We start from the raw sequence: 72,089 nt of genomic DNA, 5'->3' as shown, positions 1-72,089 counted from the left end.
AAAGCAACAAAATGTTTTCAGAAAATCAAAAATCCATCCTTAAAAATAGCTAAAAATGAAAATTTCATTAAAATCCTTAATAGTCTGCCATAACCACGGATCGTTCAAAAGTCTGCTCTACTTCAAAAAGCCTGCCCATTGCTGAAAGGCAACCTCTGTTCTCTCATTTCTTGATAACCTCTGTTGTTCAAAAGCAGTGTCTTATCCACTGATATGCTATCCACTGATAGTGAAAATCATCCACTGCCCCCTTTCCACTGCTTTCATCAGTTGCTTTCATCAAAAGTACTGTCCTTCATTTTCACCAGCGGTTGTCACGTGGGCAGTACATAGCAGTCAGACCTTTTGTAACGGCTGCCACGTCAGCATTCATTCTCTTTCCTATAAAATTCCCCACTCACCACCAAAACAGGGTTTTACTGTCGAATTGAATTCTTAAAAATTCTCTTCTCAAAGCAGTTTTTCTTCTCATCTCTCACAAATTCCTTCGATCATTCGTTTCAAAAATGACAAAATCGAAGTCATCTGCAAAACCCACATCAAAATCCTCGAAAACAGCCTCTCAAAAGGCAACTTCCACTGAAATTCCATACAAATCATCTCACAATCTCCTGGGTCTTCTAACAAAACCAGGAACCACCGATGTTTTCGATTCCATCATCAACATCATGGCAAAATCAAAGTACAAAACTTTGTTCACCGCCGATGCACCAATCTATTTGGCGACCCAAAGGGAGTTTTGGAAGAATGCAACCCTTGACAAACAAGGAGACATTGCAACCACCATACACTCTTCTATAAAGGGTAAAAAGGTCCAAATCACGCCACAATCCATCTCCGAAGTCTTTCAACTCGATGATCAGGCAGGTAAAACTTCCTTCACTAAAAACGAGTTGCACATTGACTTCATTGAACGAGGGTATGAAGCCACAATGATGAAGAAACTAACCTTAGAAAAAGGTTATTTTCCTCCTGCACCCAGATTCCTATTTCATACCCTCCTACTATGTGTTTCAAACAAAACCACTTCTTTTAATGAGATCCCTATAAAGATTCAAAATCTGGGATATGCAATTCTTCAAGAAGAAAATTTTAACTATTCTCGGGAAATCTTTAAAGATTTGGTTAATAATGTTGAAACCAAATCATTCTTACTATTTCCAAGGTTTTTAAGTTACTATTTTGAAAAGAAATTCAGTAAGGATGATTTAGCTTTAATAAACCAAGGTGAGATAACTGTAATTAACTGCCTAACATCTGAAACTTTTTCACGTATGTTAGCACCTTGCAAAACACAAGCAGGGGTGCCTGAGCAGAATTTAGCAGCTACCACTGCTCCTCAGGTATCTGCTGCTGAGCCTACTGCTCTAGGTGATCAAAGTAGCAGACCAACTGTTTTGAAACCCACACCTACAAAACCCAAAAGGCTTTACAAAAAGAAAAATCAAAAACCCCCCAAACCAATCAAAACGGCAACTCTGGAGGATGAGATACCAGAGTTAATGCATGTGACAACACAAATGTCACAAGAAACCACTGCTGCTTCTTCCTCACAGCAGTTGGTACAAATATCTCAACCCATAACCATAACTCCTCCTACTTCTTCACAAAAAGAACAGGTTGTACACAAAGGGCCACCACATTATGATGCTCTGGATACACTCGTTTCCATCATCCACAGCTCAATGCCCGGAGCAAGTCTGCTTTCTACACCAACCATCACATCCACAATTCCACCAAAAACACAACTACTGTTGGATGCAATTGATTTGAACCAGGCATTACCCAGTCCTTCTCACTCACCTGTCAATGAGAATATGCCTCAACAAATGACTGAGCCTGCTGTATCATTCATTGCTAACCCACCAACACAACTTGAGGAGGTTACACCCATTGAGTTACAAGTAACTCTTTGTGGTAATCCAAGTGAAGCAGCCACTACAACTGTTGAACCCACTGGTTTACAGTTGGACAGTGGTTACATCAATAAGACTTCCTTGGAGGCAATTCCTTTTATAGCACCTCTGCCAACCACCAGTGGATTTATTTATCCTACTGGCAACATCAAAAGGTTGTCAAGTGTTGAAGGAAGAAGACCCCAGTACCAAGAAAAAGGGGCATCAGTGGTTAATGTTTGGAGTAAACTCCCTACTTCAACCACTGATAAAACCACTGTTAGTGGGAAATCAGATGATCCCATTAAATTGGGTGATGATTTAAAGTACCAGAAATTGACGGCTCGTGTTGAAAAACTTGATAACTCTGTTGCAGAGCTCAAAGATATGCTCCAACAGTTGTTACAGGTACAAAAGGTATAATCCACTGTTGTTCCACCTCAAGCACCTGTTCTCCAACAGGCACCTGCTACAAATGAGCTCTGGAATCTCTTTCAACCTTTTCTCCATCATCAAGCACAAGTAGCAGATCAGTAACATGAAAAACATGTTCAAGAGCTGAGAAATGCTATGGAGTCTAGGTTCAAAGACACTCAGGCTGATCTAAAGGCTCTCAAAACTCAGATCCTGCACAACTCTGGCACTGCTCCTCCACCTGTGTTCTTCATTGATCACCTCCCTGAAGATAATGCCAAAAAGGGGGAGAAAATTCAAGAGTGGAGAAGGAAAGGAATAACAGATGGTCTCTACCTTGCACCAGAAAATTCAAATATGACCAAACAGATTCCTTTGCCAGATGGGAGTAAGAAAATTGATGTGACCACAAATGCACTTGCAGAAGCACTTGCATGTGTGAAAAGGGATAGAGAGGCCAAAAAGAAAGCCAGGGTGGATTATCCGGATCAGGGTACTTCAGGATCAAGAGATGATGAAAATCTTATTGATGAAAAGAAGAAGCCTACAAGAAGAGTAAGGCTACCCAAATCCATTCCAGTCAGACGTTCAAAGTCTGCTCAAAAACCATCACCTAAAACAGCTGTTGTAACTCCTGTTGTATCCGCTGTTGTTGGTACTTCAGTAGTTTCAACATCTGCTCCCACTTCAACACACACCACCTCAACACACACTACATCCACTACCTTACCTCCATCACCACCAAAAGCAAAATCATCTCCTGTCAAAAGGCAGAAGACAGCAGTTGTTATAACTTCTGCTGTAAAGACAACAGTGGTTGGAACACCAGTTGTTTCAACAGCTGTTAGTCTATCACAAACCACTGCCACTACAACCACCTTTCCATCCAAAACATCATCAGTCTCTCCTCAAATAAAGAGGAGAAGGCTAATTCCTAAAGATGATGTCACTTCACCATCCCAAACATCTTCAAAATCTTTAGCTCTTGTCAACATACCAAAACCAGTTCCACATTCTTCAGTTCCAATACACAAGCCCTTACCTCCTGCAGGTGTTCAATTTCCTCTTGAACTAGAAGCTGTTAGAGAAGAAATAAAATCTTTTTATATTGAGGATGACCCTACCAAAAGGAGTTTACCTTCAATCAAAGGATATCCCTGGCCCAAAAATATTGATGAATATTTGAAGATAAAGGCCAAGCAAGCAGAGGATATCTCGAAAAGAAACACTCAAGGGAAATCTGACAAAGAAGTTTCAAGATACTACCAATATCTGCTCACACAAGTCAGTTCCCTAGAACGTTTTGCAAAGAATGTCAGTCAACAAATTTCAGAAAGAGCAGCTGAAACTTTGAAGAAAGACTACATTGAAAGCATTATGTTTTACAAAAGATACAAAGGAGAGAGACACATGTACAAAGAGTGGACTGTTCCTGAGCTTGTAGTTGAAGCAACAAGAATTCAAGACATGATAAAAAGGAAAGTCACTCACACTCCTCCTGATTGGGCAAAGTTCAGAAAGAATGTACCTGACAAACAGATGGAACTGAAGAGAATGAAAGAAGAACTTGTTGCTGCTGATTATGGTACCAAAAGACAAATTGCTAGATGGAAAGAAGATGTGGTCAGGACAACCTACAAAAGGTTGGAGGAATTAAGAAAGAAAGATCCAAAAGTTCCTCAAAAACCTGACTATCCTAAAGCAGCGGTTTCAAAAAGACCATCAAAGCTGCAAATCAGGAGAGCCACTGCTCCAACTGGTAATGCCATCTATAAAAGAAGGATACACAAAAGTTGAGAGATGAAACCATCCAAGAGATGATAGAAGGAGATGACCTTGTAAAAGAAGGCATAAAGAAAATGATCATAGAATCTCTTGGCTTGGGTCAAACTGCAAACACTGCTCAGCCAGTGATGAATAGGCCAGCCTCACCAAATACTTCTGCTAATAAACATCTCCCAAGAAACCCACCAGGCTCAAAAATACAAAAGTGGGAAACTGACAAACAGACCTGCGTATTGACTTTGCTCAGGTCTGGTGGAGAAGTGGAGAAAATATCAAGGGAACAAGCTCTTGGCCTGAGTCTTGAAGATTTGCAGGATCTCCTTGATCTTCCACTTAGCAGGGATGATGAAGATACAGATGCCCTTGACTTTGAATTACAATTTAAAGGTCAGATAAGGGAGCTGTTAATGACGCAATAAAATATCCACAAATAATGAAGAGTTTTGGCATTATCTGTTCCAGGGGGAGATTGTTGGGATTGAACCCTATCAGAGGAACAGATAATTAAAGCCAAAACTGGATCAGAGCAGTGGGTCCTGAATAAGCAGATGTTGACATACAAATCTCTCCCCTTGAAAGTGATTACAACTACTGATGACATCCTATCTGCTGATCTTGCTAAACTGCTGACCCATAACTGCTGCTCAACTAAAGATCTGATGGAAGACTAAAGTCCTGCTGATTCAATCTACTGCCTTGAGTCAAGCACTGCTGATCCGGACAAGTGCTGCTGGGTTCACAGCAGTAGAAGGTTGCAGCAGCTGTTCTAAAGTCTGTTTTGTAATAGAATGTATTAGCAGTAGTTAACACAAGCAGTGTCTGTATAGATCAGAGGTTAGAGTTTGTTAGGAGGTTAGATGTCACTTTCATGGTGACGTCAGCTAAGATGCTCAGTAGTTTGCAAGTGCCTATAAATAGTTCAGTACTTTGTACTGTTCTATTAGCTCTTTGCATTATTCGTCTTCTTTGCACGAACAAACTACTGAGCTCTGGCTGAGGGGGAGTTTGCAATCATTCATCAATCATTGTAATCGTGTTTGAAATAAATTCAATCTTTCGGTTCATTGTGTAAAGATGTTTGATAAAAGTATTACTCTCGTTTGATTGTATGCAAAGTTTGTGTTCATTATAATATCCGCTGCACACTCATCCATCTTCATCTTATTTACAAACATAAAATACAATAAAAAACAAACTCAGATCCAACAGGGTTACATAGGAGTTAGTTGATTGTAATATGATTTCTCATTTTCTTATTTTATTTTATTTATGTGTTTTGATTTTTGGGTATTTTTATGGTGGTTTAAGTTGATACCTTTTCACAGCATGAGTGCACATGTGGTTTTGGATGATAGGTTTAGAGAGAGAAAATGGTGGAGGTGGTGGCTGTTAACGGTGGTGTGAGAGAAAGATGGGTTTATGTTTTTTATATATACTAGCTTTTTTTAAGTCGCGCGTTGCGGTGAAACCGAGCAAATAATAACGTAAAACAAACGTGATTTGAAAATAAAGGATGTTGTTTAGAAAGTCAAACCATTAGAATGGTTTAGTTTATCATTGTACCGTTTTATGATACAAAAAACATTTTATTTTGAATATAACTTCGTTTTTAACAAAATTTATAACGGAATATCAAGGGAAAAATTAAGCACGACAACGTACTTAAGTTTTTAGAAAAAAAAAGTTATAAACGTAAATTATTAAAAAATTATCCAATCTAATAAATTAATATATGTTCTAAAAAAAGAATTATTAAAAAATGGTAAAGGAAATATATGGTTTTAAAAAAGAAAAAATAAAATAAAATATATTATTAAAAGTAAATATAATAATAAATAATTATAATATATTAAATAAAAAATAATAAAAAACTGTAGATTATTTTAAAAATAAAGTTACTATTCATCGTCTCTCGTCGTCGTGAAAAAAATCAAACACGACTACGTACTTAAGTTTTTAGAAAAAAATTATAAACGTAAATTAGTAAAAAAGTATCTAATTATTTGATAAATTAATATATGTTCTAAAAAAAGAAAAAAAGAATTATTAAAAATTGGTAAAGGAAACATACGGTTTTAAAAAAGAAAAAATAAAATAAAATATGTTATTAAAAGTTAATATAATAATAAAACAATTATAATATATTAAATAAAAAAATAATAAAAAGCTATATATTATTTTAAAAATAAAATTACTATTCATCGTCTCTCGTTAACAATATATATATATATATATATAATTGTATAATATATTTTTTTAAAATCTGATTTGTTTTATCGTTTAAATTTATTTTAGATAAATAAATGAGTGAAATTAGCAATCCACATTCATGTGTGAGGCATATGCCATAGTTAACTGAAAGTTTTAACCAGGTTAAAGACAAATGACGTAGAGTGTAATGGATTTTACAAATAAGGGATTGTGACTGTAATTATTGAAGTTAAAGAGTATTCATTGCAATTCGATACAAACATAAAGGACGAAAAGTGTAATATACCCTTAGTTTAATTATGTAGTTTTTTTAAGTTTAATTATCTAGTTTGTATAGGTTTAATTTTCTAGTTTGTATAATGTTTTTAGTTTTAATAAATTTGTTTTATCTAGTTTATATTATTTTTATTTATACATTTGTTTTTTAGTTTATATTATTTTATTTTATATATTTGTTTTTTTATAATGTATGTATTTTTATTTTATATATTTGTTTTTTATAATTTATGTTATTTTTAATTTATATATATTTAACTTTATAATTTTAACTAATTTTATGCCCCGCCTGCGTTGCGGGGCGGTAAGCAGAATATTTCTTAGTTTGATAACATGTACATATCTTTTTCGGTTGCTTGTAAATACTACTAATACATGATCTCAATAAAAATTACATCAAGACATAGATAAAAATACACCCCTCAACGAATTTTCTTTAATAAAGTTTAGAAATTATAGAGTAACTTTATTGAAGTCTAGGAGTAGTAGCGGTTGTCTACCAGTTGGAAACTGTCACTATTCCCTCTGGGTTGGTTCATCACGGTAGCAAGGGTAAAACATGAAATACTAAAAAGAATAAAGGTAGAAGGACTACACATGACAGTACCAGTTAACCAATAAAAAGAAAGTTTTTTTCAAACAGAGGGGCTAAATACGTATATTAGCGAAGTTGAAGATTTTAAAAGTAAAATACAAAATGACACGATCAATTACTAAAAGAAATAAACGTAAAGAAATTAAAAATGTACACTACCAATGTAACGCCCTGCTCTTTGTATTTTCCATTTATAGCAAGTCTTGTTCGTATTTCTATTTTTAGAAGTCTTGTGTCCTTTTGTATTTCGTATTTCGTTTCCAACCATTGTAAATCTGAGACTTCGATCGTAATGAAATTCGATTTTTTATACATGCTTACACGTGTTGCAATACTCGGGTTATACGTTACCAATCTCAAGTGCATACACGCAACTAATACTTGACATACTGGTACTCATAACTTATACATGCTTGTTAACTATTAGATACGTGGTTAATCTTAATAATAATAATAATAGTCCTACTAATATTATAATAATAGTAATAATAATATGTTAATAATAACAATAATAATAATAATAATAATAATAATAATAATAATAATAATAATAATAATAATATATACTACATATGAAACGTAAAGTTTCATCTCAAACAAAAAAAAATATATAATAATCAAAGCCAAACACAGCCTTGCGGCCGTAACTGCCAAAACAGTTTTGTAGTTGTGTTTTTATTATTACAATCCTCCATTCACCACTTAATATTGCATGGGATTTAATGAGTTAGTCAATTTTTATAATAAGTCACGCTCATACTAGGATCTATTGTCACAAACACACAACAAAAGAAAGATATTATGGCAGCTAACAGCCATACGACCGTCAGCCCTATGTGGGTGTTGATTTTTGTTTTATTTTTTTTATTTAAATAACCACCTAACCATATTAAATGCCAACCCAACTTAACCCTAATCCTTCCCCCTATAAATACAACTTAATCTCAGCCTCCTTACCACTTTACAAACTCAAATCTTACTCCCAAATCACTGAAAATCGCAGCTGCAAACTCAAGTTCGGACAGATTGTTCAGCCTTCACTAAAGTGAGCATAACTCACTCAATACTTGTCCGATTTAGTCCATTCTTTTTCCTATGTGCTTGGATCGACCTTACCTTCGATTCCATGGGTTTTTCACAGTAAATAAGTCCCTGGAACTCCGGCAAAAAGGCTCGAAAGTTCACTGTTCATTTCTGATTTCATCTATTCTTTACTAAACTTGTTCAACTTGAGTCTAACTCATCTCAAACCTATGTCCTTATGCTTATAACCACTTCTATGGTTAGTTAGGCTTAAAAACAAGGTTGAGACATACAAAATCAGAGGTTAATCCTCAAATACTTAATGTTTTGTTTAGGGTTTTTAACCCACAAATCATGTTCAAGTTTCAAACTTGATATAGGAGTGATTATGGAACAACTTGGGTTTTTCCAACATAAAATCCCCACATGATTTGATGATTTCTCATAGCATAGATTGTTTACATTATTGTATTAATCTTAGTTCATGACCCTCCTTGTTTGTTGTTACAACAAGTGTAGTGGTGAACATATACGAGGTGCCTAAATGGAAGCTTGTTCTTCCTACCTCCTACATGAATTCTATGACACAATAGAGGTACCTAAATGAAGATTTATCTTCTACCTCATGCTTGAATATTAGACTAAATGATCCATATAATACTTATACATATATTTACTATTCGAACTCTTGATGATGGACTTGTGTTCATTCGTCAAGGTATTAGAATACATCATCTAAAACACAAGACTTGTTACGATTCTAATGAGTATACTACTCATGAAAACATTAACCCTTGAGGTTTCATAGTGTCAAGAACAAGTACTTAATGTTGAAGGATGATTACTTTCGAATATATACATTCTTGTGTTTTAACTTCCTAAAATCTCTAAATCCTCCGAATGCCCAAACTCACGCACCTATGTTTCCTTGTGTAGAAGGACTTGGTGTTCCAACTTCCTAATCAACCAACTCACTCGCGGAATCAAGTAGAAGACTTGCAAAACCGTGAGTATACTCGCAACCCCCTTTTTATGTTTACCACTTTTTGGGGTGTAACATGTTACATTATTAAAAACACACTTAAACTTACTCTTTATGCAATGCACAAAAACAATCCTTATACATGAATACTATGTTGTGATACTTGATGCTTACGTGGACCATACTTATGTGATATGTTTTAGTCATTAGCTTTCACGAGCCTCCATTTGACATGTATAGCGCTATAGGAGTAACGCACCGCCCCCTTTAAACTTGGGTCATGTTGAATTACCTAAACTTTCTTGCGTAAACAGAGGATTGGCTAGAAATATTGCATGCCATGTTAGGTTGATCTCGTATAAACTAAGTTGCCATGTGGATTCGTTTTTAAACCTTTACACTTATACTTATACTTATGCTTAAACTTGTATACTCGCCTTTGCTTTTGCATTGAATTGTATTTTAAACATGTTACAGGTTGATGATGACGATGCTATGAAAAGAAGTAGCGTTGATGCCTAGATACACATATAGACGTTTAGGTTTAATATGTTGTATCAATTTTGATTATGTTGTTACGTATTTCTTTTGAACATGTTGTTATTTGAATTTCCTTGTATGTTTGACAATCTATCTATGAAATGAAATCGGTTTATTAAATATTGTCACAAATAGCGTTATGATGTCTCTAGCAATCTTCACACTTCGTCTCATCCCGATGTTTCCGCCATTGGTTGGGGTGTGACAGATTGGTATCAGAGCCATAACTATAGGGAATTAGGAAAATTACCATGCTTTTGCCCTAGTCTATAGTTTTAGGAACTTTGTCTCTTATTTGTTGTTTAAAACTTTTGTACTCTACCATGCATGCTTCCTAGCTACACTTCTTGTTATTAAAATTTATGCGCCTTTCCTAAGGCTAACACGAATACACTTATGCTATTTTATACTCTTGTAACATCAACGAGACAACTTTACCAAAATAGGCGTGAAACCCACAATTTGGTAAACGACTCTCACTCTACCTTTAATCTATTTTTGCACGAAATTTCACCATTAAGCTAGGAGTGACATCCACAACTTAATGGTAATTTCCATTTCAACTCTAGTGGACCCTTGTCAAAGTGTCAAAATTTTATTTTGGCCGACAAGTACCAACCACATTTAGGGTACGAAATCGTCAAGTTAGGGGTGAAACCCGCATCTTGTCGATTAAGTCCCATTCCTTGATTTTTATTCTCGCCAAAGTCCCGAATGTTCCAATCATTTAGAGATGTGTAGTAACCGGAAGGGTAAGATACCGTTAATCGCTTCTCGACGAGAGTATCTTACTTATAGGCCAAAGCACAATATCTCTAAATCGAAAGGACTTTCGACCCACTTTGGAATTGTCGACGTTTCTCTACCCGAAACAATCCTATGTTTTATTGAGCCTCTCTTTTATGTAACTCAATTTATATGTGATTTTATACTTGAACGTTCATTCGTTTCGAAATGTCGTTTTAATCATTTCGCACGTTACCGCAATCACAAACAATAATAATTCTCGTGAACAAACTAAATTTATACCTCTTTACACAACTTATGTGTTATACTTGTTGAATGTATGTTGGAAACTTATGCTCTATGTGAACTTTACTTGATACATGAACACTTACTTGCTTTTACATACACAAACCTTATTTTCAATTAATGATCAAGTCTCATCCTTTCCTTCTCTTTCAATCTTTTAGATGTCGTCTAGTTCCTCCAAGAGACGCAAGTCAAAGAAGGGTTCGACTTCCACCGCCATGTCTCAAAAAGATTGCATGAAATTTATGGCTAAGCAATTTGCTAAAGTCCTACCCGACATCGTTAGCAAGATTCAAACCGATTCACCGCATGGCTCTGTTGACTCAAAGGCAGACAAACCCAAACCGACCTTCCAGTTTAAGCAATTCATGGCTTGTAAACCCTTAGAATTTACTGGCAAGAATGGCGCTACCGCCATGATGAACTGGTTTGATGCCATCGAGCTTACCTTCTTGCAAAGTGGTTGCCCTGACGAACTAAGAACCTTGAATGCAACTGGGGTGTTTCGTGAAAAGGCACTCGAGTGGTGGACGACTGAACGTAACAAAAGAGGAAACGAGGTCGCACATGCTATACCTTGGGACGATCTCAAACAGCGTATGAGAGACCACTTCTGTCCTCCTCATGAACTCCAAAAATTGGAGAATGAATTTTGGAACCTTACTCAGAAGGGGAGTGACATGGATGGCCTGATTACGCGCTTCAAACAACTCAGTGTTCTTTGTCCTGGACAAGTCGAGACCGTTCCCAAAACCATAGCTAAATTCGTCCGTTGTGTTGCACCTTCCCTGACAAACCACCTTGCCTCTGCTAATCCCCAAACCATTGAAGATGCTTTTCGTATAGCCACGGAACTTAACAACAACTGCGTTATCCATGGAACCTATGATAAAGTTTCAACGAAGAATGCACGCCAAGCTACAACTGAAACTACCACTGTTGAGCCCTCACCCTCCCAATCGTCCAAGAAAAACCAAGGCAAGAAGCGGAAGGCTTCGAGCCAAAATTGTGCGGTCGTCACTCCGCCAAACCCTCAACCCTTACAAGCCTTAGCCGCCGCTGCACCCGCAAACACCGAACCACCAAAACAAGGTTATGTTGGAACTCATCCCAAATGCACCACCTGTCTGTACCATCATCCTGCCAATGTACCCTGTCGCAAATGCGCCAACTGTCAGAGGTATGGTCATTTTGCTAACCGATGCCGAAACTTCCCGCAAGCTTCAAATGCCCCTGTGCGGGCATGCTACAAGTGCGGCGACCTCAGTCATCTCGCCAATGTTTGTCCCCAACGCTATCAACCTCAACAACAGCAGCAACTACAGCAACCGCAACAACCACCACCTCAGCAACAACAAGCTCAGCAACCTGCTAGAGGCCGAGCTTTTGTCATCACCGCTGCTCAGGCTCAAAACGCAAACGACGTCATTACCGGTACGTTTCTTGTGAACCATATTTACGCTTCTTGTCTATTTGATACTGGCGCCGATAAGAGTTTTGTGTCGCTAGAATTCGAGCAATTGCTTAAGTGTAAACGCTCTAAGTTGCCAAAATCTTTCGTTGTCGAAGTCGCTAATGGTAAATCCGTCACTGTTGATTCCGTTCTTTCCAATTGTTCCTTGATTCTCAACGATCATACGTTTTCGATCAACCTTATACCTATGCAAATGGGTAGCTTTGACATCATAGTAGGCATGGACTGGCTTAGGCGAGTTCGTGCTGAAGTTGTTTGTTCTGAAAAGTTTATCCGCCTTCCTCTTCCAAACGGTGATTCCCTACACGTCTATGGTGAAAAGCCTTCTCAAGGCCTTAAGCTTATGTCGTGTATCAAAGCAAACAAGTGCTTGCGCAAGGGTACCTTCGCCTTTCTCGCCCACATTGTGGAAAAGAAGGACAAAGGCCCAAGCATAAGCGATGTTCCTGTTGTACGCGACTTTCCGGATGTATTCCCCGACGATCTTCCTGGTCCGCCTCCTGCTCGTTCTGTCGATTTTCGCATCGACTTAATGCCTGGCGCTACGCCCGTCGCTAAATCCCCCTATCGTCTAGCACCCTCTGAGATGCAAGAGCTCTCGAGTCAACTTCAAGAGCTTCTTGACAAAGGCTTTATACGCCCTAGTACTTCTCCTTGGGGCGCTCCCGTTTTGTTTGTCAAAAAGAAAGATGGGTCATTTCATATGTGTATTGACTATCGTGAGCTCAACAAGCTTACCATCAAAAACCGATACCCTCTTCCTCGCATTGATGACCTCTTCGATCAATTGCAAGGCGCGACCTGCTTTTCAAAGATCGATCTTCGTTCTGGGTATCATCAACTTCGAGTACTCGAAGAAGATGTACCTAAAACTGCTTTCCGTACACGTTATGGTCATTACGAGTTCGTGGTCATGCCCTTTGGTTTGACCAACGCACCTGCTGTCTTCATGGATTTAATGAACCGAGTGTGCAAAGCATACTTGGACCGTTTTGTGATCGTCTTCATCGACGATATTCTCATCTATTCCAAGACGCAAGAAGAGCATAAGCGACACCTGCACCTTATCCTTGAACTTCTTCGTTCTGAACGTCTATACGCCAAATTCTCCAAGTGTGAATTTTGGCTAAAAGAGGTTCAATTCCTTGGTCATACTGTCAACGAACTTGGAATTCACGTTGACCCCGCAAAAATCGAGGCTGTGAAAAACTGGATCGCACCTAAATCTCCGTCTGAAATTCGCTCGTTTCTTGGTCTTGCTGGTTACTATCGTCGTTTCATCTCCAACTTTTCTAAAATCGCTGTTCCTTTGACCTCCTTGACTCAGAAAGAGAGACCTTTTGTTTGGGGTCCCGAACAAGAGGAATCTTTTCAAACGCTCAAGGACATGCTTTGCAATGCTCCTATCCTAACGCTTCCTGATGGTAACGATGACTTTGTCGTGTATTGCGACGCTTCCAACCTTGGCCTTGGTTGCGTCCTTATGCAACGTGACAAGGTTATCGCTTACGCATCGAGACAACTCAAAACTCATGAGAAAAACTATACTACCCACGACCTTGAACTTGGTGCAGTCGTTTTTGCATTGAAGATTTGGCGACACTACCTCTATGGTACTAAATGTGTGGTCTTCACCGACCATAAGAGCCTTCAACACATCTTCAACCAAAAAGAACTGAATATGCGTCAACGTCGTTGGGTGGAATTGTTAAATGACTACGATTGCGAAATCAAATACCACCCAGGTAAAGCGAATGTAGTAGCCGACGCTCTTAGTCGTAAAACTCACGTCAAGAGTATCCGTTGTTACCAACTCGTCCACGACCTTCAAAATCGCATACGTAACGCTCAGTACACATCCGTTAATGAGGGTAACCTCTACAACGAGATGCAATGTGGTGCTGAAAATAGTCTCGTGTCCAAATCTGATGGCATCTTATACTATCTCAATCGTATCTGGATTCCCGACCGTGATGATCTTCGCAAATTCCCGATGAAGGAGGCCCATAACACAAAGTATTCTATTCACCCTGGTGCCGACAAGATGTACCATGATATGCGTACATCCTACTGGTGGCCTGGAATGAAGAAGGATATAGCCACTTTCGTCTCAAAATGTCTCACATGTTCCAAGGTGAAAGCTGAACATCAACGTCCCTCTGGCTTACTCAAACAACCAAGAATTCCTATCTGGAAATGGGAGAGCATTGCCATGGATTTTATCACTAAGCTTCCTCGCACTACGGCTGGTCATGACAGCATTTGGGTAATCGTTGATCGATTGACCAAGTCAGCTCACTTCCTCCCTATTCGTGAAGATTTCAAAGTCGAGAAATTGGCTAAGGTCTACATGAAGGAGATAATCTGTCGTCACGGTATTCCCATCGACATCATTTCTGATCGTGATGCTCGCTTTACGTCTCGTCTCTGGCAAACTTTTCAATCTGCTATGGGTACTAAACTCAACCTTAGCACTGCCTTCCATCCTCAGACTGACGGTCAAACCGAGCATACTATCCAAACCCTAGAGGATATGCTTCGTTCATGCGTAATAGATTTTGGTGGCAACTGGGATTCACACTTGCCCTTGGTCGAATTCTCGTACAATAACAGTTATCACGCGAGTATTCAAATGGCACCTTTCGAAGCATTGTATGGTCGCAAGTGCCGTTCGCCTATTTGTTGGCACGAGATTGGTCAAGCCCAAATCACCGGTCCCGAGCTTATACAAGAGACGACGGACAAGATTTTACAGGTTCGAGACAACTTATTGAAAGCCAGGAGCCGACAAAAGAGTTACGCTGACAAAGGACGCAAACCTATGGAATTCGAGACAGGTGACTTCGTGCTTCTCAAGGTATCCCCTTGGAAGGGCGTGGTTCGATTTGGCAAGAAAGGGAAACTCGCACCTCGCTACGTTGGTCCTTTCAAAATTCTCGAGAGGATTGGCGAGGTTGCGTATAGACTGGACCTGCCCGAAGAACTCAGCAATGTACACCCTGTCTTCCACGTGTCCAACTTAAAGAAATGTCTAGCTGACGAAGGACTCCACGTTCCTCTCGAAGACATGCAAGTCAACGAAACGCTTCACTTTGTGGAAAAACCGGTCGAAATCATGGACCGAGGAGCCAAGCAACTAAGGCGCAGTCGAATTCCTATTGTCAAGGTTCGATGGGAAGGAAAACGTGGCGCTGAATTTACTTGGAAACTCGAGAGTGAAATGAAGACGAAGTATCCACATCTTTTCCCTACTTCTTCTTAAATTTCGGGACGAAATTCCCTAAAGGAGGGGAGACTGTAACGCCCTGCTCTTTGTATTTTCCATTTATAGCAAGTCTTGTTCGTATTTCTATTTTTAGAAGTCTTGTGTCCTTTTGTATTTCGTATTTCGTTTCCAACCATTGTAAATCTGAGACTTCGATCGTAATGAAATTCGATTTTTTATACATGCTTACACGTGTTGCAATACTCGGGTTATACGTTACCAATCTCAAGTGCATACACGCAACTAATACTTGACATACTGGTACTCATAACTTATACATGCTTGTTAACTATTAGATACGTGGTTAATCTTAATAATAATAATAATAGTCCTACTAATATTATAATAATAGTAATAATAATATGTTAATAATAACAATAATAATAATAATAATAATAATAATAATAATAATAATAATAATAATAATAATAATATATACTACATATGAAACGTAAAGTTTCATCTCAAACAAAAAAAATATATAATAATCAAAGCCAAACACAGCCTTGCGGCCGTAACTGCCAAAACAGTTTTGTAGTTGTGTTTTTATTATTACAATCCTCCATTCACCACTTAATATTGCATGGGATTTAATGAGTTAGTCAATTTTTATAATAAGTCACGCTCATACTAGGATCTATTGTCACAAACACACAACAAAAGAAAGATATTATGGCAGCTAACAGCCATACGACCGTCAGCCCCATGTGGGTGTTGATTTTTGTTTTATTTTTTTTTATTTAAATAACCACCTAACCATATTAAATGCCAACCCAACTTAACCCTAATCCTTCCCCCTATAAATACAACTTAATCTCAGCCTCCTTACCACTTTACAAACTCAAATCTTACTCCCAAATCACTGAAAATCGCAGCTGCAAACTCAAGTTCGGACAGATTGTTCAGCCTTCACTAAAGTGAGCATAACTCACTCAATACTTGTCCGATTTAGTTCATTCTTTTTCCTATGTGCTTGGATCGACCTTACCTTCGATTCCATGGGTTTTTCACAGTAAATAAGTCCCTGGAACTCCGGCAAAAAGGCTCGAAAGTTCACTGTTCATTTCTGATTTCATCTATTCTTTACTAAACTTGTTCAACTTGAGTCTAACTCATCTCAAACCTATGTCCTTATGCTTATAACCACTTCTATGGTTAGTTAGGCTTAAAAACAAGGTTGAGACATACAAAATCAGAGGTTAATCCTCAAATACTTAATGTTTTGTTTAGGGTTTTTAACCCACAAATCATGTTCAAGTTTCAAACTTGATATAGGAGTGATTATGGAACAACTTGGGTTTTTCCAACATAAAATCCCCACATGATTTGATGATTTCTCATAGCATAGATTGTTTACATTATTGTATTAATCTTAGTTCATGACCCTCCTTGTTTGTTGTTACAACAAGTGTAGTGGTGAACATATACGAGGTGCCTAAATGGAAGCTTGTTCTTCCTACCTCCTACATGAATTCTATGACACAATAGAGGTACCTAAATGAAGATTTATCTTCTACCTCATGCTTGAATATTAGACTAAATGATCCATATAATACTTATACATATATTTACTATTCGAACTCTTGATGATGGACTTGTGTTCATTCGTCAAGGTATTAGAATACATCATCTAAAACACAAGACTTGTTACGATTCTAATGAGTATACTACTCATGAAAACATTAACCCTTGAGGTTTCATAGTGTCAAGAACAAGTACTTAATGTTGAAGGATGATTACTTTCGAATATATACATTCTTGTGTTTTAACTTCCTAAAATCTCTAAATCCTCCGAATGCCCAAACTCACGCACCTATGTTTCCTTGTGTAGAAGGACTTGGTGTTCCAACTTCCTAATCAACCAACTCACTCGCGGAATCAAGTAGAAGACTTGCAAAACCGTGAGTATACTCGCAACCCCCTTTTTATGTTTACCACTTTTTGGGGTGTAACATGTTACATTATTAAAAACACACTTAAACTTACTCTTTATGCAATGCACAAAAACAATCCTTATACATGAATACTATGTTGTGATACTTGATGCTTACGTGGACCATACTTATGTGATATGTTTTAGTCATTAGCTTTCACGAGCCTCCATTTGACATGTATAGCGCTATAGGAGTAACGCACCGCCCCCTTTAAACTTGGGTCATGTTGAATTACCTAAACTTTCTTGCGTAAACAGAGGATTGGCTAGAAATATTGCATGCCATGTTAGGTTGATCTCGTATAAACTAAGTTGCCATGTGGATTCGTTTTTAAACCTTTACACTTATACTTATACTTATGCTTAAACTTGTATACTCGCCTTTGCTTTTGCATTGAATTGTATTTTAAACATGTTACAGGTTGATGATGACGATGCTATGAAAAGAAGTAGCGTTGATGCCTAGATACACATATAGACGTTTAGGTTTAATATGTTGTATCAATTTTGATTATGTTGTTACGTATTTCTTTTGAACATGTTGTTATTTGAATTTCCTTGTATGTTTGACAATCTATCTATGAAATGAAATCGGTTTATTAAATATTGTCACAAATAGCGTTATGATGTCTCTAGCAATCTTCACACTTCGTCTCATCCCGATGTTTCCGCCATTGGTTGGGGTGTGACAACCAAGGTTAAAACAGATGGACTGAACACGTATAAAAATAAAGTAAACCAATAAAACAAAATCTTTTTTTTCAAAACAGAGTGTCTAAACACGTATATTAGCAAAATTAAAGGTTTAAAAAAATATAAAAAACCATGACTATAAATACTTGGCTTTTTAGTGCAAATTAAAAACTTTTTTTTTCTTTTAAAAAAGTTTAAAATTTGGGGTGGCCCCTTTGTCATACTCCGAACCAGGACCAGTCCTCTACAACGCGGGTCCAAAAATGAAAAAAATGTTAGTTTGCTTTTGGACCAAAGGTTTGGACGGCTGCTTTGTTTTTGCTATTAGAGAAAAATGCCCGGATAGTTTTTGTGGTTTCGCCTTTTTTCACCTATAGTCCCCAATTTTCTAAAATTACCTGAATAGTCCCCAAGTTTTCATTTTTTGTTCCCGGATAGTCCCTGGGTCTAACTTCAGTTTGTTTTCTCTGTTAAAATGATGTGAAATGACAAAAATATCCTTACTAAAAAACAAAATAACGTAATCTATTTAATAGATTTATTTTTATGTCAGACCCACTACTTTATAAATAAAAAAAACAACCCTAACCCTACCCCCACCTTCATCGTAGACCAACCATCATCTCCGGTCATCTTCTCCGGCCACCGTAAACTCTCTGACCAACCTGCAATTCGTCTTGAATCCCTAAGAACTCTGGGGTGCGAGTGGTGTGAAATTAGTAGTGAGATTAAGCTTGAATTCCAACAAGCCTAATTCTACTCTCGGGAATCCCATTAATCTATTAGGCTTGAATTCCAACAAGCCTAAAAGAGTTCCCAGTACAATTTAGATCTGCAACAGTAGAACCTGGCATATTGTCTTGAATCCAACTGCTGCGTGATGCAATTCAACTTTAATCTCATGAACTTAAGGCTATTTCTGATTTCCCAGTAGTGTGAAATTAGTAGTGAGATTAGGCTTGAATTCAACTTTAATAGATTTATTTTCAAGTGGTGTGAAATTCAACTGGGTACCGATACTTGGTGAGAGGTGGTGGTGGGTAAAGTCAGAAAGAATGAACGGTGAGGCTATGTTGGTGTGTGGGTGCAACAGTGGTGTGTGGCGGCGGTTGAAGGGCAGTGGTGGGGGTGGAGGTGGTGGTGGTGGTTGTTGTGGTGGTGAAGGTGAAAGTGAAAGTGGTATAAGAGGGGTGGGGATGGATCTGCAGGGGAAGGGGAAGAAAGAGTGATGAAGGTGGGGGTGGGGGTGGGGTGGGGTTGGGGTTGTTTTTTTTAGAGTAAACTGCAATTTTACCCCCTGTGGTTTGGGGTGATTGGCACCCTTACCCCCCTAACGAAATAATTGCAATTTTACACCCCCCCCCCCCCCAACATTTGCTGTTATGTCGCAACCTTACCCCCCGGCCTTAAATTTGTTGACTAATCTGTTGACTATAACTTGAAATGACTATAATGCCCTTTCATATTACCCCCTGTGTTTTGTGCACTCTGTGATATTACCCCCTGCCACCACTGCCACCGCCATTCACCACCACAATCACCACTGCCACCACCATTTACCACCACAACCACCACTGCCACCGCCATTCACCACCACAACCACCACTTAATAAGGGTAGGAGGATGATTATACTGATAGTAAGGTTGCTGCTGCTGTTGATGATAATTATAATAAGGGTGTGGCTGATGATTATGATGATGTGCAACAGCAGCAGCATAAGCTAATTTTAAAGCTTCTTCTTCTTTCTTTTTGGCTTCTAATTCTTTCTTCTTAGCTTCTTCTTTCTTCTTGTCTTCTTTCTTTCTTTTTATCATCTTCTTTCTTCTTGTTGTCACCACCACCACCATCTTTCTTGTCTGGCTCCTTTGCTGGACCAACTGATACAATCTCTGTGTGACAAATCTTTCTCAGTTTTGACACAACTATCACTGGATCTACATCCCCCGTTACTGTCAGTTTCTTGTCTTTCATATCCTTTTATATTGAATCTACACCTGTGTTTGTTGATCATGTAAAGTTTTGAAACTTTGTAAGAAACTAAGATCTGGGTTTGGTTTAAAATTATAAATTATGATGACCCAGATGAATAAAGATTGGATTTACATAATTTTTTTTAAGTACGTGTGAGACTGGAGACATTTTTCATGGCTTTTTGCTTGATTTTTTCATCCAAGAAGTCCAATTTCAACACAACTTTCTGCAAAAAGAGTGAGGATTTAAACAAAAGATTAAAAACCCATGTGAGATTTCACATATAAAACTTGTGGGTTGTAAAAGTTGGTGTAGATTTTGATACCTTCATCTTCTTTTTTGTCTTGAATTTGCAGAGAGATCTGTGTGAGAATCCAAGAAAAAGGATGCAGGCTTTTAAGTGGTGGTTGTGGTGGTGAATGGCGGTGGCAGTGGTGGTTGTGGTGGTGAATGGTGGTGGCAGTGGTGGTTGTGGTGGTGAATGGCGGTGGCAGGGGGTAATATCACAGAGTGCACAAAACACAAGGGGGTAATATGAAAGGGCATTATAGTCATTTCAAGTTATAGTCAACAAATTAGTCAACAAATTTGAGGCCGGGGGTAAGGTTGCGACATAACAGTGAACAGTGGGGGGTAAAATTCCAATTATTTCCTTAGGGGGGTAGACATGCCAATGACCCCTAACCTCAGGGGGTAAAATTGCAGTTTACTCTTTTTTTTATTTATAAAGTAGTGGGTCCCACATAAAAATAAATCTATTAAATAGATTAAGTTATTTTGTTTTTTAGTAAGGGTATTGTTGTCATTTCACATCATTTTAACAGAGAAAACAAACTGAAGTTAGACCCAGGGACTATCCGGGAACAAAAAATGAAAACTTGAGGACTATTCAGGTAATTTTAGAAAGTTGGGGACTATAGGTGAGAAAACGCGAAACCACAAAAACTATCCGAACATTTTTCTCTTGCTATTAATATGGGGAGGTAATGTTTTACCCGGTTTACGGTCAACCTATAAAGTCAAATTTGGAGAGGTTTTGTGAAATCTCGGTGTCACGTGATGAAGGGGATGGCAACAATCAAGCGTTCTTTTTTTTTTTTTTTAACGGTTAATTTCTTTTAATCTTTGTTGTCCGTAAAACTTGAACCAAAAATCTCTTTTTCTTTTTTTTTTCTTTCTGAAAAGTCCATTTTAACTATTATAAGACCATCATATGGTCGTTTCTCGGAAGTCCCAAAATTCTTTTATGATTTTAGTTTCTTTCGGTTTCTAACAAAAGTTTTGTAAATGCTAACAAACACTCGTAATTGTGCAGAAATTTTAGAGTAAGATTACACACACTTTCATATATTCTTTTATGATTTTATAACACTATGACATTGTTTTTTTGAACTGCTAATTTTTCTTCTTAAATACTTACAGGATTGAATTTTGGTATACTTACAAAAAATAAATCCTCTGGCACTAGGCTATAGCCTAAGTTGCATGATGTTGTGTCTCATTTCTTGCCCACGTTGCCATGATAAAATGCAGTAACCAAAACCATCAAAGATACGTAAGGATTTCCATTTATTTTATTATGCATAGTGTGCTAGTGTTAGTTGTTATATTCCTATCCTACATATTAGTAGTAGTGGGTCAATGTTTTAGTTCAAGTCTTTGTTGATTTACTTCTGTTCGTAAGCCTATAAATGGCTTGTGTGTTTTGAATTGAGGCATGAATGAAAATGAAAATGAATTAATTCTTTTCCAAAAGTCTTTAAGTTCTCTCAAGTTTTTTATCTATTTTCTTTGAATTAATTGGTTAACGATTCGGTTCGTATCACATGACACTATGACACTAACAAACATTTTCTTCTTACTTATTTGTAGTGTATTATTTATTATCTATTCCTCTAGCAACTAAGCGACTAGGAATACATTTAGAAATCATGTAGTGCGACTTAGGACCCGATACCAGAACCGATTGTGTAACATGGGCTAGCCCATTGGGCTTAGTCGAACGCAAGTCCAGATTCAACCCAAATAACAATATTAAAAACCCGGCAACTAAACTAACCATTTAAAACAATAACATTCATATTTTTTGGCCATTGAATCACCTGGTAACATTGCCTTATATCACCCAAGTCCTGGGTAGGAATCTAGGGGCTGCCACAACAATCTGGCCATATAGGGTTGTTCATGAGCCGAGCTAGCACAAACTTGGGTTCGGCTCGATTATATACCGAGTTGGCTTGGCTCGGACTTAAAATCGAGCTAAATATCTAAGCACGGGCTTGACTTGGTTTTAAACCGAGCTGGCTCGGCTCAGATTTGTTTGTCTCGATTTAAAAAAAAATTAATACATAGCTCTCAAAATTCAGGAACTTAAAATATTATTTAATACTTTAAAAGAACATATTCAAAATAAGTTCAACTTAATATATTACAAACCAAAATCAAATTCAACAGAGCAAAATAAGTTTTGAATTTTAACGAAATAGAATATTTGTTCGTTAGCATGGTAATCAACCTTCAAATATGTCATAAATATCAAATTACAAGCTTACATACATGTAAATAATAATAAGTTTTTTGATATATTATAATGTATATAAAATTAAATATATTGTAAAGAAAATAATCCGAGCTAAGCCGAGCCGAGCTGGGCTCACTTTTTAACCGAGCCGAGTCGGCTTAGCTCACTTTCAAACCGATTCATATCAAGCGAGCTTTTTTCGATCTAAATCTGAGCGGGGCTCCAAGCCACAAGCTTTTTGAACGGCTCTAAGCCATACTTTGTTGGTGATCAAGAATCACACTATAAAAGAGAATATATGAGTCGGCACGAGTCTTATTAATAATCAAAGAACAAAGCTTACAAAACGGGGATCATTCCTTTAAATACACCAGAAAATGAACGAAACAAGCTAAAAGAATTCCAACTTATCTAGTCAACACGTGACTAACGGATACATTATTCAAACTAGCAAATATTAAAAAATACATACTCAACATAATTCATGCATGCAGTGACCCGATCCAAAAATATTTTTCAACGGGATTCTTTTGGCAGATTCTCACTAATTTTCTCTAAATCATACAAGGTTTCCACTATTATTATTTTTTTTTTCATTTTTTTCAAACCGAGGGAGTTCCAAGGAACCCCTAAAACCCCTCTGGATCCACCCCTGCATGCATGTGCGCAAATACCCTCCCATAACTCAAATTCCTTCACACTAAGCTTAAACCAAAATAGTTGAAGCTTATCCTTGGATCTTTCCTCTTAGCTTCTCGGATCTTGGCTTGATTATTACATGCAAGAGCTATAAATGTAACGCGCCCTTTACTCGCTTGTTATAATTTTCAAAACAGCGCGGATTTAGGTTGAGGACTGTCATGTGACACTTGTAAATTTTGTGGTTTTGTATAACGAAACAATATATTTCTTAGACAAATGACACTGCCACAATAAGTCATATTTGCTACTTATTGTGTGTATTTTTTAAACGTCAACACTACATTATTATTACAGTTTCAGCTAATAAGTATATCTGTTTTAGTAGTCACTAAATAGGTATATATATATATATATATATAAAGAACATGATGTAATTGTAGCGTTGGTATAAAATTCCAAATAATCTAATGTAAGTTTTACACATACTTTGAAGTTAAAACAAAGTAAGCTCAAAAGACTTTACAGTTCTAAAACACAACTTTACACCTTTGGGAATTTTGAAAAACAAACAAAAAATGTTAACGGTCTCAACTGTCATTTGCCCTTTCTCAAGTCCGCAGATGATAGTCGAAAGTGTATGCATGTATTTCTGAAGGACCCGTTCCAGGCCTGTAAACAACAATTACTCGTGAAACATGTACGTGATACAAAATTAAGACTACGATATTTGTTTCACTTAAAATACCTCTTGTTGATTAGCCCGTAGTGAAATTTCGGTTTCCCGACCTTAATGTCCTCTATATACTACAAGAAACAAAACGAAAAAAATTATAATGTTACTAAGCAAAGACAAAACACGAAAAATAGCAACAAAATCACATACCAACTTTAAGGTAATCAGCATGGATGAGAATGAAAGAGATTCATAAGGGATGTCATCAAGTGCAAAAAGCCGGCATTCTAATGATTCAGGGCCCGGTGAAAAGTGTGGGTTCATCAGCTTTGCTAAGAATATTAAATAAGTCTGCCCAAAAAATAAATAAAAATTGTTAAGAGCAAAGTGAATGAATTTAGAAATTGTTACAAGCAAGTTATTGTTTTTAGTGAAAAAACACAAAAATGAACATTATATAAGAATTTGTAATAAGAAGGTAATCAGTCTTTATAGTGTTTGAAAGTTTATATATATTTAAGAAACTAAAATGTACACGAATGGTCTATGTGGTTTATAAAAGTTTTGGATTTAGTCCCTAGTTTTTTAAAAGTATATGGATGGTTCCTATGGTATGCACTTTGTAACGTATTTAGTTCACAACCAACAATCTAAAGGTTTTAGCAGGTCCGAGTTAGGGGCTAAATGCGTTACAAAGTGCAAACCACATAGACCATCCATGTACTTTTAGAAAAAGTTGGGGGCTAAATATGTTACAAAGTGTAAACCACTGGTACCATTTATGTACTTTTAGAAAGCTAAAGACTAAACTTAAAATTTTGGTAAACCACAAAGACCATCCGTGTAGTTTGCTCATATTATAATAATTATATAGAACTCTTTCGTATTATAATAATTAATTTATTAGATAACCGGTTTCTAAACACATACAAACAACTCATTTGTAGCGAAAATAGTTAAAAGTAAATGGATGGTCCCTATGGTTTACCAAAATTTTTTATTTGGTCTCTAAATTTGTAAAAGTATACGGATAGTCCCTGTGGATTGCACTTTGTAACGTATTTAGTCTTCAACTAACAAATCTTAAGGTTTCAGTGAGTCTAAGACTAAATGTGTTACAAAGTGCAAAACACATAGACCGATCGTGTACTTTACTCTAACAAAAAAAACAAAAAAAAAAGGTTAAATGGTAAGGAATTTAGTCTCACGTGCCCTATGAGAGGGATGTCTAATTGAGCAAAAGGGGAAATAACTTTCACTTTAGCCCTTGCTTCTTCCCATGTTTCCCTAATAGCCCCTTCGCTAGCTGACTCACCCAGCTCCATGTAACCAGCCGGAAGTGTCCTGTGAGGTAACAAATACACACACACACATATGTATTTCACCAATAACATGCCATGCCCCCTTTTTTAATGTTTAACTTTTGGAACACATACATACCAAAGACCATAAGAAGGTTGGATTTTCCGCTTGCATAGTAAGATTTTGTTATCATGCTCAATTAAACAACCCACCACCTGAAAAGCATCATTTTTCAGATTTTATGGCATCTGAAAAAAGAATATAACTATATTTCAATAAAAGCATACCATTTTTGGATTTTCATATGAAATTTTTCCACAAAGGGTGCAAATAGCTCTTTCTTTCCCTTCATCATCTGGAATCTCATGCTTTGTGGGCCCCCCACATAACTGACAGAAATTAATTTTACGACCCCTCTCCTGGACGGTGGTACATGTTACACATAAGTCCCAAAAGGTGGAGAGTAGTGATGGTTGGTTAATTTGACGTTTTGACTTTAACCAATTATTTTTTAATTGGTCAGATTAACTATCTTAACCGATTTGTTTAATTAACCAGTTATTTTTTATTAATAGCCGGGTTTTTTTTTTGTTAACCGGTCTACAGGTTAAAAAAGACTGGTTAATAACCGGTTTCTATATTAAATACTAGTATTAAGCCCCTGCGTTGCAACGGTTGTTTTAAAACTATGTCAAGTAGTACCAATGCTATACCATTGTCAGTGACTACCAACACTGGAAAAGCTCGTAAAAACAAATTAAATAAAAACAAAAAAATAACGCCGAGCGAAAAGCAGACGTAAAATCTTTGAATCACGAACGCTCGTTGTAGAGAAATTAAATCGAAACGTAAAAGATAGAAAAAAATAACTAAGTCAATATAGGACCCACGCGTTGGTCGAACTTGTTAAACAGAGAAAAATAGATGTGCTGCGACAGGCCAGTCATACGGGAAAAATATACGAAAAAATTGATGAACCCCACACGCACGTGGTGGTGCATTAACTCACAAAATTTAAAACGAAACGAAAAACTCGGGAAAGATGATAAGTATGGTGGACCAAAATTGAAAATAAAAAAATAGTTGGGCTTAAATTGCAAAAGATGAAAAACTTTGGGTTAAAAGTAAAAAGACAAAGGGTCTAAATTGCAAAATTGAAGTTATTTATTAATCTTAAATAAAGATAAGGATAAAAATAAATGATATTTATATATTAGTTATTAATCTTACGATATAATAAAAGAAACCACTTTAGGGACACTTGTCATCATATTAGGCCATCTCTTATAGATAATTATTATTTTAATTTAATTTCTTCTAATTAATTATAGATAACCCTCATACTAAATATTATTTAAATTAATATCTTATATTATAAATAACCCTACTACTAAATATTATTAGTTTAATATTTGAATGGATAATTATTGTTAAGTTTAATCTCCTTCTCATTTATAATATTATTTACTTGAATTAATTATATTTGTACGTTTTGTTTAGTGTGGTATCAAAAAATTTTTACAAAACGTAAAATAAAATTAACTAATATTATTTATCATTTAAACATTTACGGAGTTTTAAATAAAGGGTTAAATTTATTGAGACTTCGTTAACAAATTTGCAACAACAGAATAATCTATTATTCTCACGAAAACCAAACTTTGTATTAATATATTAAATATTTTTATTTTCACTATACAAAATTACATTTACTCGACCCATGTAACACATGAGGTTTTATAAGATATAACATTTTGTTATTTGATATATAAAATTAGATTTGTTCAATTCGTACAATACACGGGGTTTTTTTAAGGATATATATTTTTTATTATTTAGTACATAAAATTACATTTATTCCAACCGTGTAATGCGCATATTTTTAAATATGTGATTTTTTTTATTGTTTGGTATATAAAATTACATTTATTCAACCTATATAATAAATGAGGTTTTTTAAAGATGTATTATTTTATTATTTAGTAAACAATACTACATTTATTCAACCCGAGTAATACACGTGGTTTTAAAGATATAACTTTTTTATTTGGTATATAAAATTACATTTATTCAACCCGTACAATATGATTCTTATAGATATATCTTTTTATTATTTAATATAAAACTATGTTTATTCAATCTGTACAATAAATGAGGTTTTAAAGATATATTATTTTATTATTTAGTATATAAAATTTATTTATTCAACCCCGTGTAATACACGGGGTTATAACTTAGTATTAATATTAAAAGAAATTTATTAAATAATTATAAATAAAATTTATAAGGTTGAAGGGAAGAATGACATGTGCCATTATTTAGAGTCTTTTATTATAAGTTAGATTATATTTATAACTGGTTACTAACCGGTTCTTTTGTCTACAAGTAGGAAAAAGTATATGATCACATACAAATCAATATTTTAACATGGGTCAACGTTAAGTGGGTCAAAACGAGTTGGGCCGGGTTAAGCAACCAGCAAACACATTCTTTATCCAGTCTCCGAAGGTTCATATATAGATAACGGGCTAAATATAATCACAAAATCTATACAATAACAAAAATAATCACCTCATATGCCTTTCAACCCGTTTGACCCAATAGAGAAAAAACACAACCCAAATCAACTAAATGGATCATTTAGCTCTAAACAATCATCAAATATATATACAATGCATTAAAACCTGTTAAAAATGAAAAAAAGAAAATCACCCTGGTAATATGCTAAATAAAATCATCACAAAATTTTTGCAACATTAAATCATTACAATATCCAAGAAATCATAACCCTCAAAATGATCAAATAGAATTCAAATTCTTTATATGAATAGAAACACTTACAGTTGATTTAAAATTGGGAGATTTAGATGCAGATGAAGAAGAAGAAGAAGGTGATGTTACATCTGGGTTTGACTCAGAACGAATTGAAGAAGCTCGAAATTGTTGGTAAGAATGAGGCATTCTTGAAAGTGCAGAAATGGAAATAAAAGAATGAAGCTTTAATCTGTTGAAAAAGAACCCAGAATAGGAACCCACAAATTGTATGCTTCTGTGCATTATTACTATTGCTCAAATTACATACAATTATATGAAAATCTTGAGGGAATTAAAGAATCTTGATCCTTTGGTGATTTTGATTTTGTTTATCCAATTTGATGATGCAAATAATTTCCCCAAATCCAGTTGGGGAAACCATTAAATACCATTTCCATCCAAAATGTTCGGACTTTATATAGTGTATAACAAGAATGGTCCTTTCTCTTTTAATAATGTTTCCATTTTTCATTTGTGAATTGTGATAGTTAATTTTTTATTTATTTATTTACTAGTCTAAGAACCCGCGAATTTCGCGGGTGGACTAACACACAAATATATAACTTAAAATTGTTGAAATAATCATTTAAAAGAAATAAACGTTCAAGTAACGAAATCCATCCCTCTACCTACGGGTGCATAATGTATCAAATGAAGTTACAAAACCAACACAGTTTTTTTTACCAGGCAAAGCATGCTTTTATTCACTTAAAGAAGAAAACAAACATGCAACTTAGCAAGTCTTAAAATGCCTACATAGTACAAAACCCAAAGAGGGCAAAAACCAACAGAAACCAAACAAAGAAGGATTATAGACATGGCTAGTCAGCAGGTGATTTTATCAAACTTGCTCTAATATTCCAGGCTTAAGGTTGCAACCTTGTATCTTTTCACCATCCACCAGTAATTATACGACATTAGTCACCTCCACTTTCTTTGGAGGATAAGTAGCAATGTCGTCCGATGGATCAACTTCAAGATCACCATTGGAGAGGCTATCAGCTGCAGCGTGAGATGTTTCAGCAAACTCGGTGGTTATAACTGATGAATCTGGTTCAACTGCTTCTCTCCATTCGACCCAGTCAGGTGGTTTATCACTCTCACTTGATCTTGACATTTAAATGAAAAAAAGTTCCATTATATTATTTACAAATGATGCAATGAAAGTACCTTTTGACTGGTCAACTATATCTTTCCCGCCACGTGTCGCCCAGCTGCTACCGTCACATATTTTGATCTTCATGCCCATAGGCTGCCATCCAGGATAAGCAACTCCTTTGTCTGCATGGTTACTATATGTTCATATGAGCACAAAGTATTAATACAGTTACGATTAAAAATAAGTCGATAAATTTAAAACGAATATTATCACCAAGTAAAAATAATATTGTCAAGTATTAGTCCAACTATACTCTAAAACTATTAGTTAAGTTAGTGCCCGTGTGTTACACAGGTTACTTAAAGTAAAGAGGTCATGCCTTGGCTAACGAAGGTGATGTCTATACTTTTCGGCGAGTCACCAATCTCCGCATTCACGTAGTACCTGTTGTGATCTTACTTAAAGTAAAGGTGATGTCTATACATCATCTGCTTTGGGATCTTACAAATAGCTTAGAATGTTCTCGATTAATATAATGTATCCCAAAACTGACCCAACCTGTAAGAAGCGGGTCAATTTGGGTGAGTTTTCCTTACCTTGTGGGTTGATTTGGACAACTCTAAAAAAGGTGTATCAGTCAAACGGGTCATGTAGATTATATTACAAATGATAGAAGAGGTCGCAGAAAACCACCAGCTATCAACATTAGAATAAAAGGATTTTTATTTTTTAAGACCTTACCGACCCTGCATACTACCATAGCCGAGGAACTGGCAGCCACATTACCGGCGAGACCACGTTTGGTAACCCATGATTCTGGTATTTGTGACAGCGCGATGCTGCATATTTGTGTATTAAGCAAACCCGTGTATTGCGTCTCGCTAGATTGCTGAAGAAAATAATGTTCCCGAAACTTTAAATAAAAAAACTTAAACCATGAATAATAGATTATATTATACAAATAGCTTAGCATATAACTTAGAATGTTCTCGATTAATATAATGTCTTGCAAAACTGACCCAACCTTTAAAATTGCTCTTGGCTCCATTCATCTTCGGCTTCATCAATTGCCAACAACAACAGAAACAGTGATGTGATTTAAAACCTTGTTTATGAATCAGATTTCAATCGCTCACTAACCTTGTGTCGAGTAGTCAAGATAAGTTTAAACTAATCATCTCAATCACATATTCACAGTTTTAGAAGGACTAGTGCACAGAATTTGGTGATGTCATATCAAATTAGCAATTTCTCATGCATATTAATTGCATTTGATCCGTACGTATGTATCTATATCATTTAACATTGATTAGAAGACTGACCTGTAGGTTCTTCAGGAAATCTGAAATGACCTTGCTGCGTTTATCCTGCCATGGAAAGAAACACGAATGAAGGCATATCTATTGATAAGACATCATTCCAGAATTGAAAAATGAAACTGTTACCTACCTTATGTGCCTCACTTGTTTCTGACTTTGAATCAAACATATAAACAAAAATATCAGTTGGTTGTTTAGGAACCGGGTCAACTTGTTCAGAAACCACAATAGCTTGACTTTCATCTTTCTTTGAACTCAACTCCTGGACCTCCCTGTTTACACACATAACCAAACTACCTAAATGAATACATTATCATTTTATTTGTATAATTAATAAACAAATTAATTACATTGTCAGTTTTCGTAATTCCTCCTCATAATCCCTGTGAAGAGACCAAAAAAATTAAACCATCTATTAGACCTTCAAACTATTTTGAAAATGAACATTATATAATAATCTTTTGAATATAGTTAAGTTTTATCACCTTTTGATATTTGAAATTACTTCTTGTAGATTCCTGATTTCTTTTGCCATAATGGGATCCTGGACCGGAGAATCACCGGCCTTCCAACCAGGTGGTGGAATCCAGAAAGGGTCCTTCACTCCAGCATCTTTCCTGATTTTAAGAAGATTTGCACTTTCAAGCCAGTATCCATTGCACCATCGGCATTGTGTGATCTCGCTTCAAATCTAAGCGCAAGCCTCGTAATTGGACTCTACATCATTGCTTTTTTCTCCTTCATTGCTTCTAGAAGATTCAATTCAAGCGAAAAACATTTATCTCGGAATCACAATCTGAAATAGAAAGAACGATTCAACAAACGACATATAACAAATTGTTTTTTGAAAGATTAGGGTTACAGATTTAGAAAAACCCCCAAATCTAACTTTAGGGTTTATGAATGAATTTAAACGTGAAAGTTCTAATTAAATTAGAGGCATATGAACCTAAAAATTCAAGAAAAACAAAATAATGAATCAGAGATCGATGAATTACCAGATCGGAGCACTCGAGGTGAGAGTCGTTCTTGATATTGAGCCGGTGAAACTGAATGCGACCACTCCGTGGAAGAGAGTCCGATTCAATGAAGAAGCAACAGATGAAACAAACAACCCAAAGGATTGACTGAGAGATGAATCGGCAAGGTGAAATACAGATTAAGATCTAGGGTTTTTATTTGAAATAGGATTTAGAAGGGAAGTAATTCATGTTAATGAAAAAAAAGATGCGATATAACACTATGTGAAAGGAGAAAGAGCGTTCTCTTATTTTGCCGCTCAAATGAAAAGCATATGGATTGTAAGAATCACACGTGGCAATAAGATGTTTAAGATCATGCAATGTGGCATAAGTTGGTTTTGCTTTATTAGAAGTAGTAGATCATATGGTATCAAAAAAAGGTCTTTCGAAGTATGAGAAAAGTCATGGATAAAGTAATGCATACTGAACAACTTCAATACTTTAACAGTTCACTTATGTTTTTCGCCAAAGTGAATGACAACAGGTTTTTTGAGAATTTCGGATGTGAAATGATGATCCATATACTTTCTTTGCAAGAACTGTGAAGAACAACATCTATTAATTACAAAAAAATAAATAAATGACTAATTTATATTACAAATAGCTTACCAGATTGCCAAGTTCTGGGAATAACATAACATGATGAAACTCATTCTTCAAATCATCTTCACGATCATATTTGTAATGACGATTTTTGAAAGTGTTATCTTTGACGACTTCAAATACAATATCGTTGTTTTCAACACCAAGACTGTTAACAACTTTAGCCCAACCGTTACAGATACAGTATCAAATCAATGTCGGTTTGACTATAGCCGTCCAAAAATCATCACCATTTGTCTTGAGAATGACAGACACAGGATAGTCTTGTAGTCCAATGTCCAAATTATACGATGTTGGTAAAGGTTGTATATGTGAATACAAATGTAAGTATGCCTTTACGGAAAAAAAATATGAAAAAACGAACTTACATAATACATATATGTAGTATGTGATACAAAGTTAATCTATAAGAAAGAATTACCAGTGCTGATTGTGTAGAGTCCAAAACATAACTGAAGAAGCAACGATGAGTTGCTATTAACCACATTAATAAAGAAAAATTAAAAAGTTGGAAACATATTAGAGTATCAGGTAAACACAAAATTATCTTAACAATCAACGTTAAATATACTTTTAGGGATTATAATTATACAAAAATGCACTTCCTAAGCTGGTGTACATCTATAATTATACTGGCAAAATCATGGTTTCAAAAAATACCAGCACATATCATGGTATCAAACAAATCATAAAGCAAAATAAATATATAATCAAGCCATACAATAGAAACAAAAAACACACAAAATAAATATACTTTTAGGGATTATAATACCATTAAACAGCAAACCCTTACAGTGTCATTTAATTTGAATATAATTTGCTGTTAGGGTTACATATATTATCACTTTTAGGGTTTATCATACAATTATACAACTAACCCTATCACTAACATTTAATTTGAATATACCAGCTCTTATGGTTTCAAATATTGTAAAAAAAACCCCCAAAATTGGTAGTAAACGGAAACACTATATGAATACACAAATCAAAGAAAATAACGGGAAGAAAGATTAATTTGAAACTTTGAATAAAAATTACTTACATGGCTACATATATCATCCAAAAAACCCCAAATTAGGTCATAATCAGATTCAATTAGATGAATAGACAAAGCAAATAAAAACGCCACAACATAGAATCATTATAATTAAACAAAATCCTTGAAAGAAAACAAAGATTGAATAGAGGAAATCATACCCATTGATGTAATGGAATCACGGCAAAGAACTGGACAGTGTAGAAGACGGCATAGCAGAGATCAATTAGGGTTTTTTAGTTGAAATTCAAATGAAGAAGCAAAGGATCTCAATGATTTTGGTAGGTTGGATTGATTGGAGAGAGATAATGAAGAGGCGGTTTCACAATTAAATGAAGGAGAATGAAGGAAAAACTTGTTTGAGAAGCCGCTTATTACTGAGAAAAGGAATTGCCGCTTAAAATCAATTAGGGAGGAGTATCACATTGCCACGTGGCATCTAGTAGCTTAAGTTCATGCCATGTGGCATAAGTTTGTTTTGTTTTATTATAAGGTATAGATTTATTTATTTATTTATTTATTTATTTATTATTATTATTATTATTATTATTATTATTATTATTATTATTATTATTATTATTATTTTGACTATCATCACTACTAGGTTTTTTTCCGTCGCACGTTGCGGCGAAACGTAGCAAATGATAATCTAAAACAAACATAATTTGAAAATGTAACATGTTTAGAAAGCCAAACTGTTACAATCGGTTCAGTTTATCATCGTAGCATTTTACGATACCAAATAAATATTTTATTTTTTAATATAAATTCGTTTTTAATAAAACTTATATTAATGGTGGGTAAAAATTAAGCACAACTACGTACTTAAGTTTTTAGGAAAAAAAAAAAACTAATGAACATAAGTTATTAAAGAAATATCAAATTAATTGATAAAGTAAAGATGATTTAGAAAAAGAAAAAAGAATTATTAAAAACAAAATAAATGATAAAGAAAATATGGTTTTAGAAAACGAAAAAATGAAAATACGTTAAAAGCTAAAAGTAAATAGAAAAAAATGAAAATATGTTAAAAGTTAAAAGTAAATATTAAAAATGATATATTGATATAATAAAATATTAAAAGGTTATATATTATTTTAAATTTAAAATTACTATTCAGGGTTATTCGAAAATATATATATATACTTTTGTTGTTATTTTACTATGATTGTAGCATGGAGGCAATGCAGCTAGTATTGTTGCTACAGAAATGGAAGTAGCGGTACAAGGGCTGGTAATGAATGTTTTGTGAACAATCTGTGAACCGTTCAGCAAAAATTTCTTTATACTCGTTCGTTTAATAATAAATGAAAAAACACTAATAAGAAATTTTGTTCGATAAGTTAAACAAACGAACATGAATAGAGGTTACGTTCGTTTATGTTCGTGAATGTTCTGTAATGTGTTCATTGTTCGTTTGTGTTCGTTCATTTAAAAGTTTTTTTTATGTTATATTCTTATTTTATTGGTTTTAGTTTTTAAAAATTTTAAACTATACTATACACCTCCGCCAACACTCTCATTTAACCATTTCAATTTCAGTTTGTGATAAAGCTTGACAAACTTATTTTTGTGTTGATTATGCTTATGATAATGATATCAACTATGTTCGGGCAATTATGTTAAGTACTTATTTATTTTTAGGGATTCCTCGTAGACTTTCTTATGAAAAATACATATTTTATTTTAAAATGAATATATAATGGTCGTTTATGTTCATAAACATTTGTTTGCATTCGTTCACGTTTGATAAATATGAATGTTCATTTAGTTGTAATGAGTATGAGACCCTAACCAACATGGTGCTACTAAAGGCTTGTAGCTTGGGGTACCAAGGTGTGTTATAAACGTCGAGAGTTTTAGTCTCATGATGAACATTAGTGTTGATTTATTGAGAAGATAGTTTTCATGGATAGCTTGAATCTTACTTAGACTATTTATTAGCTATTAAAAAAAATTGAACTATTTAGCATAACATCGTCCAAGATGGTCATCATTTTTTACAAACAGAGACAGTTGGAATAAAATACAAATAAAAAACAATTAAAATAACTAGTTTAATTTTGGTTATTTTTGTATCTAGCATCTTAGATTATCCTAAAGAGTAAACTGCTAAAATCGTCCCTGTGGTTTGACTCAAATTGCTAGATCAGTTCAAAATCAACTTTTTATGCTAAAACAGTCCCTGAGCCTAGTTTCTGTTGCTATTTCAGTCCAATAAATTAACACCGTTAGAACCTCCGTTAATGAATGGGTAAAACTGCTAAATTCGTCCCTGATGTTTGATTAAAGTTGCTAGATTAGTCCAAAATCAAGTTTTTTGAATTTGTTAATTATAAACTTATTTAGGTATATAATTTTTCTAGACTTGCATTAATTTTTTGAATTTGTTAATTATAAACTTATTTAGATTATAAACTTATTTAGGTATATAATTTTTCTAGACTTGCATTAATTTTTTGAATTTGTTAATTATAAACTTATTTAGATTATAAACTTATTTAGGTATATAAATCATTAATATCACAAGAGAAAAAATCCTTTTGTTAGTTATTTTGAAAAATTATTTGTTAGTTATTTTGATTATTATTATTATTATTATTATCATTAAATGTTTACTAATTATATACTTAAGTATTTAAACAAGATAATAATTAATTTAATTTAAATAAAATTAGTTTTAAAAATATAAATGTACGTAATTTAACCGGCCCAGCCTTAAATACTGATTTTATTTTGATGTTGTTGTTGTTGTTACCATGTAAATATTTAGTATTTATTTAAGGATTTAAATAAGACAACAGTTAATTTAAACAATATTTAGTTATGAAAAATACAAACATTATATGTAAATTTAAATATTAAGAAATTAACATAATTTTTATTTTTTTTATTTAATTCGTAATATTTAATGTTTAATATTTATCAATTATTTTAATTTAATATTTGTATTATAAAGTTCTTTTATTCATTTTTTCTACTTAATTAAGTGGTTTCTTATTTAATAATACTTATCATTCAGGTGAGGTCGGACAACATGTCGTGCCAAAAGAGCTACATTCTGTTTATATTTTTATAACTAAACACAAATTTAAATTATATATTTAGGGTAGACTTGTAATTTATCTTAAATTTTAAGACATTTAAGAAAATATATAATGCATTTGGTACAAGTATTGATGCATTAAGAACCTGTCATTTACCATTTTTTTTCTCTTGTGATATTAATGATTTATTCAACGAACATAAATATAACTGGACCCGCCTTAAATAAGTTTATAATCTTGTGATATTAATGATTTATATACCTAAATAAGTTTATAATCTACATAAGTTTATAATTAACAAATTCAAAAAACTTGATTTTGGACTGATCTAGCAACTTGAATCAAACCTCAGGGACGAATTTAGCAATTTTACCCATTCATTAACGGAGGTTCTAACGGTGTTAATTTATTGGACTGAAATAGCAACAGAAACTAGGCTCAGGGACTGTTTTAGCAAAAAAAGTTGATTTTGGACTGATCTAGCAATTTGAGTCAAACCTCAGGGATGATTTTAGCAGTTTACTCTATCCTAAAAGTTGCATTTTTTGGTAAAAATTAATTGAAATTTATTTAATTTTGTATAACGACTCAAATTCAGTAATACATGTTTACTTATCCATAAATGACCAATGTCAAATGTGGCCAAACAAAAACATACAAAATTAGTAACTTGTACAATTACAAAAACTAAAACATCAAGCAGCAGCCAAGAAAAACTATGTTAATTTAGGTGTCTTCTGCATATCGATTAAACCGAATGAACTCTCCCGGATTGACTTGAATCCATAATTATTCTTAATTTGGTGCCAATTTGTCACATAAAGATTGATATGCAGCACTACAGACCTTGAATTTCTCCTCTGCAATAGCCTGTTCAAATACAACAATTTATAATTTTAATACGGGTCGGGTTAACAATCACCAAAGAGTATTTAAGGATTGAAACCTCATAAATTAATTTATTAAAGAAAACATATCATTATTTCAACATGTTATTTTAAAATCTTCTTGACAAAAAGTGTACGCATGCCAGTCCAATCTGAACTGACCCAGAGTACATGGACGGTCCCTGTGGTTTACCAAAATTTTGGATTTGGTCCCTAGCGTTCCAAAATTACACTGATGGGGTTTGCATTTTGTAACGATTTAGCCTCCAGCTTTTTTTCCAAAAGTACATGGATGGTCCTTGTAGTTTGCACTTTGTAACACATTTAGTCCCTAACTTGGACCTGCTAATAGTCTAAAACCTTTAGATTTGTTGGCTAGGGTAGGGACTAAATACGTTACAAAGTGCAAACCAGAGGGACCATCCGTGTACTTTACTCTAAAAATTACCTTGGAAGAACCATTGTGCCGATCTGGATGCCATTTTAGTGCACAAGCCCGGTATCTGGAAAACACAAATGTTCATAACAAATTCAATTTACGCCTTCAATAAAATTCAAAACTGGAAAATAAACATTTTTCTAATTAACGATAGTGATAAATCTTTATAAATTGTAATATCATTATGGAAAATATTTAGAAAAGCTTACGCATTTTTGACATCGTCAAGGCTTAAAGGGCCAGAACCATTCAAACCAAGGGCAATTCTGTCTTTTCTTAAATCAGTTTCCGATATTACCGACTCATCATCATCATCATCCTCATCGTCGTCTTCATCATCTTCTTCAAACTGTCGTCTCCATTTCCATGAAGCCCGATTATTATTATAATTATAATAGCCTGATGAGCTCTTTGGTGATTCATCGTTTATAAACGACCAAAAGTAAAACCCGGGATTAGAACCAAAAGCAGATCGAAAAATCGTCTCGACTTCTTCATCATCTTCGTAAAACTGAAATCCTCCTGAAAAGTAATACGGAAACAAGTTTTAAACCGGAACTCATAACGTTCGATTAATTCGTTTGTTTGTTTCTTTATTTCTATTTTGTGTAGTTTGTCTTATTGAGACCCTAAACAAAACAATGTAACTTTTAGAAGCATATGAATTTTCTTCATTAAATCACTACTCATGACGGAAGGATACTTACTTTTGCGGGCCCTACCCTGGGCACCCTTACCATTGGCCTGGGTCCCACTGAATCCTCGGGGCCCACCACCATTAAGATTTCTAAACCATGAGTTTCGATGACTTGAAGATGGCTCAAATTCGTCACGCTCATAACAGCCCTAAATATATGGAAACACAGCAACATTTAATAAATATTTCATAAACATGATGAAAATAATTAATATATACCGCACCAATTTTACCGAATAAAACAAATCAAAACTGATATTTATACGTGTGTGATTATAGGATTTATTTACCTGAAAAAGATTTTCGGCAAAGGCATTAACATTCCTCAGCATTTCTTGTTTAGAATAAAACTTTCTTTGTCTTCTTCCATTGAAGTTGGGTCTCTGAAAACACCATCAAGAAATCAATAATCGATATCAACTTTCAACATTAAACAAAACAAGACCAAAATAATCTTTTATGTAGTTTACTTAGAATATTAAGAAGTAGGAACGCAAGATAAGCATTTTCTTGAAAACTCTGCTTTGCAAGTTTACCGAATGACCGCATAAGTAACTAGTAACGGAAAAATATATATTAATATGCAAAACTAACTCAAGAAAGCAACTCACAAAAGCTAAGGGTGCGTTTGGTTCACGGAAAGTTTTGTAATTGGAATTGGAATTTGAAGGAACGGGATTTGGAATTTAAACATTACAATGGGATTGGAAATTGTTGGAATTGGAATCTCAATTCCATTTTTAGATATGTTTGGTTCTCGAATGAATTGGAATCTATCACCCCGGCCCCCACCATCCCCGGTTTGGGTCGAAATAGTATGGGTCGAAACGGTGCGGGTTCAAATGGTAAACGGTACAAGTCGAAATGGTGCGGGTTCAAATGGTAAACGGTTCGGGTCGAAAATGGTACAAGTCAAAATGGTTCGGGCCGAAACGGTACGGCTCAAATCGATTTGGGTCGAAACGGCATGGGACAACGTCAACCGCTCTAAGATTCCAATGAATTGACTTGAATACCTTCACATGCAGGAAGGATTTTGAATTCCTTTAGTTAAAGGAATATGAAGGAAGTCATGCCCAATTCCTTTGTCAACCAAACACATGAAGATTGGAATTGAGATTCTAATTCCAATAAATTATGTGAACCAAACATCTTTCAAGAGTTGGAATTCAAATTCCAATAAATTCCATTGAATTCCAGCAAACCAAACAACCCCTTAAATCCCGGGGAAATGAAATTAGAATTTGAAAACTTTCTTTTAGAAATTGTGTTTGGTTGGTTTTTGATGGAATTAGAATTAGAAAACATTCCTTCAAATTCCATCAATCAAAGGAATTTAACAATCCTTCCTATATGGGAGAGACTTATAAATTTTCCAAAGGAAAGTTTCAAGATTACCAAAATAAGCACATCTTTCCATTATTCACCTTCTTATTATATCTAGGGGTCGAGCCGGAGGTCTCACTGGAAGCAGCCCCTCTATTCCTAAGGGGTAGAGATAAGACTGTCTACATCTTATCCTCCTCGGACCCTACCTTTGCTTTGCTATTGGTGGGATTTACTGAGTATGATGATGATGATGATTATATCTAGGAGTGAGGTTATACAGGGTAATTTTGTAAATGATTTGTTTTTGCATTCAAATTCCCTCAACAATTATACAAACCAAAGCACGACACTAATTTCTATTGAAATTAATTCCAATTCCTCCAAATTCCAATTTCTTTCAAATATTCCAATTCCGTTGTAAATATTTCATGAACCAAATGACCCCTAAGTTTGTTTAGGGAACTCATACTCATGAGAAAATCACGCCTTTTTAGACCGTAATAGCTCCATTTCTCTTCTCATTAAACGATACTAAGTGAAAAATATTTTGACTATAACTCTTAAGAAATCGATGTAAATTAAAACAATCAGTACAACAAGGTCAAGCAATTGACTAACTAAAATCTTGAAAAGAAATGGTCATGTCCAAGGTTCTTAGTTTCTTACCCGTGAGGAGCTCCTATAAGAACGGCCAACCTGCTCAAATTTCAAGAGGAAGAAAAGGGTGCAATTAGGAAACTAACTCAAATTCACAATGCTAGTTATGCTTATGCATACTCAAGTCAAAATTATTTTATGTTCTTCATTTCGATGGAGTCTTACAAAGCTCTAAACTTTTTTATTTCATATCGAAATCACTTCTTGAATCAACGATATGGATGCTAATGGAGCAACACCATGCTTATATAGGAAACATACAAATCAAAAATCAATTCCTTATAGCATATAGGCCCAATATTTCAATCTAGCAATACCAAAACCACACAAACTGCTAATTATGTGTAGATCATTCCCCTAATCCATAGTTGTTAATGGAGAATAGCGACAAATAGCGATAAGGTACCTATATGCTACATAGCGAACAGCGATAAATAGCGGGCGGCTATTTTATAAAATAGCGATACATTAGAAAAGATATTTAAAAAAAATTTATATGTATATTATATCAAAATTACCCTGGTATATACTATATATATGATGCTATTTTACATGTATATTTAACGAAAACCTAAAATCCATCTATTTTATAGCTATATTTAATTGCTATTTATATTTAAAAAACAAATAAACTGTCGCTATTATCGCTACAGCCCTAATAGCGAGCCTAGACCTATACGCTACGTAGCGAGCTATAGCGACCGCTACGCTCGCTATTGACAACTATGCCCTAATCGGATTCTTATGAGAATTGTTAAAGAACCTCACAAATTAAAACTCAATCCCTCAGGCAATCAAGTAACTAACCCATGAATTTAATGGTATTCATTTGCTCTAATCTTAACCGAGCCGGGGGTCTCACTGGAAGCAGCCTCTCTATTCTTACGGGGTAGAGGTAAGGCTGTCTACATCTCACCCTCCTCAGACCCTACATTAGCTTTGCTATTGGTGGGATATACTGAGTATGATGATGATGATAATGATTGCTCTAATCTTACTTATACATCGAAAGATTGATTTTTTGGCAATTTTTCTAATCACCCAGATGGAAAAAGAAACAATTCTAATCTTACTTGTGGACAAAAAGATCGATCTTTTTGTAATCATTCTAACCACCCAGATGACAACAAAAAATTCTAATCTTACTTGAACAACAAAAGATTGATTTTTTTGCAATTTTTCTAACCACCCAAATGACAATAAACAATTCTAATCTTACTTATACATATAAAGATTGATTTTTTTTGCAATCTTTCTAACTACCCAGCTGACAAAATCCAAGAATAAAAACAGGATAATCAAACAAATCAAATTAAAATACATGAAACTAAAGAAAGGAGATTACAGATTCCCAGTGGGTGCGTCGTCGACGATCAAGAACAGGGGTTGAATGAAAGAGAGCGGCTTTGAGATGAAAAGGGGCGTTGTTGTTTAAGTTAATTAGGGCTAGTTTGGTTGCCCTGTTCATATCTGCAATCACAAAGAAAATGAAGATGAAGATGAAAATAAGAAGTACACAGGGATGCAATCGATGGTTACCTCGTACTTCTATGGAGGAAAAATGGAAGGTTGATGTTTCAACCATTTGGAAGGATGATAATTATTTAGGGTTTTATTTTTTGTTGAGATTTTTTTTAGTTCAGTATTTTTAATTTGTGAGTAAATTACTTTTTACTACTTGTTTTTTAATAGTTTAACCATTTGAGTTTAAAGTAAAAATATTTAACGCTCTCTAAACGTTTTTCTTATAACCATTTGAGTCTTTTTGAGTCTAAATTTTAACCTTTCGAGTCCACTTTTTTTTTATCAAAATTGGACTCAAAATGTTATAAAATGAACGGTTAGGGACTCGGTGCGTTAAACTTTTTGATTTTGGACTTAAGTGGTTAAAACCACTAAAACACAGTGATGGGTAGTCTGTAGGACGACCCTTAAGGGTTATAAAAGATAATTTAATCCCGCATTTAGTCATGTTTTTATTTTGAATTAGATAACTACGGTTGCTCATGTCTTAGGTGTGTTCGGGGCTTTAAAGGTGTGGAAATGCAGATTCGGATGGAAGTCGGTTGATTTGGAGATTCATGTGGCTGATTGAAGAAACAAAGAACAAGATTCCAGTCGCTACCGTAGCTTACGATAGCTACCCTAAGCTACGGTAGCCTCCAGATTCAAGTTCCTCCACCGTAAGGCAGTAGAGATCCAACGTATGAGTCTGAAAGCTACCGTAAGCTACGGTAGCCACCATAGCTTACGGTAGTGACTAAGCCAAAGTGTAACTCCCTTCTTTAATGGTCATTAGTTGAGACTTTTGAGGATTCCAATCATTGTACCCGTTTTGGAGAGCAGCTAGGGCGAATTTTGGGTGTTCTTGGTGATTGTTGAAGATTACAAACATTTGGTTTATGTTTTTGATTTCCATGAACAATAATCTTAATGTTATGATGATTCATCGCGCTATGAGAGGCTAGTTTTGTCACACCCCAAAAAATACCCCAAACGGACACCCCCGCGAGGCGTGTGACGTACCAGGATCTAGCCACCAATCACATTGAACTCATACAAGATTTTTAATAAATCTTTCACTCATTAAATAATGTGTTACAAAACTCTGTTTATAATTCGTTGTGTTCAGCGGAAGCATATTACAAAGTTTAATCAAAACCAAAACATATGTAACCAACTAATCTTGTTTCAAGTTTCCATGTATCTCGACCCATGACCACTCCAACATCCCAGATAGCAAGTTCCACATCCACACATACCTATAACCTGCGAGCATGCACACAAGTGTATCAGACAACGCTGGTGAGTTCATAGTTTTACGAAAACGTTGGTTACCAAGTTTTTAGTTAGTCCATTGAAGTTAATTCCGGAAGTAATGTTGAAAACAATGTTGATAATACCCCAATACAAGACGGCTTCTGATTATTTTGCCCTTTCTCCAATGCTCCTATCAAAGCATTGGTCATGACTAGGTCATTAGTTCAACACCCGTCCTCCCAGGAACGGGGTGAGGTTGCCAAACCTACGTAGCGCTACTAACTAATACCATGTTACCTTCCCAGTAACCAACAACACGGAGGGACTTTAAGGGTGATAGGAAGAGTATATTATCCAACATTCCCGTTTTTACCCAAAAGACTTATCCCACCCCGGGATACCCACTGACTGTCCCAACCACCGGGACGCATGCTCAAGAGAGATGAACTCACCTTTGATTTGCTCGGTAAGATTATCTACTTAATTACCAGTTGAACAAACACGCCCTAAAAGAGTTACCGATTACAGTCAGTTTCGTATGCATATATCGTATATTCTCCGTACACATACGCAGTTAACAAGTAAGTAAGCACATATAAGCACTCAAGTTACAACAAGTGTTTGAACCATAAATATACTCATGTCATAAGCTCGTATTACACAATTTCCAACAGTTAGGCAATTTTAAGTGTTCACATAATAAAGGCAATTTCCCTTTTTCTATGATAATCATACAAATCAATTTTACACACATCGTTTATCATCTCAATTATAAGAGACACATACATACAAGTAATTTCCAAGTTGGTGGCTGCAATTATAAAAAGGAAAACATGTGAGGACCCCCCTTCAACCTAGCCTATGCGCCACCCACATAGAGATCGCATGAAGGGCCTTTACTTGTCACTTCTCTATACCTTAATTAATGCACTCAATGGATTCTGACATTACATAAAAATTCTCAATTCTCATGCATGGACTTATCACACTATCACCATCAATCCTAAAAATAGTCAACATGTTCATGGTCTACATATAAAACTTCCTATTGAGCCGATGTCAAGAGCCAATCATACTTGGGCAGTTGGGTCGATAATTCTGCCAACCATCATGTGTACCCCTCATCAATTTTTAATGCAAACTTGAATCTTGTACCAAGTGTTATTGTATGATTGGACCAAAGATCCACTAGCCAACACCAATCTTGATTTAATTCATAATCAGTATACATGACACAATACATGAAAACATGGAGATCACACTTAGATTACATGCACATATCGATGTCAATCAGCACATAAATTCATACTACCCTTGCCGGTTTAACATGATTTCCTAACAACCCTAGATCACATGAAATCTCATAACACAAGGAGTAAACATCGAATCAAAAGGTGCCAACGTACTAACCGTGAGACGCGGAGATAGAAAAGAACAGTTGAGGAGGAGCGTTGGAACGAGAAAGAGAGGTGTGCGGCTTCGAGAAGAGAGCTTGATGGATTCATGGGGTTGCCGTCTAATATGTATGTGGTTGAAAGGGAATTAGGGCTTGTAATGCAAGGAGGTTATAGACAGCCTCACATGCATCTCACGTATAAAAGGGGCTGGTGGACTGGGCTCCGTAACAGTTGGGCCGAGGGTAACAATGTGTGCAGCTTGTGTTGGACTAACTAGCCAATATCATAAGCACATCCACACCGGAGTGTGCGGGTCGGGTGTGTAGTGTGCGAGGTGAGGTGTTGAACATTATCGACTAGCAATTCCTAATACATACACAAGTAAATTCACATCATTCGCGCGCAACGAGTATCCTCTCTTAAGTTTAGCAAGTTCAGTGTTTCACAACAACAAGATAAAAATGCCTTGGAAATGCGGGTTGTCACAAGTTTCGTTGGTGATCATCCTAGGTGGAAGGTTTGTTAAGACACTTTGTTTGTGTTTTGAATTTCTAGAATAATGAACTTTATAATGCTTGTTTGGTTTGTTATGGTGTTTGGATATTTGTATGTAAAGTATTAATTTGTGTTTGACCGTAGTTTAAACCATACGTTCTTGGTGTCGTTGGTAATCGAGATATCATGGGAGGGATTAGGGTTGGATATTAGTTAATTGGTCATCAGGTAATAATCTCGCGTTCTAGAAATCCGAGTACTTAGTTCCCTTTTATCACAAACAAGTAACCAAACATGAGTCATGTCTATGTGTTTTGTGTTTGTATATTTTAAAATTAAAAAAAAACCATGTATCTAATTCACCATACATAAAAGTAGAAAGACGTTTCTACGTGATATGTGAGGTATGTAAATGATAAATATATTTGAATTAAATCATACTGGTTATCATATTATAATATTTTTTTGAAGGGTAAATTTGGATCACTGACATACCATTGGAGTATCATCGTGTCCTCAGCGAAACCATCCGGTCATATTCACTTCCACTAGCCATAATGCCTATGCACCAATTCAGGAGGAAACCCAATAAATATGGGAAAACCCCCTGTAAAAATCGAACCCATAACCTATTGGTCCCAAAGTCTTATCCCACCCCAAGATGTCACTAGAGTATAAAGCCATGAACCATATTTATTTTGAACGGCAAATTTGGATCACTGACGGACTGCTGGAGTATCATCGTGCCACTAGCAGAATCACCCGATCATATCCATCTCCACTAGGCAATAATGCCTATACACCAATTCAGGAGGAAACCCAATAAATCTGGGAAAACCCCCTTTGTGGGAATCGAACCCATAACCTAATGGCCATAAGCCATGAACCATATTACAAAATAAAATATCAACAAACTTTTGGCCTAGCACTACAACAATAATTGACTTGTTTTGATCCAAGTGACATCAAGGTGGTTTTTGGGCATCTGCTTTAAAATAGAAAAAGAAATTGCATTTGCTTCAAGTTATAAATATATTACCAAATAGGATGCACACAAAGATATATCATTGAACGGGAACAAGTTTTTTTTTTAATTCCCATAATCTACTACTTCTAATAAAGCAAAACAAGCTTAAGCCACATGGCATTAGCTTAAGCCATTACTTGCCACGTGGCAATTGCTTAGACTACTTTTTTTTTGTTTTTCCGCCAAAACCATCATCCTTAGCTTCTTTAATAAGCTTCACTTCACTCCAAAACCCTAATACCTATCTTCTGCATCCGGTTCTTCCTTCTTCATCGGTTGATCTTCGAAAAAAATAGGTATGTTATTTTTCTTTTCCCTCTTCGATTTTTCTTTGTCATTGTTAAACACTATCTATTTCTTCCTTAAACCCTAGATATCATCTATCGATCTTTAATATGTTATTTGCAATCTCCTGAACCCTATATCTCTTCATCTTCAATCGCGAGTGGAAGCAACCAGTTCTTATTATGCGGCGTATAAGGTATGTATCCGTGTTTTCAATTTTCTTTTTGCGGCGTTGTTGGTGTCTGGAATACCTAGCCGCCGCCTCTTCTTAGGGTTTCAGTGATTTCTAACTTATGCATTCATCAATACCTATATTCATTTCTTGAGTGCTTCTGTGATATTTTTCAAGATTTGGTGCTTTTTGAAAGATGGGATCCATCACTGTCTTCTCCAAACGATTCAACAAATAGGTAACAATTCTTCAAATATCGATTCATGTTTGATAATGTCGCTTCCTGTTTGATGTTCTCTATCATATGTTCATCTTTAGGTTTTCCGATTAAATTCACGTATTGAAGTAGATTTTGAGCAATTGTCAGAGGTGACGTTGTTTGCTGACACTTTTACAGTTCAACAATTGGGAGTGATGATTTGGCATACCAGAAAGGTTATAGTACAGATTATTGTTTAAGCTTAAGCAATGTTTCATCCATCATTCTCTATTTAAATCCTTAAAATTGTGATGTCTTTGTTGACAACAGGTCCTTTAGAGGGCTGATCATTCTTCCAATCGATTGCAAGCAGGTTCGTTTTCCATAGATTTGGTGTTATTTTGAGTCTTCTTTATCGTTCTTTAGATAAATTGTTTTGACTGATTATTTCAAAATTTGAATTTTTGAAATTTATATCAATTATGGATACTTATCAAAGTTGTCTAAATTGTAACGTATTTCCAAATTTATCAAGATAACTTATATTAACGTTTTAATTGCTTCCAAATTTTGTGTTAGTTTCCATAATTTTCGATAATCACATTAATTTTCAAGTTTCTCAAAATTTGTTCTTCTTCTTTTTTTTTTTTTGTAGATCATTCCACTTATTCTGCAGATATGTAAACTAAATTTGATTGTTATGTATTTTAAATGTTTAATCGCACTTTTTTTAATCATTTTTATGTATTTTTTGTGATTGAATTTTTTTCACAATCATTTAGATATTGATTATATTATGAATATATTAACCTCATTGGTTTTGAATTTAAGTTTGAATAATATTTAACTATTTAGGTAAATTGTTTTGACTGATTATTTCAAAATTTGAATTTTTGAAATTTGTATCAATTATGGATACTTATCAAAGTTGTCTAAATTGTAACGTATTTCCAAATTTATCAAGATAACTTATATTAAAGTTTTAATTGCTTCCAAATTTTGTGTTAGTTTCCATAATTTTCGACAATCACATTAATTTTCAAGTTTCTCAGAATTTGTTCTTCTTCTTTTTTTGTAGATCATTCCACTTATTCTGCAGGTATGTAAACTAGATTAGATTGTTATGTATTTTAAATGCTTAATCGCACTCTTTTTAAATCATTTTTCTGTACTTTTGTGTTGCTGATGATGATTTAAAGTTTTCAAATCTAATCTTATTAATGGATCTATTCTTGATGTCTTTGAAAGAGTGATGCTTTTACTGTTTTTTTTTTATTTTTTCATGGTTAACCCTAAATTTTATGCCATTGCCGGACTATTAAACTTCGTCGGACATGTTAATCAAAAGTTTTAGTTTTATTGTTTTTTCCTATTTTTTATCCGGTATAATGTTTGGTTTCATACTTTATGCTCATTTAATTTTGGCTGTATTTTTTAGTTACTAATAAATTTGGTATTGTATTAATTTCCGGAAAATTTGTAGTGTTTCTATAAATAAATTCATTTACGTTTTTCGAAACCCCTCCTTTTGTTTGCTTTATATTTTTTCCCTCTCTTATGAGTTTGTTTCTATGTCGGTTGGTTTTGCTTGGCAAGGTTAGGCTTTCATAATAAGTTTGCTTGATTTACGGGATTGGATAATAGTGATTTGATTTTCAGATTTTAAATTTTAAATTTTGAAATCAATCATTATTTTAAATTTAAATTTTGAAGTAAACCATTATTGTGTTTGATTTTAAATTTTCAATTTCGAAGTCAATTATTATTTTAGATTTAAATTTGAAAGTTTGCCATTAATGTGTTTGATTTTAAATTTCGAATCTGTAAATTGAATTTAAATTTGAAAAGTTAGACTTTCCTAATAAGTTTGCTTGATTTACGGGATTGGATATTAGTGATTTGATTTTCAGATTTTAAATTTTGAAGTCAATCATTATTTTAAATTTAAATTTTGAAGTAAACCATTATTGTGTTTGATTTTAAATTTTGAACGCTTTGAAATCTTGATGTTTTTTTATGAGATGCTTTGACTATATTATTTGTAAATTTAGGGATGCTTCAAGTCTTCTTCGACTATTGTTTTTGTACTCGAGTTGCATATCTAATTCAAATTGTGTTTTGTAATTTTAGGTGATGAGCTTTTTTCAGACTCCTTCCCCTACAAGGAACTCTTGAATGGGATCCTATGAGAAGTTGAAGAAAAGGTATATATCTTGCACCTTTCTTTATCTATATCTATATATCTATATATCTTAAATGGGATCCTATGGGAAATTGATCTTATTCGATTCACTGATGTATATTCTTCTCCTCACCATTTTGTTCCATTAACCAACTCATGCGTGCTCTTATGTTTGATACTCGATCTTATTCCAGTGATTAATATCCGCTTGAGTAACCCAATCTGAGTCTGATTTTTTCGTTAACGATTCAGGTAAACTTTCCGATTTGGGTTTTCTGCAAGGCTAATCATCTAAATTAATTTGTTACTTTTTATGGTTTACATCCTAAACCCCAGTTTTACACTATCTCATGATAATCTTTCTTCGTTTTTTAGAATCTGATCAAATAGGGCCATAATCTGAAGAAATGTGTTTAAGCTACGACAAGGTGTGTATAACATTATGATTGATATTATAAAAAAAATAACTATAACAGTTTCTCTTCCTGTAATTTTGTATAGCATTATTTATAAAATGATTACAGGTATGATAAAAAAATATAAAAGCTGCTCTTCCTGTCTTTTGTTCGCTTCACGTATCTTCGCTAAATCAATATGTTGGAAGGTTTGTGTATGTAGAATTAGTCTGCATACGCTCACGAAAAAAAATGTCGATTTATATTGTATTTCTCATGACAGTATGAAGGCTATGTTTAAGGATAAATTATAAGATCTTCAAAGGGGTCGATGCTTTTCAAACTAAAATATTGCAAGACATTAAGGAGGCTACTCTCTGGTGGATGGTTAATAGATCGATAGGCGTCAATCTCTCAATCTGGTCCACTTTCTCTGGTTTAGACTTTGGTTAGTGTATGTGTATAGAATTTTTTTTTAAAGTGATTAGATGTGTAATGGGGTAAGAGTATTTTGGATGTATCTTAGTGTGTTTTTTTTCGAAGCTTAATTGTTGTTTGTATGCCTCTTTTGGTGATTAATTAAGTTTGGTTTACTGAAAAAAAAAAACGCAATTTCAACCGTTTTTACCTAACGGGTGATTTGCTTTATATTTATCTCTAATTGCTCAATTAGGTAAACTTTGAAAAATTGTTTAAAGACGGACTTATGATTAGTTTGTTTGTATTTATTTTATGTATAGATGTCAAAAGATATTTAGAGGATAACCTGTGATTAACTCGATTAAAATAGGTTGTGATGAAATGAGTCTTTTTTTTTTTTTTTTTTTTAAATGGGTCTTTTCAAAATTGGTGAGGCTGTGGTATAAATGAAGCTTTTCAAAATCATATTAGATATTACACACTTAGAATAATAATATTGAGGGTTGAATGTATGTGACCCTATAATATAGAGGTGCACTTTACTTTAATTTTTTTCTATTATAGAAATTCCAATGTGATGGTATTTTTGTTGTTTCCTCTATTATTTTCTCTATATAATATAGAATAGAGGTTCCAATGTAAATGCTCTAAATATAGACGATTACTTTACATTCTTGCTTTTGTATGTTTTTATGGCTCTTTACAACAAGAAAAAGTTTAAGAAACCAATTAAAAATTTATGATGGAGAAAAGAAAAAGATGATACTTTACATGTTAAAGTGTTATTTTTATACTTTTATTTGTTATAAATTAAATTTTCCTACCCGGAAAATTTCCGGGTTATAACATTATTTTTTTCTATAACAGTAAAATGGATTTATAACAAATCAAGTGTTGGAGGGTAGCCAAGCAGTTGATATCTCTAAGAACCCGTTTGAGTTGTTCTTACACTTAAGTAAGAATCTATTTTTTCAAATTAATTTCATGTATATAAAACAATAATTAACTCTTTTGAGTTAATTACTGTTTCGTCCTATGGTTTGTTAAAAATCACTATTTCAGTCCATTAGTTTAAAAATTGCGATTTCAGTCTGTGTGGTTTCACTTTCGTGACCATTTTCAGTCCCTGTGGTTTCACTTTCGTAACCATTTCAATCCATTTATTCTGTAAGTACAGGGACTGAAATGGTTACGAGGTGGACTGAAATGGTTACGAAAGTGAAACCACAAGGACTGAAATCGCAATTTTTAAACTAATGGATTGAAATGGTGATTTTTGACAAACCACAGGGACGGAAACAGTAATTAACTCTTTTTAATAATCTAGCAATAGAGCTTTAAATTCTAAGTCGTCCTGATTGGAATTGATAATGTCAGAGGATGAATGCGATAGTGGAGTTAAAGAAGACATCATGAAAACATCATGAAGGTTTAGTTGACAAAAACTTAATTTGTAACGAACATTATGTAGATGTACTATTGGGACGTGCTCAACTGTCTCAAAATATTAGGCTTAACAAATCACACTTTAACGCTTCTACGTTTAAATTATTTTATGTGTTTAGTTGGTGTTTAGCCACCCGCGAAGCTTGCGGGGTCTTAGGCTAGTTATTATATATATCAAATTATAAGAGGGGTTTGCGCCAGCTACTTCTGTAACTTTTGATTTTCTGCTACTATAGTTTACCTCCTTTACTTTTGCACGTCAGCTCTTCAATGTGGATTTAAGATATAAGAATGAGAATTGTAATCACTACTAGAAAATAGGGCTAATGCAACTTTTTACAAGCAACCTTTCTCAGATAAGTTGCATTTGACTCTAATGCAACATCATTGAACATAAAGGTTGCATTAGAAGATCTAATGCAACCTTTTTCATAAAAAGTTGCAAAATTATATTGGATTTGCAACCTTTTAGTTAAAAAAGTTGCGATTTACTAAAAAAATGCAACCTTTTATTAAAAGGTTACAAATTTTATTGAAATTACAACTTGAAAATTTTAACGCAACTCTTATTTTAAAAAAGGTTGAATTGTTGTACATATATATTAATTTATGCAAAAAGTTTTATAAATAAATTATTTTTTTATGATTCTTTATTTAATCCTCTTTTCTACTATTTTTCTTTTATTTTTGGGTAAATTACTTTTTGAGTCCCTGTGTTTTAGTGGTTTTAACTAGTTGAGTCCAAAAGCAAAAAGTTTAACGACTTGAGCCCCTATAAGCATTTTCATTAACCATTTGAGTCCTTTTGAGTCCAAATTTTAACCTTTTGAGTCCAATTTTTTGGACTCAAATCGTTATAAAATGAACAAAATTGGACTCAAAACGTTATAAAATAAATGGTTAGGGACTCAGGACGTTAAACTTTTTGATTTTGGACTCAAATGGTTAAAACCACTAAAACACAAGGACTCAAAAATTAATTTACTCTTTATTTTTTTTACTTTCCCTCTTATTTTCCTCAATTTCCCCCCTGCGTAGTTTTCCCCAAATTGATTTCCATCTCCCCAAAATTAACCGCTCACATTTAAGATCTGCAGTCATCGATTTCCTCCAGGGTCGGAGTTTGAGAAACTGTTGAGCAGCCAGTTAGGGTTTTGAACAAGATGATGTCAGTGGTCGGAATGGTAGTATCGAACAAAATGTAGAAATCGGTGGTGGTGGCCGTCGATAGGCTCTTCCATAACAAGCTCTACAATCGATACTTCAAATGCACATCCATATTCATGGCACACGACGAAACAAATCAGTGCAATATCGGCGATCGAGTATGTTTATCCTATTCTATGTGATTAATAGTGTTTGATTATGTAAAGTTATGAAACCATAATTTGTATTTAGATTGAAAATAACTGCTTGATGGTTATGAGTTCATCCTGTTTGACCATGTATGTTAGAAACTAGAAATTATCACAATATGTATAGGCCATAGCAATAGCAGAAAATTGCTTGATTGAAATTTGCCCTAAACATAAACATAGCCAAAACAAACAAATGCATTCCAGTTGTCGGGATTTGTGGAGGCTTCGACCTAGTGGCAACCGACCCTAATACGCTATTCGCTATAGCGGGCGCTACACTCGCTATTTACAACTACTTTTAGCAGCTTGCCTAAATTGGTGTCTTGTCACTTTGTGTTACTAAAGTGTAAATCACGCCCCGCTTGCGGTATGCGCATATAATGGATATATGTGTGATTCTCGATACAGTTGGCTTTGATAGCAGGGCTTACAATCCTAGGTATTGCTACGCATCCTTGTTTTACCTTTCAATTACTTAATAAGCACAACATATATACATTAGTATACCAGATTTTGTTAAGTATCATTTTAATTTTTAGTTCTAACTATGTTTTTTATGATGTAATTCCATGTAAATTTCTGGAATTTTACTTGACTTCAGTGATATCAAGACTTTAGGATCTTTTGAAGGATCATGTAAATTGTATCACTTTTTATATGGGCAGTGCAGCATCATACTGTGTTGATTATAATAACTGTGATGTTTATTACTAGATTAAGTCTATTTTGTTCTGTGCCTTGTTGTTGTTTGGTGTTTGCTTTTTAGTAGCAGTTTTATGAACTCTTAGTCAATATGATATACCGCCTACAACTAAATGTGTGAAAGATTAGTCGTAGAGGTAAATCATTAACAATCTTTAAAGGAAATGGGTCGATTTGGATTATATTTTTAAACAGGTTATTTGGATCATATAATAGATCAACCTACCTACTTGTAAATGGGTTAGTTTGGGTTATGTATTAATTATTAAATCAGCCTTTTACTTGCATACCGGTTGATTTGGGTATTATTTTAACTCAGCCTATTTACTTATAAACAAGTCGATTTGTGTTGTATTTTAACTCAGCCTATACACTTGTAAACAGGTCGATTCGGGCTGTATATTAAAACATCTTATTTATTTGTGTAGAAGTTGATTAGGTTATATTTAATAGATACCCATTATGTATTTCATTTATTTCAACAAATACATGCATTATATCGAACAACCACCATCTTTGCCAAAAACAGTAAGTTAACTTGTACTTATGTATGGATACAAGTAGGGGTGTTCATCTAGTTTTTTCTTCAGATTTTGGGTTTTTCGGGTCGGATTATTCGGGTTTTTGTCTAGGAAAAATTGACCCGGTAACCGACCCATTTAAAGTTCGGGTTATTCAGTTTTGGGTTATTCGGGTTTGGGTTCGGGTTAGTTTCCCTCTCCACTCTCAAACGGCACAACCCAATTCAACCATAAGCGAGTGGTTCAACCACCAAAAGTTGTTCAATCTCCTATTGTGAGTGGTTCAATCGATGCTTCAACCCCCCTTCAATTCGTTGTCAGTTAAAAAGAATATGTATATGTTCGGTTTATTAGATATATGTGATGTTGTGTTTATTTGAATTAATGTAACTATTTGTCTCATTAGTTGTCTTTTGTTTAATTGATTTAAATGCCGATTCAATTAAATCTTGAAAAATAACATCATGTTGAATCTGCGTTTTAATTTTTCTCACAATACCATCACGTTGCTTAATTCTAAGTTAATTTGTGTGTAATATACTAATATGATGGCGATGGATATTGATTCTTGAATGTTCAGCCACTTAGTCTAATACTATGTTACATTGATATTCTTTATCCCTTAATCATGTTTTAATCATTGGTGATGTATATTGATGAGTTATCAGCCTGGGTAATTTTCATGTTTAAGTATTGGTGGTGATAGATATTGATTCTTGAGTGTTTACCTAGTTAGTCAATTGCTATGTTATATTGATTTTTTTTTTGTCACCAAATCAAAACCTAGGTACTTTAGCATCTGCGTATTAAGGATAGTTTGGTTTATTTGACACATTTCCATTTCGTTCATACTAATTCTGAAGGTTGATGCATGTATGTCTGCAAGAGTTGCACGAGCTAGTACTGTTCTTAACTTATAACTAGCATCACATTGTACATTCTCATGTCTAAAGTTTATTTGCCATGTGGTTCCTTCTTACTAATTGTCTTCTTTTCTCCAGTAATCACCAAATGATATACTCAATTTGTCAACGTTTTTAATTTGTGCCACAAGTTAATGTCTAAATGCCCCTTAGCATGAAAATACAAGAGTATGAGTTATTTTTTTTTATCTTAACAGTTGATGTTTATACAAGAAATTAATGTGTCCATTTTTTTTTATCTTTGTTGATCTCTGGGTTTTAAAAGCACGCTTGAGGCGCGAGGTGCACTAAGGCCAGGCCTCAGCGTAAGTTTATGAGAACGAAGGGGGTATTATAAGATCATAAGATTTCAAGGTATGTAAGTTTAGTGATTTAACTGTACCTTTGCTTGTTGTTTCAGTACTTTTGTTATTCCTATTTATTGATTGTATTTTATTTTAGATGACAAGATGAGGCTAATAAGGATGAGGAGAATGAAGACATGGATGATATGACAAGTTACATTTTATTTAGCAAAATGAATTACTTCTTTTGGTGCCTGAGTGCCCCTTCTCTTCAGTCCTCTCTGCTTCTCGTTGCCGCCCTTTCTTTGCTAGACCGTCACTAGCACATTATTTGGTAGTCGCTGCCCCACCGGTGTGTAGTTGATTACTTGAAGAAGGCGGTTGGGTGCCTGCAGTTCTGGCATCGTAGAACGCTTAAAACTAAAGTGGTATGCTCATTCTCTAAATGGAATTTAGGGTTTATAATTAATAGACATTATAACACTTGCCATTCACCAAGTTTTAAAAGCTAGTGCGTCCATTCATCATTTATCTGCCCATATTGAAGACCATAAATCAACAACTTTTTGGTTTTTTCAATTTTCAATTCTTAGTATTTAATAATGTGGTAACTTGTTTTGTTTGGAAATTATAAGTTGTAACAAGTGCTATGGATTATATGATATTTGAACTTGGTAGGAAGGTAGCATGGAGAGGCCCACTTAGAAGAATTTCCAAGTTTGATCAGGGTATGGATTTTTTTCATTTCTCACTTGATCTTGGCATGGGTTTAAATTCTTTTACTGATATTTCTTTTTTAAAGGGCCCCGAGGTCGTTGACAAAAATAAAGAGATTTCTTCTCGCAACAAATTCCTTGGCTTGCTGAGTAGACATGATGTAAGTAACCAATCCCTTTTTGGTTTAAACAAGGTTTTTCTTATGGGTTAAAATAACATGGGAAATTTGTGGTCACTAGATTGGGATACTGATGTAAAGTAGTAAGAATATTATACTGTTGTTAGTTTAAGATCTTTAATATATGTTTACTGATGTAAAGTAATAATAATATTATAATAATAATAATATAAATAATACATAATAATGGTGATTTATGATGATAACAAAACAAACTTGTTCTAACTACATTCGGGTTGCACCAATAAATTCTTTTGTTTGAGTTTGCTGGGAAATTGTTTATGAGTTAATAAGCATGTATATGTGTTTCTTTTTCCTTTCTCTATTGTGCAACCATCATCACATGCTACTTTGTTTGCATCAATGAACTTACTTAATCTTGATTTCATAAAACTTAATATAAAGAAAATGTATTAAGTAGTATGTGTCATGTGAGATGGATTACATATTAATTTCAATCGATAGATAAAAGACTTAATTAAGGTCGTTATGGAAAGCTCAACTGTGAATTCTTTATTAGGAACACAATAAGAGCTGTACATAAATATTTAGTAGATTTTTCTTTGTGGTTGTAGGTTTTCTTTAGTTGAGCGAGATACCAAGGGTTGTCATTGATTAACCAAAGTCGACTTAATTGAAACTGATTGGTTATCATTGATAAATATGATGACACTGCAACGTAAATTGTAAGTTCTTTCTAGTTTTTCTTTTTGAAAAGTTTGTTTGAAGAATCATGTATTTGTTGACGTTTAAAAGTTAGTTGCTTGCTCTATGGCTCAAATCATTTGGCTATGAAGACATTCATTTTGCAATTGCGGTATGATAACAAACTGCACATATAATATATGGTTTTCGTTATGTTCTTTCTGTTAGTTTATTGGCTATTGTTTTTCAACAAGCAACTTGTATTTTTGGTTAATTGGTTGCTTTTTTCTTTTTTTAATTTCATTCCCTTTTTGAAGGAACATATGAAGAACTACAAATCTTTAGAAGAAGATGAAGTGATTTGGTTGATCCTTTTATCCTTGTAATGAACAAGGAGCATGATGGCTACATTTGACTTTATGGAAGAGGTGTTACTTTAAAAATGATGAACAAAATGGGAGATGGTGAGGAACCATACATGATACATGATTTCGGGCTTAAGCAATAATTCAAAGCCAGCCTTGAAGTTAAAAAGACACAGTTGCTTGAAATTCAAGAAAACCATCAAAAAAAAAAAAAAAGCAAAGCCAGAAGCTATATAGAAAGATTTTGACAACCAATGAGCTAACTTTGAAACTACGATGCAAAATATCATTGAAAAACTTTCTATTAGAGTACTTGAAGTTCTTAGAGATGAGCAGAGGTTTCCGTTACATTTTATCATTGTTATTTTGATTAATTGTTATTATGAGTCTAGACGTATTATGATAAAAGATTATTTATTATATTTATGTTATTATTGTGTTTGTGTAATTGAGATACTATTGTATATTAATAGAAATTTTTATACTTCAAACGACAATTCTATAGAGTTGCATTTGACAATAAAAAGGTTGCATTTGTTGTTACTAAATATTAAAAAAAATGTTGCATTTGACGTAAAAAAAAAGTTGCATTTTAGTGTAGTGGAGGTTGCATTTGAGATACCAAGGGTTGCATTTGAGTGTTGGAAAAGTTGCATTTAAAGGTAAAAAAGTTGCAATAGCATGTAAAAAGGTTGCATAACAAAAAGGTTGCATTTGAATAGTATATGCAACCCTTTTTAAAATGGTTGCATTAGCTAAGAAAAAGGTTGCATTAGATCTAATGCAACTTCACCTAATGCAGCTTTTGATAAAAGATTGCATTAGGTCTGATGCAACTTTTTCAAGGCCTAATGCAACTTTTTAACAGGGTTGCATTAGGTTCATTTTCTTGTAGTGAATTATTTATTTTTTCTAACATTACAATTACAAACTTACTTAAAGCAAAAAGTCGGTGGCATAGGCCACTGACATGCATGTGATATTTTCTTTTTCCATCCCTAATTGGAGTAAAATACATTTTAGCCTCTTAGTTTTACTTTTGTTAAATTGCGTTTTGAATCAATTTCGATATTTCCTTTTTTCACTCATACTTTGAGTAAAATACATTTTGGCCCCTTGCTTTTAGTTTTGTTAAATTACGTTTTGAGTCTCTTTCCTTTCCAAGTTAAACTTCAATTTTTCCCTCATACTTTAAGTAAAATACATTTTGGCCCCTTGCTTTTAGTTTTGTTAAATTGTGTTTTGAGTTCATTTCTTTTCCAAGTTAAACTTCAATTACATTGCAATATTAGACCACCAACACCCCCTCATCTTTTACACATTCCGCCACCACCACTATACTTTTATACTTTCTCTTTTTTAGACTTTGTTTTTTTACCCATTGCACTATTACTCCATTTTTACACCCGCCAAACTTTAATAAATTTGCAATTGTAACCCCTAGACTGTGTCCTACTTTTGCAAATGCCAATGCATTGTGTTTTTCGAAATGTCTTTGGCATTGTGTTGTACACTTTGTGTCTACCTTTGTGATTTACACTTTTTTGTAATTGTCTTTTACACACTGCGTTTTACGAATCGTGTTTTGTCAAACTATATGTTTTCACCCGTCGCGCGCCGCCGCAACGAACGGCTGGCAAAATCCTAGTTTGATATGAAACGAAACCAATTTTAAGTAAAGAAGTATATAAGCAATATACATGTGTTGTGCAACTGCATGAATCTAAAGGAATAATAGTGATATAGTCACTTTATTGAAACAAATAACCAAAAAAATGTGGAACTAAAAGATGAAGACAATAATTCCAGTGTTAGAATACGAAAAGGATGAGACTCATCCTAAAACTCAATGTTTTGTGTTGATCATGTCAATAATCGAATGATGCACCCCCGTTACAAGGTGCTAAAACTCGATTTTGTGGTTGAGTTGGCAAACCCACGCATCGACGCCTCATTGATGTTTGTATTTACTTGTTGGTCGATAAAAACAACAGCTACCGTGATATCATCGTGAACACCACGCCTAGACCCTTTTTCCATCCTTTTAACTTCCTCATACTTTATCTTCCCTTTACGAGCAGCTTCGTTTATTGCTAATTTTATAAGCCTCCTCGCTATACCCTACACAAACAAAACAAAACAAAGTGTTTAAACGGCTCGTTTTGGGTTATGTCTTATCTCAAACCGATAAAGTTACAAAATGAAAATGGGGTTTTAATGATTGAGCAATTGCAATGTGAAAGAAAAACAAACTTACTGATCTAGGGTTATTGTGAACAATCTCAACAACTTGCTGATTTGTCATATGTTCCCATAACCCATCCGATGCAAACACGATAAACTTGTCATCCGGTTTCAATTCTCTATTGTACAAAGATGGCCCGTTTCCTAAAATGGGTCGACGGATGGGTTCACGAAGGTAGAACCGTGGGAAAGATGAGTCGAGAGCAAATTCCGGCTTCTTCAAGTATGCGTCTCCTATGCTTCTTGAAACCTAAAGCCACACACCAATACAAATGATACATATATATATTTAAAAGAGTAAAATGTCATTTGTTTGACCACTTTTGCGACTTTCGTCCAAAGGTTTGTCTTTCCGCATCTGGATAGAAAAGGTTTAAAGCTTGTCATTTTTATCCAACTCGCTAACTCCATCTTTTTCACCCAAACCCTTTAATCATCATAAAAAAAATGTCTAAAAAGACGAAAATACCCTTGACTTAACGTTAAAAAATAGATGGAGTTGACGAGCTAGATGAAAATGACAAGATTTCATACCTTTTGATCCAGAAACTGAAAAACAAACCTTTGGACGAAAGTCGCAAAAGTATTAAAGTAGCCAAACCTTAGGGTACGAAAATGACATTTTACTCTATTTAAAATAATGATCTAATTTAAGGAGTTGAATAGAAAACCTGAATAATGCCTTTGATACGCCACACGCCTTGTTTCTTAACAACAATATGTGGATCATCCGGATGATTGTTCTTAAGCTCTTGTCTTATTTCATCCATACACGCGTTATGATCTTCGGTTATTTGTTCAGCCACAATCTTATTGGACTTGCGCCTATGCAAACGCCCAATAACAGCTCTAGAATCACCCAAGTTAGCAACATATAATGTGCCTTCAGATATTATCCCGGCTAAACAACAAGAACCAACTGCCGCCATTAACGGTTTTATCCCACAACTCATACGAACCAACTTTAAAAATCCTTCTTCAGTAGCAGAAACGGCATTTTTTAGTGTTTCTGAGGATATTACTCCTTTTTCTTTAACAATACCTACAAAAATACAAAACAATTTCAACCTAATCAAGTTATAGTCATGTTTTGTCGTACTTTTATGTACACTTAGTCATCAAAAAATTGTGTGTGTACCATTTGGATCACTATAAGATATTTTGATGATAACCCACGTGACAAAAAAACATTTTAATGACTCAAATGTACCAAAAAAAAAAAAAAACGTTTTTGAGGGAAGAAAGAGCATTTTAAATACAAACTAGGTTTTATTAATGTCGCGCGTTACGGCAAAACAGAGCAAATGATAATGTTAAACAAACGTTATTTGAAAATATAGCATGTTGTTTCAAAAGCCAAACCAACAGAATCGGTTTAGTTTATCATCGTATAGAAAAAACGATACAAAATAAATACTCTATTCTGAATAGAGCTTCGTTTTTAACAATACTTATATTGGAATGTCCAGGGAAAAAATAAGCATACTTAAGTTTTTTTTTAATTAGTGTATGAAAGTTATTAAAGAAATATTAAATTAATTGATTAAGGCAATATTTTTTGAAAAATAGAAAAAAGAATTATGAAAAATAAAAATTAAATGATAAAAGAAAATATCGTTAGAAAAAAAAAAAGAAAATATGTTAAAAGTAAATATAATAATAAAGTAGTATAATATTAAAAGCCCGAATCGAGCCTGAGCGCAAGCTTCAGGCATTGAGCTCGGATTGCATAATAATAATAATTTATATAAAATTTATAATTAAATAATATATATTGCTATATATACAAAAAATACATATCTAAAAATATTTATAAATGTCTATAAATTAATCAATAAATATTAAATGAGTCAGGTTAGAGTTCAAAAAAAATAGTGCTTGAAACAAGCCGACCTCGAGTCTTGTCAAACTCAGGCTTGACTCGTTTACACCCTTAACTATATATATGGCGAGGAATAGAGGTGGGCAAAAAAGTGATTTGAAAAAAAAAAAATATAACTAGAAAAAAGAACCACACCGGTTTTAGAAGAAAAAAAAATGGTTTTTGGAAAAACTCGACCCAGCGGTTTGTAGACTGGTTCGTATTCCCAGACTTTAAAATCGGTTTTAAAAAAGCGGTTTTTACCGATTAAAACCGGTTTTTTTGTCCTTTGTCCCAAACCGAACCAAAATCAGTTTAACCAGCTTGGGGTTTGAACCTTAAAAACCGGTTTGTTTACAACATAAAAAAAACCCGGTTCGATTTGTAAAAAAAAAAAAGAAAGCATGTAATCCTCCCATGAACTTTAATCAAGATTAATGTGAATAACTCACGAATGAGATGAGAGAAGAGATGATCACAGATGTAACGTGAGGCTTCAGGACCACCATGACCATCATAAACACCAACAAAGGTGGCCTTTTGACCAACTTCCACCTGGCTGTGATCTTCAACAACCTCATTGGCCTGTACAACTGCATATGAGAATTCACCAAATGCATGCCTTTCCACATCTTTACACCAAATCAGTGGATCCTTCTCATCATCCAACTTGACTTCCTTGCTTCCACCAGATGCTCCTAACTTCCCCACCCAAGACAACATCCTTCATTTAAAAAATAAGATATTAATAAGTGAATCACAACATAAACAATGGAATTAATTTTCATAATTCTTTCTTCAACACACAAGAACAACTTTGATGATAAATAAAGGGAACAAAGCTCGGCACATACCTTTTTATATTTTTCTTCAGCACCATTTTTTTTCTTTCAATTTCTTCTTTACGACGAATGGGAATTACAATAGGTAAACTAAAGGAAAAAAACTTAAATACTACTAGACCTACTTGATCGGCAAGAAATATTGACTACAAATTTTAAACCAACTCAAATCGCTAACCATAATTATCTAAACACAAATAAATAATAATTAAATCTTATCTAAATAAACTACATAATTATTTTTAATATAATTAGTAATTCAATCCTTTACTAATATTCCTCTTTTACTTTCACATTCCACGTTAACTGTTCAGGTCTTTCATGTTGGTATTGCACCAAGTTTCACAATGACCGTATGTATTATAATTAAAGCAAAAGATCAGGGGCGGTGATGAGGGTGTGCGGGGAGGACTACGACCATGATTTTCAAGGGGCCCGTGTTTTTTTTAAATGGTATACCCATACCAACTATGGTTTAGAAGTTAATCCATTGACATTAGGTTTAGATAGCCCATTGACATTAGGTTTAGATAGCCCAATACCCATTTAATTTTACGGAACAGAGTTCATGAATTCTAAAAAACGCCCCTACAAGATCATGGTGTTTATTGAAACCATCGGACTAAAATCGATGATCTGATGCATGAATTTGTGATTCAAAAGATTTTGATAAAACCCAAAGATAAATTTGTGAGGGAAAGAACCCCTGCAGCAAATTGAGGTTTTAAAAAAATAATACGAAAACGATGGGGGGGATTAGTAAATCATAATTCCTTCCAAAAAAGCTAATCATATCGAATAGTGTAAAACAAACAAACAATCGATTGTACAGAGAGATGGAATACTCACAGAGGAAGAGTGTTCACAGCACTTGATTCTGCTTCATCCAATTTCTGGAATCCCTCACACTTTTACAAGAAAATTGTGTATCCAACTGGTATTATTAATCACTGCAAATGTGACCACCGGATAAGAAATCTGAGTTCGCCGAAAAGAGGGGTAGTTTGATGAGGTTTGACGGTGGAGGATGGCGTTGAGACGGCAGCGGCGAAGGACGGGGAAGAAACTGTCGCCGGAAAATGAGGGAAGAAAACAAAGACTGAGGGTGGTTTAAAATGAGTCGTTTACGTACACTTAGGCCCCTCATATATCCATGATTTGACAATTTCAGACTATTGTCGGGGTTTTAAATTTCAAATTTAAATTCGCAAACAACATAATTATTGCATTTAATAAATGCTACAAACAAACAAAAAACACTTGTTTGTACGCGGGAATGGTAGGCGAAACTGAATAGATCACTATGATGAAACAACACAACGAATTAAATCACCTGTTACATAACGATTCGAGTTCATCCTTACATTCGTCCTCTTTTTTTTTTTTTAATTCCATTACTTTTTCACCCTTCATCACAACCACCGCCCACCGTTGCGCCATCGATTTTTTCCTTCATCTTATCATGTCTATCAAACAACACAAAGTAATGATTTATTTCATTCTCACATGGTAATCAAACAAGACAATAGAATGATAATTAGCAGTAGGGTTGTCTTTGAGAATCCAAAAAAAAAAACTAAGGATCCGTGATGTCTTTTTGAAAGGTCCCCCAAGGCAGGAGCCAGTGTAACGGTGAGAATGTCAACACTTCAAAACAAACATCAATTAATGGAAGAGTAAGATGCCAAAATGGCCCTTGAGTTTAACTCACTTTTGTCCAAAAATGAAACATTTTGTATCTGGGTCCCCAAGATTTCATTTTTGTTGCCATTTCCATCTAATTGGTGTTGGGATTGAACTCTATCAAAGGAACAGATAATTAAAGCCAAAACTGGATCAGAGCAGTGGATCCAGAATAAGCAAAAGTTATGTAATCAAGTCTCTCCCCTTGAAAGTGGTTTCAACATCTGCTGACCTCCAATCTACTGATCATTACTAACTGCTGACCTACAACTGCTGTCCAACTCAAAGACTGATGGAAGACTAAAGCTCTGCTGTTCAATCTACTACTATGGGTCAAGCTCTGCTAGATATATCAAGTACTGTTGGGTTCACATCAGTGGAAGGATGCAGCAGTAGTTTAGTTTATATCATGAAATGTAATGTATGACAGTAATTAGCATAGCAGAGGTTGTATAGATCAGATGTTAGAGTTTGTTAGGAGGTTAGATGTCACTTTCATGGTGACGTCAGCTTAGATGCTTCAGTGGTTTGTCCGTGCCTATAAATAGAATAGTACCCTGTACTGTTCTATTAGCTCTTCACCATCTTCTTCATGTACGAACAAATCACTGAGCTCGCCGAGGGGGAGTTTGTTGCATACATGCAATTGTAATCAGTGTTTGAAATAAATTTAAGCATTCGGTTCATTGTTGAAAATGTGTGTTGAAAGCAATTCTCCTGTTTGATTGTGAAAAGTTTGTTTCCATTTAAATTCCGCTGCATTACTCTTTCATTGTTCATCTTAATTCAAACATAAATCACAATCAATCCAAACTCAGATCCTAACAATTGGTATCAGAGCTTGGACAGTCAAATTTGATTTAACAATCATTTTGACATAAATAGTTCAGCTCGAAATCGTTGATACTGATAGTTTGTTCGTTTTGTTGAAAAACAGTGTAAGGTTTAATCACCATCAAAGTTGATTAATCAGTGCCTGTAAAACAACCAGGATGACGTCACAATCACAAGATGATAAGAATAACATTGGCTCTCTTTTCAAACCACCCATGCTTAAACGTAATGAATACAACATCTGGGAGAGAAGGATGGGTCACATCCTTGCTCAACAGAATACTAGATGTTGGAGATCTGTTGTTTTTGTACCACATGTTCCCATGGTGCCAAGTGCTGAGGATTCAAAGAAGTTCGAACAAAAAAAAAACCTGAAAATTATACTGAAACTGATTTCCAAAACTTCGAACTCGATGCCAAAGCACTTAGCATCATTGCATCTGCATTACCCAATGAAATCTATGCTGGACTGTTACATTGTAACAGTGCCAAAGAGCTATGGGATGCACTGAAGGAACAGTTTGGGAGAACGGAAGAAGTAATTGAAAATAATAGGGAAATTCTGAATCAGCAGTATGAAACCTTTTGTCACGTTAAGGGTGAATCATTGACTCAACAGTTTGAGCGATTTAGCTGTCTCATTAGTGAGCTAAGACTTGTTAAAGTTACATTTTCTAATGCAACTCAAAATAGCAGGTTTCTTAGATCACTACCTGAAAAATGGGATACAATTGCTTTTTTAACTAGAAATTCAGCTGAGTTCAAAGATCTGACCCTGACCTAACTTCATGGTAGACTCCTGACCTATGAAAGGGAGATAAACCAGAAAAGGAAGTTGCAAGAGTCTGGCAAAGTTTCAGATGACTATTCATTTGGCAACACAGCTCTTTTTGGTCAGGAAGAATCTGGTAGCAGTAGTAAGGATCAGAGTTTTGACCACTTTATTGATATAACTGCTGGTGGAAATTTCAACAACTCTGATTCTCACTCTGCAAATTATGCTTTTGCTACAAATTGTGAAAACCAGATGTCAGATAACTTGTGCTTTGAACTAAATGATTTGCAACACTTTGATCCCACTGACTTAGAAGAGATGGACATTTTTCATCAATTGGCTTTGCTTAGTGTAAGAACAAGCAAATTCTATAAAAGAACAGGGAGAAAATTCCCAGGGTCACATGGGAATTTGAGAGTGGGGTATGATAAATCAAAACTGAAATGCTACAAGTGCAATAGGCTAGGTCATTTTGCTAGGGAATGCAGGAGTTAAACCACTGGTCCAATAATAACTCATCCCAGCTCAAACCCTAGACCACAACATCAAAGCACTGTGCAATATACCCAATATACCCCTGCAGCACATATTAACACTGCTCACTATGCTGCAACCCATGTGCCTGTGCATTATGTTCAAACCACTGTTCCACAAATTCAGTATGTTCAAGCCCCTGTCCCTCAGGCACAAGTGCAACATGTTGCACCTCAACAAGCTGCTCCAACAGTAGTACAACCAGATCAGCAAAGCTTTTTCACCCAAGGTTTTGTTGACTGGAGCAGCATGCCTGATGAGCATGGTGATGAAAATTTTGCACTCTATGCTTCTAATGATAATCTTAATGATGAATTTTGTTTGATGGCATTAGAGTCAATACTAGAAGGGGTAGAAACTGAAGGTGAACAACTAAGTGCTGAAACAGTGGATAAAGTGGCTGAAGCAGTGGTTACTACAGTTGCTGGTGAACTACTGCTGGGAGAAAATTCAGAAACCCTGATTGAACCACTGTCTGATCCCTGGTCCAAAGAAAACAAAGAAGAAGAGAAAGAGAAGAGAGCTGATGAAGAAGGTGATCATTAATGTGATTGTGCCATGATGGCTGCTGCTAAGGTATCACCTCAAGTTCTTGAAAAACTGTGTTTAGACAAATGCATTATTGTTTTTGCTAACATTAAAGAGGTAAATGAAAACCTTAGAGATAAAGTCTTTACTGATGAAGTCAAATTTGAAAAGTCATTAAAAGAACTTAAAAACAAATTGGCTGAAAAAGATAAAGAAATCAGCAGTCTCAAAGAAGAGCAAAGCATAACCAAGACTCAACTCCAAACTATGGTAGAAAAATACCAAGTTTGTAAAAAGGAGTTGGAATCCACCCAAATCACTTGTGAAAAATGGGTGGAATCTTGCAAAGGTTATGAGGTCATGCTTGAAAAACAGATTAAAAGCAATGTAAAATTTGGTGTTGGTTTTAGAAAACATGATGAAATTGAAAACAATACTTCAAAAGAATCTGTTCAAACCATTGTTGAAGTTATTCCCACAAACAAGGATGGCCAAGAGGTTAAAATAACTGACAAACTTGGTAATAAAATTACTTTGGAAAGACCTGTGGGGTCCTCAACCTTTGAGGAAATTGAGAAATACCAATTTAAACCCACATGGTCTGATGAGTGTGACATTCTTGAAAACTTTAAACCGATGGATTTTACAACCACTGATGGTGTAAAAGCTCCAAAAGCAAAGGTCATTCCTATCAAAGACATCCCAACAGTGGTTCAAAAGAAAAGGAAGAAAAGAGAAAAGATCAAAAACCTGTTTTGTGATTTTTGTGAAAAGAGAAATCATCTAACAAAAGACTGTTTTCATCTAAAAGCATATGATCTAAACAAAACAAGTGTCATTGTACCTGCTGAAAGCTACACCATCTGTGAGAAAACAAACCACAAAACTCAAGAATGTGTGTATCTCAAAAACTTTGATGTAAAAAAGAATGAGTACACTGCAAAAACATCCTTAAGTCCATCAACATCATCTGTCAAGTTCACAAAGAACCAACCACTGTTTGTGCCAGTCCAAACAGCTGTCACAAAACAGCTGAACCAAACATCTGTTCAAAGAGATGTTCAAGTGACTGATGCACCCCCTGCTAATCAATTCAAAAGAGGTAAGGGACAACCATCATACCAAAGGATCCCACATGTTTATGAGACTTACAAAAAGCCTTCTAAACCAAGAGTGAACAAGCATCCTTTTGGTTATCAACAGGTGATTGGTCAAGACCCACAACAATGGTTAGAGAAAAACAGTCCTAAAATTGTCCAAACCCCTGACCTAACCACTGTCCATGCACATGAACTCACCCCAGACACTGTTGAGACCCCATCCAAAGCCTTATTGGCTTTGGAGACCCTAATGAACTAATCCTTTTACTTCATGTGCAGGGAGCTTCTACATGCTTAGATAGCCTCTGGTATGTAGATAGTGGAGGCTCCAGGCACATGACAGGATGTAAAGCCCTTCTCAAAGATTTCAAAATCCATGGAGGGGGTGATATATCCTTTGGCAATAATAGTAAAGGGAAAGTTCTGGGATCTGGTACAGTACAGTCTGGTAATGTAAAATTTGAAAATGTCAATCTAATAGACAATCTAAAATTCAACCTTCTGAGTGTTCACAAATGAGTGATAAGGGGTATGGATCATTCTTCAAAAAGGAGTGTTGTAGGATTGTTGGACCATAAATGATTGAAAAGATTGAAGCAATAATAAAAACTGGAAAGACCAAACTTGTTGCTCAAAGAAGTGGCAATGTTTATGTGGTGGATATGTCAAAAAAGAGCCCCAGAACTGATGCCTGCCTGTTCTCAGCTGCATCAAACAAAGAGACAGAGCTATGGCACAGAAGATTGGGGCACACAAATCTCAAGACAATCACTGCCATTTCAAAACAGGGGTTAGTAAGAGGTTTACCTCAAAAACTGTTCACCTGTCCTGAGCATTGTGGTTCCTGTCTAAAAGGGAAACAACATAAAAGCTCCTACAAATCCATTGGTGAGTCCAAAACAACCAAATGTTTGCAAATGCTTCATATGGATTTGTTTGGCCCAGTTAAAGTCATGAGTCTGAAGAAAAAAAGATATTGTTTGGTTATTGTTGATGACTTTTCTAGGTTTACATGGACTTACTTTTTACATTCAAAAGATAAGACTGCAAGCATTCTGCAAGACTTTGTGAAACAGGTTGAAAAGCAGTTTGACCTTCCAGTAAAAATCTTCAGAAGTGACAATGGCACAGAGTTCAGGACAAGGAGTTAGATGATTTCTGTGTGTAAAAAGGAATTGTGAGGCAATACAACATTCCAAGAACACCAGAACAACATGGGGTTGTTGAAAGAAAGACCAGAACTTTGATTGAGGCTGCCAGAACCATGCTTGCTGATTCAGGTTTGCCATTAACTTTTTGGGCAGATGCAGTAAACACTGCTTGCTATGTCCAAAACAGAGTTTTAATCAACCCTAGGCATCAAAAGACTGCCTATGAACTGCTGTATAAAATAAAGCCATTGATCTCATATTTCAAAGTTTTTGGCTGCCCATGCTTCATTTTAAACTTAAAAGATTATATCTCAAAGTTTGCAGCCAAAATTGATTGTGGTTATCATCTGGGATACTCCACCACTGCTAAGGCCTACAAAGTGTTTAACACAAGGACCAAAGCAGTGGAGGAGACTTTGAATGTAAAGTTCAATGAACTTTCATCAATGAAAATCCTAGCAAACCCTGCAGAATTGTTTGATCTTGATAAATTTACTTTTGAAAATACTGCTGTCAAGACTAACAATGTAGGTCCATCAAAAGAATCATCACCAGACTATGGGTATGAAATCATCATTCTTCAACAAAAGTCTGTCACAATGGGAAGAGCAACAGATGTTCAAAATAGCTGTCAAAGCTCAACCACTGCTACCTCAACAGTTGTTGACCAAAGTAGCCCCTTAACCTCTCCTTCCACATCATCAAACACTGTTGATAAAAGTCCTCAAATAGTGGATCAAAGTCAGCATGTGTCCACACCATTACCACCTATTCCACCACCTTTTGAAACCACTGCTGGATCATCAAAGTCACCAGCAGTGGTTGGCTCAGATGATTCACATCTGCAGCCATCCCCATTTAATGCCATTGTTCCATACCAAGGAGAGCTCATCTTCTTGAAATCTCATCCACCAGACCAAATTATTGGCAACATCAATGAAGGGGTGCTCACAAGAAGCCAATCCCAAAACATTTGTCTTTTTGCTGGTTTTCTATCACTCCATCAGTCAGTCAAGTACCAAGAGGCACTAAAAGACAACGGCTGGGTAGAAGCCATGCAAGAGGAGCTCCAACAGTTTAGAAGACAACAAGTTTGGGAGCTTGTACCATTGCCAGAGGGTGTAAGTCCTATTGGCACAAAATGGGTCTTCAAAAACAAAACTGATGAAAGGGGTATTGTTGTCAAGAATAAAGCCAGGCTTGTGGTTCAAGGGTTCAGACAAGAAGAGGGCATTGATTATGATGAAACATTTGCCCCTGTAGCAAGACTTGAAGCTATCAGATTATTTCTGGCCTTTGCTGCCAACCACAACATCAAGGTGTACCAAATGGATATCAGATGTGCATTCCTCTATGGTAAGATTCAAGAGGAGGTTTATGTCTGTCAACCTCCAGGCTTTGAGGATCCATTTAATCCAAATCAGGTCTACAAGCTGAATAAAGCTTTGTTTGGCCTGAAACAAGCACCAAGGGCTTGGTATGAAACTCTTTCCACTTTTCTACTTTCCATTGGTTTCACAAGAGGTAAGATAGACAAAACATTGTTTCTAAAATGGAGAGGGAAAGATTTGATGATTGTCCAGATTTATATGGATGACATCATCTTTGGAAGCACATGTAATCAAATGTGTGAAGAGTTCAGAAAACTCATGACAGCTGAGTTTGAAATGAGTGCAATGGGTGAACTCCAGTGCTTTCTTGGTCTCCAAGTAAGGCAACTGCAAAATGGTACTTTTTGTCCATCAAGGCAAATATGGCAAAGAACTTTTAAAGAAATTTGAGATGGATGATTGTAAACCATGTAGTACACCCATTGCAACCAATAAATTAGTCATGTCTGATGAGAAGGATGATTTGGTTGATCAGACTTTATATAGAAGCATGATTGGGTCTTTATTGTACCTAACTGCATCTAGGCCAGACATCATGTTTGCAACATGTGTTTGTGCAAAATCCCAATCAGCCCCTAGAAAGTCAAACCTTATTACTGTAAAAAGGATATTCAGATACCTAAAAGGTGCTCCCACACTTGGTATCTGGTATCCAGCTGATGGTAAAATTGAGCTTTCAGGTTTCTCAGATAGTGATTTTGCTGGATGTGACAAAAAAGGAAGTCCACTTCAGGAGGGTGCCAATTCCTAGGAAGTTGTTTAGTGTCTTGGCAAAGCAAAAAGCAAGCAGCTGTTTCTACATCCACTGTTGAGGCAGAGTATATAGATGCTGCAAGCTGTACAGCCCAACTGCTTTGGCTTCAAAATCAGTTGCTGGATTTTGGTATCACTGCCCTAAAGACACCACTCATGTTGGTAGTCAGGCAGCAGAAAATATCATCAAAAATCAAGTTTCCCACTCAACCACCAAGCACATTGACATCAGACATCACTTTGTGAGGGATTGCTATGAAAAAGGTTTGATTTCTCTGCATCATGTTCCAACTAAGGATCAGCTGGCAGATGTGCTAACCAAAGCATTAGACACATCCACCTTTGAAAGCTTGATCTCTAGGATTGGCATGCTAAACATGGAATAACAGGCAAAATCCTGTCTTTCTATGAATAAAAGCATTAAAATGTTTTCAGAAAATCAAAAATCCACCCTTAAAAATAGCTAATAATGAAAGTTTTCATTAAAAGTCTGCCATAACCACTGCTTTGTTCAAATATCTGTCATACTTCAAAGTCTGTCCACTGCTGAAAGTCATCCCCTGTTCTCTCATTTTCTTGATAAGCACTGTTGTTCAAAATCAGTGTTCTATCCACTGATATGCTATCCACTGATAGTAAAAATCACCCACTGCCTCCATTTATTACCGTTGCAACCACTGCCTTTCATCAGTGGTTTTCATAAAAAGTACTGTCCTTCATTTTATCAAGGGTTGGCACGTGGACAATACATAGTGGTCAGACCTTTTGTAACCGCTGCCACGTCAGCATTCACTTTTTCTCCATAAAACCCCCTTCAAAACCCTAAACAGGGTTTTACTGTCGAATTAAATTTTTAAAAATTCTTTTCTCAAAGCAATTTTCATCTCATTTCCTCAAATTTCTTCACAACTTGCTTCGATCATCTTCTCTAAAATGACAAAATCGAAGTCATCCGCAAAATCCACTTCAAAATCATCGCCAACACTAATTTAAATCCCACACAAAGCTTCTCATAACATTCTGGGTCTTCTTACAAAACCCGGCACCACCGATGCTTTCGATTCCATCATTAACTTCATGTCTGCATCAAAGTACAAAACTTTGCTTACAGCAGATGCTCCAATTTATCTGCAAACCTAGAGAGAATTTTGGAAAAATATTACCCTTGAAAAACAAGGAGAAAATGTTATAGCCATTAATTCTTCCCTAAAGGGTAAAGCTGTCAAAATCACACCACAATCCATCTCGGAAGTCTTTGAACTTGATGATCAGGAAGGTAAAAATTATTTTCCCAAAAATGAGTTAAAAATTGATTTTCTTGAAAGAGGGTATGTTGATTCAATGATGAAGAGGGATACCTTACAAAAAGGGTACTTCCCTCCTGCAACAAGATTTTTATTTCATACCTTGTTATTGTGTGTTTCAAACAAAACCACCTCTTTTAATAAGATACCATTAAAGATTCAAAACCTGGGGTATGTTATTCTTCAAGATGAAAATTTTAATTATTCCCAGGAAATCTTTAATGATTTGGTTAAAAATGTTAAGAAAAAGCCATTCTTACATTTTCCAAGATTTCTAAGTTATTATTTTGAAAAGAAATTTGGTAAGGATGATGCTTCTGCAATAAAACAAGGTGAATCTTTTCAAATAAACAGCTTAACTGCTGAAACTTTCACAAGAATGTCAACACCTTGCAAAACACAAGCAGAGGTGCCTGAGCAGAATTTAGCAGCTACAACTGC

The 72,089-nt window shown here is 34.8% G+C and overlaps 3 protein-coding genes and 2 long non-coding RNA genes across 9 annotated transcripts; 1 reads left to right on the top strand and 4 right to left on the bottom strand.

Annotated features, from left to right (window-relative positions):
• Positions 1-19,746: 19,746 nt before the first annotated feature.
• Positions 19,747-20,458, bottom strand: LOC110936594. The gene is made up of 3 exons (XR_002590139.2): positions 20,416-20,458; positions 20,241-20,316; positions 19,747-20,113 (listed from the first exon to the last, which is right to left on the bottom strand). It is a non-coding gene; the product is annotated as an uncharacterized LOC110936594 (long non-coding RNA).
• Positions 20,459-23,679: 3,221 nt separating this feature from the next.
• On the bottom strand, positions 23,680-28,379 carry LOC110936585 (nudix hydrolase 23, chloroplastic). The gene is made up of 7 exons (XM_022178994.2): positions 28,070-28,379; positions 25,516-25,647; positions 25,367-25,443; positions 25,135-25,270; positions 24,137-24,277; positions 23,999-24,057; positions 23,680-23,922 (listed from the first exon to the last, which is right to left on the bottom strand). The coding sequence occupies exons 1-7, from the start codon at positions 28,283-28,285 to the stop codon at positions 23,862-23,864; spliced, it is 822 nt and encodes a 273-aa protein (XP_022034686.1). The 5' UTR covers positions 28,286-28,379; the 3' UTR covers positions 23,680-23,861.
• An 8,344-nt stretch (positions 28,380-36,723) lies between these two features.
• LOC110867705 lies at positions 36,724-41,799 on the bottom strand. 2 transcript variants are annotated; one of them, XM_022116715.2, is made up of 8 exons: positions 41,717-41,799; positions 41,523-41,647; positions 40,187-40,216; positions 38,482-38,574; positions 38,202-38,340; positions 37,704-38,016; positions 37,504-37,558; positions 36,724-37,038 (listed from the first exon to the last, which is right to left on the bottom strand). In XM_022116715.2, exons 1-8 carry the CDS (start codon positions 41,760-41,762, stop codon positions 36,964-36,966), a joined length of 876 nt encoding a protein of 291 aa, XP_021972407.1. In that variant the 5' UTR covers positions 41,763-41,799; the 3' UTR covers positions 36,724-36,963. The 2 variants fall into 2 exon arrangements, with proteins under 2 accessions (XP_021972407.1, XP_021972415.1); XM_022116723.2 differs by lacking the exon at positions 40,187-40,216.
• Positions 41,800-51,991: 10,192 nt separating this feature from the next.
• Positions 51,992-57,079, top strand: LOC110867698. 3 transcript variants are annotated; one of them, XR_004865849.1, is made up of 8 exons: positions 51,992-52,280; positions 54,725-54,813; positions 54,901-55,171; positions 55,422-55,471; positions 55,546-55,620; positions 56,214-56,324; positions 56,436-56,455; positions 56,601-57,079. It is a non-coding gene; the product is annotated as an uncharacterized LOC110867698 (long non-coding RNA). The 3 variants fall into 3 exon arrangements; XR_002551793.2 differs by having other exon boundaries at positions 56,399-56,455; XR_002551794.2 differs by having other exon boundaries at positions 56,395-56,455.
• Positions 57,080-58,372: 1,293 nt separating this feature from the next.
• Positions 58,373-62,732, bottom strand: LOC110867690 (probable protein phosphatase 2C 68). 2 transcript variants are annotated; one of them, XM_035976804.1, is made up of 6 exons: positions 62,445-62,732; positions 61,608-61,685; positions 61,206-61,477; positions 59,564-59,934; positions 58,906-59,142; positions 58,373-58,769 (listed from the first exon to the last, which is right to left on the bottom strand). In XM_035976804.1, exons 2-6 carry the CDS (start codon positions 61,631-61,633, stop codon positions 58,542-58,544), a joined length of 1,134 nt encoding a protein of 377 aa, XP_035832697.1. In that variant the 5' UTR covers positions 61,634-61,685; positions 62,445-62,732; the 3' UTR covers positions 58,373-58,541. The 2 variants fall into 2 exon arrangements, with proteins under 2 accessions (XP_035832697.1, XP_021972388.1); XM_022116696.2 differs by lacking the exon at positions 61,608-61,685 and having other exon boundaries at positions 58,399-58,769; positions 62,445-62,585.
• Positions 62,733-72,089: the final 9,357 nt, after the last annotated feature.

Source organism: Helianthus annuus, chromosome 1, assembly GCF_002127325.2.
Source record: "Helianthus annuus cultivar XRQ/B chromosome 1, HanXRQr2.0-SUNRISE, whole genome shotgun sequence".
Taxonomy (NCBI): domain Eukaryota; kingdom Viridiplantae; phylum Streptophyta; class Magnoliopsida; order Asterales; family Asteraceae; genus Helianthus; species Helianthus annuus.
This window is presented reverse-complemented; position numbering and strand designations above follow the sequence as displayed.

Excerpts from the sequence above, each read along its gene's own strand:
- LOC110867690 (XM_035976804.1), bottom strand. The coding sequence starts at position 61,633 with ATGGTGCTGAAGAAAAATATAAAAAG. Across the intron at positions 59,935-61,205 it reads TCTCTTCTCTCATCTCATTC|GTATTGTTAAAGAAAAAGGA; the intron begins GTGAGTTATTCA and ends GTATTTTTGTAG. Across the intron at positions 58,770-58,905 it reads TTCACAATAACCCTAGATCA|GGTATAGCGAGGAGGCTTAT; the intron begins GTAAGTTTGTTT and ends TTGTTTGTGTAG.
- LOC110867705 (XM_022116715.2), bottom strand. The coding sequence starts at position 41,762 with ATGGTTGAAACATCAACCTTCCATTTTTCCTCCATAGAAGTACGAG. Across the intron at positions 41,648-41,716 it reads TTCCTCCATAGAAGTACGAG|ATATGAACAGGGCAACCAAA; the intron begins GTAACCATCGAT and ends TTGTGATTGCAG. Across the intron at positions 38,575-40,186 it reads CTTATAGGAGCTCCTCACGG|AGACCCAACTTCAATGGAAG; the intron begins GTAAGAAACTAA and ends TGGTGTTTTCAG.
- LOC110936585 (XM_022178994.2), bottom strand. The coding sequence starts at position 28,285 with ATGCACAGAAGCATACAATTTGTGGGTTCCTATTCTGGGTTCTTTTTC. Across the intron at positions 24,058-24,136 it reads TGCTGATTACCTTAAAGTTG|TATATAGAGGACATTAAGGT; the intron begins GTATGTGATTTT and ends TGTTTCTTGTAG. Across the intron at positions 23,923-23,998 it reads TACGGGCTAATCAACAAGAG|GCCTGGAACGGGTCCTTCAG; the intron begins GTATTTTAAGTG and ends TGTTGTTTACAG.